We start from the raw sequence: 72,089 nt of genomic DNA on the forward strand, positions 1-72,089 counted from the left end.
CGAATTATTTAAAAGCAATCTAGCCAGAGTTCTCAGAACCTCCAATCATATTTTAGTACTTGCTGCTATGACAATCTTTGGACATATTTTTCTGCTCCTCATGGCACTTCATTGGCTTTTTTCAATTATCTCCTACATCAAATTTATGCTTTCCCACCCTAGATTTTATGGAAAACAGATCTTTCTTTCCTCTGGATTTCCTGTTCCAACCAACAGAAAGGAAGAAAGCTTTTCTTTTGCAGTTTCTTCATCCTGTTTTCAGCCATTCTCCGCCCCACCCCCACGGTTACTGAGCATCCACCGTGCACCAGGTGTTCTCCCTTCCAATCCTCAGAGCAAGTCTTCAGGATAGATGTTATTAACGTTTGGGTACCAGTGAGAAAACCAAAACAGGAAGCAGAAAAGTTATCAGTTCAAGGCCACACAACTACCAAGTCAAAGGGCTGGGATTTGAACGTAGATCTTCTACTCCATATCCCATTCCATTCCTTGCCTTGCCATTTCCACCAGATGGCTCCTTATTCTGCGAATACCCTCTATCATATATCCACAGGCTGTCTCATTTGTTTTGTCTAGACTCTCTAGACTTAACTCTTCCAGAGTCTACTCTAGCCTATCCCAACCATATTTGTGAGTGGAATAAAGAAGACTGCTTATACAGCCTCACAGAGGTAACACCAATCCCCTTCTAATGAAAATTCTGGTATATCTTGATGTGGCTACTCAGATAGTGTTTAGTAGAGAGGGGACTTAGCCCAGTCAGATCCCAAGAACTAGATGTTCTCCTTCACATCAGCACAGATTAACTTTGCACTCTCTGGAGTGCAGGAGAAAGACAAGCCTCCCTTTATCCTAGGCCAGGATCTTAGGACTTTAGCAGTAATAAAGGACACAAGTGAAGGAGGGTGGCATTTATACCACTGGGAGGTTGACAGCAATGTCATTTATTTATTTATTTATTTATTTACTTATTTATTTATGAAAGCAATGTCTTTGAATGAAGGAAATCCAGGGAGACAGAAATCTGATTTCTCGTATTCTACAAATGCCAAAGCACTCCCCTTTTAAAATTACCAAAGTTTCAGCGGGAGCTTTTCTTTGTGTGGCGTGTATGAGTATGTATGTGTGTAGGTATGTGCGTGAATGTCTGAGGGTAATACTGTCTGTGTGTGTGTCTAGAGTGGTAGCTCTCTCCCCCAGAGGGTGGAATTTGTGCAAATCCAACAAAAATTGGGAAACTCGGAGCAGACCTGCAGTGCCTATCTCTACATGCATGCTCTTCATTTTCTGTTGACCCAAAGGATTGATAGGCTTGTTTACAAGGCACCCTTCCTTCCCATGCTCTGGCTGATCTTGCCTCTGCTGGATCGACCCACCACCTTTTCTCTCTCTTACACCATCATTTTCTCTCTCCCTTGTACGTGTAATCCTTATCTTGAAACTGCCTTTATTTGTGATGCTGCCACCCTCACTTTCTCTCTTACTATATTCACAAACTTAAAAAGAAAGCTGTATACGATTTATAACACTTCTCTTCTTCCTCCCTTCAAATAAAACTGTTCTCTTAAAGACTTATAACCTTGTAGTCACCCCACTTGATGGTTTCTGCTCTTTCTTCCTGGACTCAGCTTCAGTAACTTCACAATGTTCTTGCCCTTGCTTTGAGAATCTCTTCCTCCTCACTTTCTAACACTCCCCTTCCCCACCTCACATTCATCTGCCTCCTTCTTCCATTCCCTGAGACTCTGGCTCTATGTGACTCTCTCTCCAAGAGACTGATTTCCTTCTCAAGAACTCAAATAGGATTCTTATGCAGATGGCTTTGAAATTTATATGCCTAGTTCTATCCTTCCCCTTGACTTCAGCCTTAACATGCATAACTATTAAATATTTCCACCTAGATGTCACATGATTACTCTAAAGTCAAAATGGCAGGACAAAGGTATCATTTTCTGAAGTTAGTCCATCCTGATGTCCTCATATTTAGTAATAGCATCGTAAGCTGTAAGTCACTACAGCCCAAGACCCAGTCCTCTGGGGTTTTTCCTTATTCTTCAGATGATGTAGATTTTCCTCTCTGACATCTTTTATGAATATTTTCCATTCTATTCTCACTCATGTCTCCTAGTTCTTTCTTGATGTGTCGATAATCTATTTCCCTTTTAGTGCTAAATTTTCTGTACTCTGGGTACAATTGCTGCTCACTTTCTTTGCATGTTGCTCCAAAACTAACCTTCTTGAAAGGCTTCCACTCAGCTCTTCAAAAGCCTTTTCTGGCTCTTCATTGCCAACAAGGCAGAGCCCATACTCCTTAGCCTTATATTCAGAGTGTCTCCACCAGTGTAAGGTTGCCCCACCCACCTTTCCAGCTTTGTCTTGTACTTCTTTCCCACATAAACCCTACACACCTGAAGTTTCTCTGCGCTTCATTTTCCAAAACTACCTTGTATACTCCTCATTGATCCTTCCTTCTTGGAATGCCTGCCCTTCATCCTTCTTTTCTTTAGAAGTACTGGCACCCCCTTTTATCCTACTTCCTCCAGGAATCATTCCATAATCCCCCTAACTGGAATGGCCTCAGCTCCCATGGGTATGCTAGGGAACTTGGTGACTCTTACATGTTATTACACACATGCCTTAATTTCTCCCTATGCAGTCCTGTTGATTGGTTATTTGTAGAAGTGTTTCCTTCCGTCCCAACTACATGGTAAGATCATGTTTATATTCCCCATGACACTTAAGATAGAATCTTTCATTTTTTTTATTGAGTAAGAACAGTCTTCCGTGTGTGTGTGTGTGTGTGTGTGTAAAGGTAAGGAGAGAAGTTGCAAAAGAGAATTCATTGAGATATGGGAAGAAAATACCAAAACTTTAACTTATGTTTTCCACTTTTATTTTAAATATATTTTGTGCATGTTCAATAGTGAAATATTTGAATATAATATTCATATATTCAACATTTGAATGCAATATTCATTATAAAAATATACCCGACAGTTGTCTCACATTGGAATCACTAGAAACAGATTCTGAAGTAAAGAATTACATTTATAAGGTCGACTGGGGGAGCTCTCGGAAGATACACCTTCCAGGAGTGGAGGAGGTAGGATGGGGCACAGGGAGAAAGATGACCTGCAATGTGTTTGCAGCTGAGGCCTCGGTAGATCCTACTGTGAGCTCTGGAGCTGGGAAGGCCCTTCAGAGTTTTTCTGATTTAAGGTAAGGGGGCTGGGCCTTCCTTCCCTCCTCATTGGCCAGTTATTAGCCATGGTCCATCCCCTGGGAAGAGAGTGGCTTCAGCTGAGGGTAATTCAGTGAAGGATGCCATTATGACAATCAGCAACCCATATTTCCAGCAGCAGGGGATTATATGCATGGGCTCTGAAGAGGAGATCTAAATGCAGCACCACAGTATCCACCACAATGTCTCATTCTCAGATTTCTCTCTCTCTCTCTCTCTCTCTCTCTCTCTTTAACTGATGGGAGTGCTATCAAAAATCTTTGGAGACCCTGGGATCAAAGAATGACTGAGGGAAAGCGGAGTAAGAAAACTAACATTGCTTAAGGCCTCTCTGCTTTAGGCACTTTGCCAAGTACTTAACATGCTCTTCTGCTCCATTTCAAAGCATAAAGAGAAGGGAATAATAAGTGATTAACATCCTTCATGCATGTTTCATGCTGCCAGGAAGGTGGACTAAGCATTGAATTTGGTTTTCTAAAGAAGGAGCTATATGATTCACATGGGGATGACTCAAGAATGAATAGTGTTTAAAGATGGACGGTACCCATTTCCATCAACAGCCACCTCCCAAGTTGTGTGGAGAGAATTCTACCCAATTATATTCCTTTTAACTTTCAGTAAAGGTGTCATTCAACAAAGCTTGTTATTTCCAGTCTGTGGAGGAACAGATATTGAGCTGGAAAATATCTTCCCTGAGAGTTTGTTTTGAACAATTAGGGGACCCTTTCTTACTAATGAATAACATCTCTATCTCATATCTGCAAACTCTTCTAAAACTCTCAGAGACTGAGAACATTTACCTCCTCATCCTTTTCTCTCTGATCCTTTTAATTTAGGTGACTCCTCAATTCCTTTTCCAGGCCATATTCAGAGGAGACAGCATCGCATCATGGGGGTAGTAAAGATGCCAGGGTTGGACAGATTCAGGTGTTTTTGTTCAGCTATGCATCCTGAGGCTAGGGACTGTCTTTCCTTTAGGACCAGATTACCTAATCTGTAAAAAGGAGAGAAGATTAGAACCTGTCTCACAGGTACTTTATTATTGGAGATCCACACTTATGGGGTGGTGATAAAAATTCAAGAATAAAAATTATGTAAAGCTCTTAGCCTAGTACCTGGTTTATAGAATGTGCAAATTAAATAATAGCTATTTTTAAATTTCTGGTTTTTCTTTGCTTTTCTCACATTCTTTTCTATTTTTCTCCCTATTCCCCAGGAAGCTGTGGCATTATGAAATCTCAGAGTAAAAGGGCCCTAAAGGGTTACCAAGTTGTACTGCCCAGCTACATCATTAACTGCCTTTCTTGCAGCTTTATCCTTTTCTCTCTGCTTCCCCCTCCCAACACCATTTTTCATAGTTTCCTCCTTTACATAGTAAGTCAATTTGAGCATCAGATTGCACCAGGGATCTATTTCTGTTTGTTGGTACCCAGACAAAACCCAAAGGCTGGCCCACGGTGAAGTGTCAAGCCCTGGGAATGGCCACCTGTGAGTAAAGCCCCAGCAGAGTCTGACTGCTGTGCTTAGAGCCAAGTCAGTGTTAATCCCAATGAAATAATTCTAGATCACTGTGACTATGTTTCCTAATGCAGAAAAAGCATGGGCTTGGGCCAGCGTTCTTTATCCAACGCAAAGAAAAAGGGTTAGGGGAGCAAACATGTGAGCTAAAAACTTTATGTGGCCTTGCCACACTGAAACTATTGGTATAAAATTATTCAGGCTTTTAGAAGTCCTAATTATCAACTCCTTATGTTGGTTGCTGACAACTGCTGGATTCCTTGCTCTACAAATACCCTGAGTTGCCTCCCTTCCACATTCTTTGTTCTCATTTTTTTCCATTAAACAAATAGGTCAAGTCTCCTCTCATGTTGTCCTTAGGCCAAGTTTCAAAGGAGGCCAAATTACTGCCTAAATCCCACAGCTCACATAGTACACACACATACATACACAAGGAGGGGGGGTGGCGGGGAGAGAGAAAACAACCCTAAATCATAAGGCAAAAAGCCTTTTGATCCCCAGGCCCTACCCACCTGCCTGCATCTCTTTTCCATTCCCCACTCATCTTGCTCCTCTTGCTGTTTTATATTTGGAGATCTGCTCTTAGAGCCCATTCCAGAAAGACCCAGGGTCTTCTTTCCAAGTGCAGATTCTTTCCAAGGTCTGCCAAAGCCCAGTTTCCAAGAGTCTGTGGGAGTTTCCCTTTCGAGCCTCCCCATGTGACAGCAGCCCAGTGACACGGACAAGATTTCCTGTCCTTGTGGTGTATTTATCAGAATCCCTGTCAGTTTTGTTCAGGTGCTGGGCAAGAGGTAGAAAAACTCCAGTGTGAAAAACAGCTGTAAACGGGTTCTCTCTGACCCTTTCTGGCCCCAACTCATCCCAGAACGCAGTCCGTGCAGGTGCAACGTGCAAAGCTGGTATGTGCATCTGTCATTCTCCCAGAGGAGGTTTTCAGACCCTTTGAACCAGAAAACAGTCATCTGTATCAATTTTTTCCTTACATGGTAGCTTTCTCAAACACATATTCCCATGTAGCGTGTATCCCTCCTTAATTTGTGGTCATTTTACCAGTAATCAAAACTATCATAACACACAATTTTGTAGCACCCTCCACTTGGGAATCGCATTGCACTCTATAAACAGTAGCTAATTGGAGAGGGAGTGCTGTGTATTTATTTAATAATACAGTTGTATCTTCTGTTTTAACAAAATGTTCAGTTCTTTACTGTTTATTGTCAATGTAATTTCCTTCACATAAGACAAATTAATGAGGAGAGAAAAAAGCAAGTTTGTTTTTCATTAGTTACTAATTTAAGGATTTCCAAGCTGATTAATCAGAGTTCTTCCAGCCCATCCCCCCAGCTCCCATGCACTCAACTGATCGACCATTTTTCTTCCTAAGAAAATCGTTTGTAGTTCAGTATTTGTTTTGAGTCCTTAACCTATACAATTTCCCATTTGCTTATCCATCCGCATTTTTCACGGGTGTCTTCCCCTCCCTCTCCCTCACAGCCCACGTGCACGTGACACAAGCGTGCACACAGCCTTGCTTGCTCATTTCTCTGGCAACTCTCTCTTCTTTATCATCCAGTCTCTCCAAGTTAGGCCTTTCTTTTTCCTCTTTTCCCTTCCTTTTTTTTTTTTTTTTTTTTTTACTACCTTTGAATCTAACGCTGTAGCCTCAAGGGCGATATCTTTCAATTTGGAGTTATCTCCAAATACCCACACAGACAGAGATGATAGCTTTCTGCTGCTGGGGAGATTATTAACTGCTCATACAACTTTATCACAGATTTTTTTGTGTGTCTGACAGTTGCTTATAAAATGTATGTTTTTCCTCAAGTCCTCCAACAGCGTGCCTATCATTGTCATGTGTCTTCTCCTTTATTGGGCCCACAGGCAAAACCCAATTATCAATTGTGAGATAAACGGTTCTCCAGCAGAAGGAGACACTTTCTCCTTTCTCTGGGGCTTCCCAGCAAGCTGTCTTCAAGGGCTGGTGACCTGTGGAGTTGTATAGGGTCCCACACTTAGAAGGGCCCTGTGCCTGCTTTAATACTTTGTTGTCATGAGCTTAAAGTTCTTAACATTTTCATGATGGGACCTGCATTTTCATTTTGCTCCAGGCACCACAGTTATGTAGTCAGTCCTATTTCCACAGTAGTATTTGTTTCCTCCTACTATTTACAGGTCCTGGAACCCCGATTTAAAGCCAAAGGGGTTGGACTGGTCCTTTGGTGTTTATTGTTATCAAGGAAGAGGACACAACAGGCTTCTCTCACCAGCAAGGCCTTTCCCTCCTCCATTTCACCTCCACGGAGAGAATCTCCTCTGAGTCTCCGAGATCATTTGGTGACTCTTACTCCAACACAGTCTTCTCCTCTTAGACCTCAGGTTGTTTTCCTCCTGGGATTCCTCCTCTGAACTTTTCCTCATCCTCTTTCACCCTCCATCATGAGGTGATTCATCCTAATCAGGTAACTGGGGGTGACCCAACTCAGTAATTCAATAGCAGAGGCGCTACACCTGGTATCTAAGAACCTCTGGACCTGCAGTCTGAGCTCAAATATTCAGCACAGCCTGAGAAAGGGCGTCCTGATAGTGAGTGAAATGCTGTCTAGAAAGCAACAACCACCTAGAGGTGGGCTGAGGGGAAAAGAAAGAAATAAGCACTTTCAAAGAAAGGGATTGGAGGATAAGAGAAACAATAGGAATTAAAACAAAAAAAAACTGGTCTAATGAAGAAACGTGTTCATCACTTATGAAGATATATGCAAACAAGTATGCAAAATGAAGCGAAGGGGAACAGGAAAGGTCTCTCCATGAGTATAAAACTGATTGAAATGTCAACTGTCATCCATACTTAAGGGCCCATTGTGAAGGAAAAGCTGAGACTCCGCTAGAAAACAAATCTGACAAGAACTAGATCGTGTCCTTCTCTTTTAGACACGCACACTCACATCACCACGACAGCGACAATCATGGTGATATTATTCTATTTTACCTGACTTTTTCCTTTAGACAGCCGCTCTTGAAGATCTGGGCTTTATCTTTGTTTCTTAGGCACTACTGTTTGTCATAGTATCTAGTACTTGGTGTGTGTTTTCAAAATTTGAGCTCAACCCATGACCCTTCTTTTCAGTACTTATGTGTTTTGCATTGACAATGACATTCAATGCAGATTCAGTAAGATTTGAAGAGTAACAAGCATGGAACACACTGGTTGGACTCAAATTCCCATTCGGCTGTTGCCAGCTCTGTAGCCTTGGACATAGGGCTAAACTTCTCTGTGCCTCAACTGCTTCATACATAAATAGGCTATTGAGAGGATTAGATGACTTAACATACTTAAAGCACTTAGAATGCCCGGTGGTAAGCACTCAATATAGGTGTCAGCTATTATTATTGTTCTTGACTTTCCTCTCCGTGTGAGAAAACAGAGCTGGGCTGTGCAAAGTGTGTAGTGAGGCCCTGCTTTCTGGAGCTCCAGAGCCACACGTCCTGCTCCAGGCAAGGGCTGTAATCCTCCCCAGGATCCATAGCTTTCTCACCTCTTATGGCAGGAGCAAGCCTCTATCTGAAATGTACAGCTCAGGGTCCTCTTCCCTCTCTTTGCCCAAGGCAAAGGTGATATATTCCATGTTTATTTCCTGAACAGATTTGCCAGAAAGAATGTTTCTGACCGTTCGCATCCAGAGCAGACCCCAGAAGTATAACTGTGCTGTGTGGATAATGCTATGTCCGGATACCGATAAAGCTCATGCAGTGGGGAAAGAGACAGCTCTATGAGGGTGATATATCCAATGCATAAGTAAGAACAAAACACATTATGCTGGGGGAAAACGTCTCTGGGAAATCAGTGGGACCAAGTGGTGGAAATACTAGCGTAACGGATAGGACTACAGCATGTGAAGAAAGGCAGTCGCCTTTTTCTTCACACCTCTGCAGCCCCTGCAAAGCAATATATCAAACCAATTACACAATAAAATATTTAGAACATATTATCTAGTTTAACCTGCAAATGCAGTGATAGACCTTGGCATTTTCCATTGCTTATAGTTTCTTTGTAGACAGAATTCACCCCATTAGGTGACAGATGTCCTTGATACTAAAATAACATTCAATCTTTCTTCTTTTTTTTTTTTTCAGATGCAAACCAGGGACATTTGTGATTTGCTTTCATAGTGTCTAAAGCGCTTGGGCTTTTAATTGATTATTTTTTACAACGGCCAAGCTTGCCATTGGAGAATTCTTTGAATTTTCAAACAAAGCCCAATGCCACAGAAACCCTGCAGAGTCCCTGAATAAAGCAATATTATACCCCGAAGAAAACATTTGATTTCAGGAGCAGCCGGGCTAACATTCATCAACAACATCCTTCACTGCCCCCAGTAGATGCACGTAAGTGGACTCCTGGTGGACAAGATTGTCATGTTCCACAAACTTCTAGTTCTCTCTACACGAGTATCAAGTTCTCAGACTGCACTTACTGACCAGAGTCAGAGAGTCCACAAATAAGTCAAATTATCAGAAGGCAGTAGCTCTGTACCGGAACCACAGGAGAAGATAAACAGCCTTTATGTGCCAACCTGGTTTCCTTAATACCTTCCATCTAAAGGATCTGTGTGCCAAAATTGGGGAGATTATGATGGCAGGGTGGAATCATCTAAGTCACCTTTGCCCCCGGAACACTGTGCATTGTCTACAGTTGAATTGCCAACCTTTTAATCCAAGCTTTTTGAGTGCTTTTCGTGAACAAAAATAATAATAATGATAATGCGTTAAAAGAATAGCTTCCTATCCTAACACATCTTCAGATCACCGCTGGGTGACCCTTTCATTCTTTTTGGTGCAGCAGCCCATAAACATGAAGGGACAGTAGAGATGTAACATGCTAGAAAAATGTCTTTAATCCAACATGCTGTGACACTAATGGAATACATCTCAGACATGGTAATATTAAACTATTTGCTTTAACTCTTCCTGTTGCTGGCAATCGCACTGTGACAAGTGTCATCTTCAACAAGAAGATAACCTTAAACATTCCATTTTGGCATAAATGTCTTTTACTAGCAATAAGTAATCCAAGAAAAACAAGTGCTTCTACATAGATTTCCCTTGCATACACTGACCTAAAGTAAGAAGACCACAAAGACTGACTAATTAACAAGATGTTTTGAAGCCAATACTCAGGAGTGCCTACCCTTCTGATTTCCATTTGTAAATATTTTCTTTTTTCTCTGCTTATAATGAAATTTGGAGTTAGTGAGACTTTTTTGGCTTTCGCAGGGTTTTTGGTGGCAGGGAGGCAGAATTTTCCTCAATCTAGTGTGAGGATCTGACATTTGCTCCTAATTTATTTAGAGTGTGTAATAAAATGTTTGATGTAGGACTTATGTATACATTTGCACTATCTATTCTATTGGTATTTCATTAGTATTCAAAGAGTGAAAGGGTTTGATCTCTCTTCCTGTATGGAAGATAGAAATGGGACCCTTTGAAATCCAGCTAACAGAGTGTTTCTTATTGTCACCTGAGATCTGTGACAAAAACATTCCAGAACGTGTTTCCAAAGGGATTGTAGTCAGGCCAAGGAAAACAGTTGGAGGCAACTCACTAAATTGAGACAAGTCTAAACAAACAAAAAGCTAAGACACAAAGCCAAACATTTCAGGAACCAAGAAGATTCAATGAGAGAAAAGATTTAAAGTAGAAGAAAGTGGGTGACCCAAGTGAATTCTCTTAACTGACCCTTGCTCTTGTTTTTTTTAGGATTCTGACCCTTACTCTTGCTTTTTTAGGACACCTATGGCTCTTGGGCTGGGTGTGTTTGAAGGGGCCAGTTCCGAGTGGACCATGATTGTCTTCTATATGTAGGCTTTGCTATTTTTACATGGGGACCCAAACATCTCAGAGAACACTGCATTTGGAGATAGTTTTCATCCCGTGGAGAGCCTAGAGTATAATAATTTGGATTAAAAAAGACAGATAAGGTACATAATTTTTATTACAGGCATTTAATTCTTAAGTAGATCCACAGGTCTTTAAATCATTCTCTTATGGCTTATATTTGATCTGTCTTTCTAATTTCTTCCATTTGCAGGTGGGAGAATGGTGTGTGAGCTAAAAGGATGGAGCTGAAGCAGAAAGATGTAGGGTGGTGATAAACATCTTCACTGTGATTAGGGAAGGGAGAATGAATCCTATGGACAAAAAGTGCTTCGGGTAAATTTATAAAGTTTGGGAGACATCTTAGAAGATTCCTGGTGAGAAAGAATGAGTTTAGTGTGTTTGAGAATGGTAGATATCTACCAAAATACTCAGGAGAAAGGATGTAGATGTGAGAGAGAAGAGTGGAGCAAGGTAAGATCCCAGAGAATCAACCTCAGTCCAGAGCCCACAGAAAAGCAAGTTGGTGGTCTTCCTAGGACTACCTGCCAAAAGGCCACCTTTGTCTTTACTAGGCATTGATTAAATCCTTGGACCTTACCATTAGGCTAAAACTAGAAGACCTGAGTTTTTCAAACTGGTGAGGTAACTTAATATCTATGAGCACTTAGTTTAGTCTCTTAGACTGTTTCAATCTACAGAGTTACCTAGTGTAAGAGGGCCTACAACCTTGTTCGTCTTTCTTGACAGTTTTTGGGTAGATCACATGAAAAAAGCATATGAAAAAATTTGAAAATCTTAAGGGGGATTTTCAACAACATGGAAGACTGAGAAGACAAGGATGCAAATTCAAGTGCTGGAAAAAAGATTTCTCTGCCAATTATTTAGTACATAGCTCAAAAAATGAAAAGGAAATCCAAAGTGGCAGAAGTTAAGAAAGAATCCAAAACCAGAACAGTAAGCAGAAGCTGATGCCACTTGCCCAAGGGAGTTGGGCAGATATGTACCTAGAGTCCAGAAGTTGGGTACCAGAGACATAGCTTTGGACTTGTGTCAGGTTGGAGGCTGAAAAACAACTCTGTGCACAGAGCTTAAAGTCTTAAAGAGCTGCTCTATTTGTAAAGAGATCTAGAAAAACTTTTCCTACCAGCTCAGAAAAACAGAAATAAAGCTTACTATTTATCCAAGGCCTCAGGGGAAAGGGAAAGAGTTGCTTATGAGAAATTTAAAGCCACATGTGGGTTGTGCCAAATGTAGGTTTAGTCTGAATTTATTCTACTAGGGTGGTACAGAAACTTAAACCATGAAATTAGCATTAGAAGCTGATTTTGGACTATCAAATGACTTGAAATCCCCAGTGAAAACACATCTGAAAGGACTCAAAAGTGTTTTATTTTTTTCTCCCACATTCAGAGCAATCAGGATCTCCAGGGAAAAATAGGCTCTGCAGAAGATGAGTTCACAAATTAAAAAATTACAAACCACACGAGGAAATGAATCACCATGAAGGAGAGTCAAGACATAAAAACAAATGAAAACTAGCTACCCAGGTTTTGAGCATAACACATTTGAGACGATGTAGATTTTTAAAGAATTAAATAGAACTTCTGAAAATGAATATAGAGATTAAAATTTTTTACTGTTAAAAAGGGATAAGTAAGGTATGATGAGAGGTTATGTATAAAAAATAGATGTTTTTATTTCACACATTAATGATAAATATTATGAGAATAGGGGAATTTTATGTAATGTTTATTAATGTCCATTGTAAAGATCTATATTAAGTTCTGAAGATACCAAAGCCAGTTTAGATGCAGTCTCTGACCTTGCAGAGATCACATTCTAGGGCAGACCACAACAATGCAGAAAAAGCAATAAAATGTTGTCGATGAATAGGGTACAAAGAGGGTGTAAAGGAGGCAGTGGTCAAGTCTATCTTCTGGGTCTGGGCAGTCAGGAAAAGTTTTGTAGAGCTGGAGATGCCTGAATTGAGTATCAAAAGATGAGTGGGCGTTTTCCAGACCCATAAAGAGGGAGAGGCACTAAAAGTAGAAGGTGCATGATGAAACAACATGGTATGTCTAGGCTACTGGATGTGAAGGTGAAGGAAAGGGTAGAGAGGTGAGTGGGGGCAGATCATAAATAGCTTATGGTGATATTTACAAAGAGGTATGAGGAAAGCACAGTAATAAGTAGTTAGGAACCTGGAGTCAGGCCCCCTGGTTTCAGTCTTGGGCATAGAATTTACTAGTAATGTAACCTGTCTCAAATTACTTAATATCTCTATATTTCAGTTTCTTCCATTGTAAAGTAGGGAAGAATAATATAAACTCTTCAGAAGATTGTTGTCATAATTAAGTGATATTATATATGTCAACACTTAGCACAGGTTCTAGGCTGTTTTAATGAACATTAGCCTTTGTTAGTATAACTCCCATTCTCATTAAGACAGAGAAGATTTTGAGAGAGATGGAAGCCAAAAATTAAGTAATAAATAAAATGGCATTTATTCAATTAACAAGTACTTGAGATAATGTGGAAGAAACTAAGTTTATTTATTTTTTTATAATATATGAAATTTATTGTCAAATTGGTTTCCATACAACACCCAGTGCTCATCCCAAAAGGTGCCCTCCTCAATACCCATCACCCACCCTCCCCTCCCTCCCACCCCCCATCAACCCTCAGAAACTAAGTTTATTGTAGACTGTTCTTTCCCTCAAGACACTTAAATTCTAAAAAAAAAAATTTTAATGTTTATTTTTGGGAGAGAGAGCGAGCGAGAGAGAGAGAGAGAGAGAGAGAGCATGAGTAGGCAAGGGGCAGGGAGAGAGGGAGACACAGAATCTGAAGCAGGCTCCAGGCTCTGAGCTTGAGGCACAGAGCCTGACATGAGGCTCGAACCTGCTGACCGCAAGATCATGACCTGAGCCGAAGTCGGACGCTCAACTGACGGAGCCACCCAGGCGCCCCAAGACACTTACATTCTAAATGCAAAGACAAATATTGAAAAGAGGCAGAGGAATATTAAAATATTGAAAGGAGGCTGAGAAAATGATGGTCTTACTTAGCATCACCTGGGAGCTTGTTATAATTGCCATTTTTCAGATTCTATACCATATCTACTGATTGAAAACTCTGCGTAAGTCCCAGAAATCTGTGTTCTAACAAATACTACAGCTGATTCTGATGCAAGCTAAAGTTTGAGAATCCTTGCACTTGGCTTTTATTTCAAGTCTAATGGAGGGAGCTCTTTACTGCAGTTAAAAACACCCTAACAGCACCTGGAATGGAGCCATTGAAAATTACTTGGCTCCAGGTACTCCTATTGTGCCTTCAGCTTTTCATGGGCTTTTCTGAGGACTAATTTAGATTCAAAGGACCTTGTTTTTTAAATTGAATCTTGGTAAAATCTTAAGGAAGAAATCAATAGCTAATTATAGTCTGTTTGATTTCCCCTCTTCACTACCCTCAGGGGGGTAGAACATGGGCCTGTTGCTTCCAGCAGGGGGCTCCATGATCATCCAGAGGGACAAGGAGAGGTTCCTACCCAAAGACCAGGAGTAAGGGCCAGCCGTACACACAGGCTGACTTTGCCAAGAATACATTCTGTGGATCATGCCCACCATCCGGCCACTCACCTGTTACTTAAAGTACCTAAGTGGTTGGTCATAAAATACCTTCTAAGGAAAGAAGATTGAGGTAATTGTGGGGCTTTTAATTTGTGATGGGGCATACAAATGGAAACAAGGCCAATACCGTGGCCTTCTTTTTGTCCATCCTTCTGAGTAATACTCAACTTTTATCTTATGTATATATTGAAGATATATTTAATGAAGACTTCTTAGAAGGGATGACAGATGGTTAGCCTGCCCAGGGCTACCGCAGGTCCAGGTCAGGCCAGATCAAATGGGCAATTCCGTGTCCTGAACCGCTGACAGAGAGACTGATGGTGTGTTCTTGCTCCATCCCTGGGACTGTCCACCCCAAACAAAAGTCAAACTGCTGGCTTCACTTGAAGTTTAAGCAACCGTTTCAGATCATAGCGTCTTTGAGGCTGAACCTAGTCTAGACATAGTTTTCATCCCTAAAATTGGTTTGTAAGGTATTTGTTTAGCATTTGGAGGAAGTTTTCCTAGAGATATCTTTTTATCTGTGGTCACTAGGTAACCAGGTCAGTCCATGCCGTGCCTGCAGAATAGCATTAATAGTGATGCTTTTCACTAGACATAATCACTATCTATAAAGGACAAAGAGGAATGCATGTGGATGCCAAGAATTCATCCCTCTCCCTTAATAATAGGGCCAACTGAAAACAATATTTGGTGACTTAGCATTGAGCTGGGGGAAGGGTGGAGAAGGAGAAAGGAAGATGTATTTCCTCAATAAGAGTATAGTGCTTTTCCACTCTATAGTGGAAGAAAATGCTTGATATCAAATATAAGAAGGCCTCTCTTAGTGTTCTACACTGGAGACTGCAAAGCATTTTGATGGGTGGGCGGAGGTGAGAAGTAGATTAAGCTGCAGGTCATTTTAAAACCAAGGGGTAGGGGCGCCTGGGTGGCGCAGTCGGTTGAGTGTCCGACTTTAGCCAGGTCACGATCTCGCGGTCTGTGAGTTCGAGCCCTGCGTCAGGCTCTGGGCTGATGGCTCAGAGCCTGGAGCCTGTTTCCGATTCTGTGTCTCCCTCTCTCTCTGCACCTCCCCCGTTCATGCTCTGTCTCTCTCTGTCCCAAAAATAAATAAACGTTGAAAAAAAAAATTAAAAAAAAAAAAAAAAAACACCAAGGGGTGGGGGGTGGGGCTGCTTGTTTGGCAGCATTTGAATGCAGTACTAAAGTAAATTCCCAAGTGGAGACATTGACCTTTTCTTTAGATGAAGGACAAGAAAGTGGTTGACAGATGGAATATCTTTTGTGTGGATAGCCAGAATATTGGAAACCAGTAGGAGATCCCTAATATTTTAATGTAAATTTCAGTAGCATGCTTGGAGTTTGTTTTAGAACCAATCTGTGATAAAAGTGCTCCTGATGACACTTTGCCATGAGAAGTAGAGGATTTCCTAGGTCAAAGCACCACCCCCCTTGGTATTTGACCAAGGTTAGACCATGCTAGGGGCAACAAGGATAGGGGTTGTTTGCCACAGAGCCAAGAAACACCCCATGACATAGGGACACTTGTTGAGGTAGAAGGCACCTATCTCAACAGATTTTTCGGGATGGGAAACTGGTTATTTCAGGAACAGATGTTGAGGACAATAAGGAAAGATGAGAATGATTAGTTTCCAAGCTTCAAATGGTTGACTCATTGCCCTTTATGTAGTTTCTTCTGAACACTCAAATGGTGCAAATGGGGAAAACTGGAGATGGAGAGAGGTCAAGTGACTTGCCCAAGGTCACAAAGTGGTAGAGCTGGATTGTGAACCCACACACTCAGATTCCAGAACCTCTACTGTTAATCAGCTAAACTTCTGTAAACTTAACTGCCTCAGAGTCTCTGGATTTATGGACAAGAGGACACCAGCTTTTTGCAGGCAAACCTCCCACAGGTGGAGGATCCTTTGTATTCTAAACTTTGCACTTAACCTCAGTTATTCTGCAAGTTCATATATGCATGCAGTGAGCTTGAGGGAATTTTCGAAGCATTGGTTTAATTTGGAGTAATTCCATTGGACTGTTTGTTTCCTCACTAGTCTCTGCTTACTGTCCCCACCTTACCCTCGCTACATCATTTAAAGAGGGTATTACAGTGGCTAGAACGCTTTAATTCCCAAACCTACTATGTATTTGTACATGACCTTAAAGCAAAGGAATTCTCAGGTGATTCTAGAATCTACATTTGTAAATGGCAGTATCTACATCTGCAAATGGCAGGTAATGGCTATTGCCTGATGGGCTTTTAAAAAGCAATTTGTTTGTAAGTGACTTCTGACTTCTTGGGTCAAAGAATTATAGAAATTAAAACAGAAATGAAAGATTCTGCCACACAAGGCCAGTTATTATTGGGAAATAGAAGAATGTGCCTACAATAAGAACCATGAAAATCAAAGGGCAAATGCATTCAATTGAGTGAAACTAATAAATTATTGGAAAACACTTTCCAAGTACAGGAAAATGCCATATATGTGTGCAACGTCATTATTACTAACTTTAAAAGAATATAGGACTTTTCACATTGCAGCCCATCAAAACCGTCTTTCAACCATTTTTATTCAGAAACAATGACTTACTACAATGTTTATTTAGAAATTGAAATTCTCAGTGCAGACTAAGCACTTATTCCATTGCAGGAACTCTGGAAGCCTAAAAGGCATTAGACTGAGGTGGTGCAAGCAGCCTCCTGGCTTTCTCACATACGAGATCAAGATGTTCCCAGGAGAATTACCAGAAGAGTCGATGTCTGATCTGAAGAGGAAGTTGACAATATATCAGAATGTATACAGTAGACATATATTATTTAAAGCTTAGGCTTTATATAGTGTCATAGGTTATAAGGCTCTCCCCACTAAGCACCAGAACCATATGGCTTTTAAACCTTACTAGTGACATCCTAACAATTGATAAAGAAAACCCCTCTCATTTCCTATTCAGACAGATTAAAAGAATTGAAGACTTCTTGCTACCCTTTGGTTATTCAAAGCCTTTCAACTCCCTCCAAATATTTCAAGCTCCAAAATTCCCTATCCTATATCATTACCCAATTAAATCAGCTTCCTTAAGTCAGACATTTACAGCCAATGTGCCAGAAATAGGTTACAGGTACATTGCACAGTCCTTAGGGTGGCTGGGTAGAGTTTCAGGGCAGTGGTTTCTAGCCATGAGCAGCTGCAGCAATCGACTCTCACGTAATTGATACACAAATACTTTCTATGCATGAGGTGACATTTTTTTTTTAAGTTGGGGAAGAACTGTCCTGAGTATTGCAGAAAGATGCTCTCATTATGAGGTCATCTACTACAGTACACATAGTAAGTGAAGTAAAAATGCTTATTTAAAAATACATATAATCTAAGCTATTATTTAAAACATGTATGTATACTAAGGTATGAATGACTGAGAAGTTCAATATGTCATGAGGACGTTTGCAATCTTGCAATAAAGGATCTTGTTCATCTGAACTCATTTCTAATGGAGAAACCACAGCTTCTCCTCCCCTAGCAACCGCTCATTGCCCCCATCTGTGAGGTTAACATCCTCCACCTTTCCCTGCCTTGCAAACCAGTCCCATGCAGTGTGAAATGCACAGAATCAATATTGTTTCTTAGCAGGAAGTCTTGTGTCACTTACACTTCTCTATCCCAACACCTAACAGGTGACTTCCTATCTCATGGGGCTTGGTAAAAATAGTCATTTTTGGAGGGAGAAGTGAATGTTGACAAAAATGTAATAGATATTCTAAATCGAGGAATCATAGATCCATGGCTGCAGAGGACTGCATGTGTACTATCAATTATCGCAGAACCATAGAACCTCCTAAGGGCTTTTATTTTCCTAGGATAGGGATAGATTGGCACAAGTGTTTGTTGAATGAATAACATATAAATCAACAAATAATCAAATTCTGGTTCATGACAACTATTGATAAGAAATGGAGTGAAAGAATTTGGTCTTTGCGCAGTGCTTTAGCCCAGCTAAACAGTTAAGAACAATGTAGCAAAAAGCAATTGTACCAAAGCATCATAATGTGATATCTGAGAGCTGAGAATCATGGTGCAGTTCTGTTTGGGGAAGTCAAAGGCACAAGTTTTTCAATCTATGTTTCCAAAAGTAGAAGTAAAATTGGTACTGACATAAACACTAGTATCAGTGACATGGAGAAGTTTCAAGTGTGCCGCTGAATCTCCTGAGAAGCATCTGTTTGTTTGTTTTTTATTTTAATGCCTTCAATTTTTTGCATATATATGAACGCTGGAAAAACAAAACATCTATAGCAAAGAGTTTGACTCCACCTATGAATTCTATGCACGGACTGATTGCTACTGAGTCACCCAGGAGGCTCCAGAGACAGTGAGGTGACACTGAATTTGATCACAGAAGACAGAACCATATTTTAAAAAGAATCGTCCCAGCAGGGCAGCTCTGTGGCAGAGGTTTGCCACTTTTCTCCTCAGTGTTGGCTGCACACACCACACTCCCCTTCAGGCTGTCAGCGCCCTTGGAGGTAGCTTAGGGGGGAGGTGGGACAGAACCAAAGGATCGGGCCTATCGGACGCTGGTGGAAAGACACAGCGCATCTGACATCACTGGCACTGCTCGCTCATTTTCTAAACCCTCCCCAAGAAAACCTTCCGTCAAGACCGCACTTCGCAGACTTAAGGTAGAGCTACGGCAGCGATACCACTTCATCGCAGTTTGGGCCAGGTGGCCCCCCAAGCAGCCACGAGGACTGCAGGGGCCTCCTCTTCGGGGCAGGGAAGAAGTACAGCCAAGCGCAGAGGCTGCTCTTACGTCAGGCCTCGAGCCCGGGCTTGCACCCTTTCCACCGCAGCACAGCAGCCTCGCCGAGCCCCTGTAGGTGTAAGGAGCCACTGTGGCAGGAGATGGTCAGTGGCCAGGGCCGTCCCCGATAGCCTTAGGAGAGGGTCCGGGCTACCATGCTAGGCCCAAGCGCTTAGTCCAGTGGCCAAGCGCTTAGTCCACTTGGCATCCAGTGGACATGGACAAATTTATTGCTAAATGGAAGCAAAATCCCCTCTGGCTTGCTTCCGCCTTGTTTATGGTCTTCTCCTTGTTATTTAGGAGCTAATTAGGCAGCCTGCCCAGTGTCTCTGCTCCCAGGCCTGGTGCTGCCCGCCCTCTGACCACTTGCCTGCTTGCTATTTTTGTCAGCAGACCGAGGTCAGCGAGAGAGGGCATGAGACTTTAATAGGCCTCCTCTCCCACTTGTCAGCATCAGTGGAACAATCTTTACAGAATGTTTCATATTTGGCTATCGAGGATTTGGACATCTGGGGATTATTTATGGATTTCATTACTCACTTTATTCCACTCACTATTACCGTGAAGAGCTGGGGCTCGCCTATATCCCTAACACAATGTCAAATTTGTGGCGGGGTCCTGTGCCCTGAAGAACCAAATACGTTCAGTTGTCAGTCTCTTCACAGCAAACAGTTGTGGGTTAGCGAATACAAAAGGATACAAGAAACACTTGTGTGGAATTAGAAGGTAGGATGGGCGGAGAAGTGTTAAACTGCAGGAACGTCTCACTTTGAACAATAGAGCTGTATCTGAAAAGTTCTTATAAATTGGATTTATAAACATTTAGTTGCATTTTAAATCCACCAGAGGAGTTGACAACTCAAAGCATACCCTGCTACGAGCTCTTTCGCAGGTGCAAAGTATTTTTGTGAGGAAATAATTCCCTCCCCATTTGTCTTTTTTATGAACTTGAATTTGAATATATCAAGTTGTCTTAAAACACCTGTCTAGCTAAGTCTGCCAAGATGCTTTTCATTGACTACCTGGTAGGCGAACGACTTATCCTCAAGCCCAGAAGTGCTGATTGTAAATTGGACATAGGTTTTTAATCGGCCACACCTGATTAGGTCCCTACATTTCTTGAACACTCATTCTCTGTATATAGGAGAAAAGCAAATAGACCAGTTCATACAGCCAGGTTTAGAAGCTTCTACTTTATGTAATGTTAAATCTATTGGTTATTGTGTTTTTGTATATTTGGGTGTATTTGTCTTTACTTTAAGTTTCTAGATCTAATATCTTTGCAAACACTTGAATCAGTCGCCTACAGAATTTTTGTTCAGACCCAGCCAGTTGGACTGAGCTCATTTTCATTTGCAAATTTCATACTCTTTTCTGCGGTTTATACCTCATCCCTGCTCTTCCATCCCTAGACAAAAGCTAGTGTTTCTAGTTCCCATTTTCCAGATGACTGCGCTGTCTCTTTGCTGTCATTTGTGCAGATGGCTTCAGATTTCCAGCACAAATATATAGTGCCATGACAAATAAGCCCCCAAACTTTCAAGTGTTTAGGAAAGCTGATTTTTCCTAAACTTTTAGTTTCTCTTGGCCGACTGCCTGACATCCGTTTGGTTCACTCCAAATATTCTAGCCCTGGACACAAAGGCAAAAACTTTCTTTTTAGTCTGACTGTGGTATGTACTGTCAGGGATGATAGCAATAAGAATAATGGCATTGAGCCTCACCAAGGCCCTTGGTTCATGACTGTTCCCTCACTTTGGTATTCTTATCCTTCCACCTAAGATGAGAGATAAAATCTTGGTTACCTGCCTAATGTCCTTAGAAGCAGACCTGGCTCTTCATCGTTAAGAAGGATAGCTGTATGCCTCTTAGAAGAGGAGAGCCGTAGAAGCTGATTCCATGGGTGGGCACCGCATTTTAACCACGGCATTATTTGTTTCTAGATTCAAACTACCAGGGGCAGTCTGTTAACATGCTCACCAAGCCTCAAGAATTTTCTGTTCTACTGCAAGCATCTCCTGAGGCCACCTTGTTAAAGAATTTAATTTCATAATCAGTTTCTCAGAATCAATATTTCTTTTCCTATTTCCCTTTGCTTGGACATAATGTGATTAGAACAAAGAGCTCTCATGCTTTGGGACTTATCAGAATTGTTGCTAAAGAAAACACTGTCCAACAGTCCTCCTCCCACGTGTGAATTCTGCTCTTCCTCTTCCACTTGGGCATTGCAATGTCTGTGAGAGCCAGGGACCTCAACCAAGCAGGCTTGTGACTGGGGCTCTCGGGAAGCAAATGTGCCCCCATCTTCTTGAGGTGCCACTGGAAGGGGCAACTTGTACCAAGATCTATGTTAATCCATATCTGCTGTCACAGCCACGTTATCTTGTTGTCTGTCTAGCTCCTCTCTTCCTGGGTCATTCAAAGAGATATTTGGATTGATCTCATTTCAGTGAATAATGCTAAAATTCATAGGGGTTTTCCTTCTGTTAGGAAACTAAGGGCATTCTGTAAGGCTTTTCTCTAATTCCTCAATCAATAGGAAGAGATACTTGAAAATACTTACATTGGATGACTGAGTAAGACAATTTGCTCATAGTCACCCAGGTTAGAAAGATTGAGATTTAACAAGACAAGCAATCAGAGGCTGAACTGAATGGCTAAATGGCCTCCATTCCTATCTAAACTAATCAGAAATCTGAATGAGGCACAAACCAGAAAAATTGTTGTTAGGTTTGTAAATGCAAGTAATAAAATCTATCAAAAGAAAGAAAGAAAGAAAGAAAGAAAGAAAGAAGAAAAGGAAGGAAGAAAAAAGGAAAGGAGAAAGTATGGCAACCCCCAACACCACCCCCTTCAAATACACAAATTTTCTTTGTGTAGACTTTGTGAATATATGTATAGTAAAATCTTTACAAAAACTGTGAAATAGGCAATTAAATTGGGAAAGGATTCATGACAGAATATTTTAAAGCTTTACTCCCCTCTCCATAGCGTAACTTAAAAAATGTTTTTAGCTGTTTCCTTCCCTTAATAACCTCAAATTCTTAATTGAAGAGTAGTCTGTGTTATTCAGTATGAATGAAATAATTACACTTGGGTCAGGTGTAGGGTTGGCTTGCTTTGGAAGGTTTTAAAAGATTCTCCCTCTTAGTCCTTATCTATTTGTCCCCTGAAGGATTTCTGTATCTCTTTGGGCAAACCAGGCAGAAGCAGCAGCAATAATCTTATTTACAAAGGGGGCAGGAGGGCAGAGGGTTGGAGGCCTCAAGGGCTGGTGTTCAATACCATCCCTGTCATCCTGAGATCAGAGGGTTTGCCCCCGCCCAGGTGAATAATGACCAGGAACACTTTGTGACTGATGACTGCTCTGTTTCAGGAGCTAATTGATGTCCCTCAGTTCCTAGTGAATAATGCTCTTTCTAGCAGTGACAGTAATGTCATCAGGAAGGAAAATATGTGGCCAGCTAATAGGGAAACAGGATATGGAACCCCCACCCCCACCTCTTGGCACTCTACTGAGCCAAGTGGGAAGAGATACTCTTACATATGTATACAATGCTTTGTAAAAATCTCTTTGAATTAGCAGAACTGGAGAAAAGGCTCCCTAAACTTTGACCTTTTTTGCCTAATATTATAAATCTGCTCAGGCCTCTATAAATCACAGTGGAGTGCATCAAGAAAAATAAATCTCTTTAGTATCTATGGCCCTTGGTGATCTAGCCCCTGGCCCTCGTCCTCATTACTCTCCTATGGGTACCATGCCCCAGCCACATGAGACTATGTTTAATTCTCTGGACATATCATGCTCTGTTCAGTCTCTCACCTGCCTCCCCTCCCCACCATAATTTCTCTCCCTATAATATTCTTTATCTCCATCTCCTCTATAACATTCTTTATCTTCCCTTTCTTCTTTTCCTGAATAAGCTCCTACTTGGTCTTCAATATTCAGCTTTAATAATCAATATTCCTTATTCAGTTACTTGTGCCCTTTCTGGTTTCCGATAACTTCCTCTATTTTAGACAGATTGCATTGCACTGAGATTACCTGTTTAAGTGTTCACCTTCTTTCATTAGATGTTAATTCGATGACTTACTATGGTAGATATTCAATAAATGTTGCTTGAATCGAACAGAATAAATGTACAGCACAGTTTGCTAAATGGTAATGGCTTGTGGCTATCAACTCAGTAATGCAGTAGCTAAGAGCAAATTCAAACTCTACCACTTACTACTTGTGTGACCTTGTGCAGGTTACGATCTGTCAAATGGGAATGATAATACTTCACAGCCTGAAGTTGAGAGGTTTAAATAAGATGATGCATCTCATAATAAATGAGATAAATGCTGACCATTATTGTTAGTGCCAAGTACAAGGTAGGTTCTCAGTAAATACTTATTAAATTGTATTTTACAATTTTAACACGTCACATTTCATTGACCGCTAGAGAATTATTTCCTAGCTGCCTTATACTATGTACAAGTTAAAAATAAAGCAAGTTTTTTTTTTTTTTTAATTAAAGGAACTAAAGTGAAAACTTTGGTCTAGGAAGTGGCCAAAGAGCTGGAAAAAAATTGCTATTGTAGGTGGGATCATGATTATATTTGTAGCACCCAGCTCTGAGGATAAAATAGCAAACTTCTCCTCAGCCTCCCTTTCAGCTACCCAAAGTGAGGGATGAATTTTCCTAGGCAAGTAATAAAGAATACAAATTTATTTTAACATCCAGAATAGATTTGATCAAGTTCTCTAATTCCTACCATCTGGAGAAGGAAGGAAGGAAAATGCAAGTCCTGGTTAGAGCCACATACCTCCTCACATCCCATGCTCCCTTGCAAAGTGATGAGACAGAAAGACCCAGAGTTTAGAACTAAAGGACCCAGGATTGAGCTCCAGAGATTCAATTTACTACAAACTACTGATATGAACTTGGCAAGATACTTGACTTCCTGGTGCTACATGTGTGAAAATGTACTGCAAAACAATAGAACTTTGGGCGTTATTTTTACTAGGCATCCTGGTAACCAATGGTGATGTTTTTAAAGTTTTCATTTCCTAGAGCATGGCAAGTTTGCAATAAATACTTGTGGACTGAACGGTTTTAAATGAATAATAAATGGATGACTGGAGTCACTGTGATTTAATAAAAAATACTATGGGATTTGGAACTAAGAAGGCCTGCGTTCTGGGGCACCTAGGTGGCTCAGTTGGTTAGGTGTCTGACTCTTGTTTTCGGCTCAGGTCATGATCTCAGAGTTCATGGGATGGAGCCCTACGCTGATAGCACGGATCCTGCTTGAGATTCTCTCCTCCTCTCTCTCTGCCTCTGCACCCCCCTCAAAATAAATAAATATTTTTTTTTAAAAAAAGAAGGCGTGGATTCTAAACTTAACTATGTGGTGTTTCCCTCATTCAGCTTTTATCTGACCTACAATATAAAGGCTAAGAATATATACCTCATAGAGTTGCTTCAGGATTAAATAAAATATATATAAAGTGCCAATGTAAAGTGCTGGCACAGTGTAGCTTCTTTATTCCTGATTATTAGTTAAAGGATGGGTGTAGACATTAACTGAATAACTAAGACAAAATGAATTATATGAACATGGACTAATTCGAGTACTTTACATCAGTATAGCCCTCCACAGTTCTCAAGTCTCTTCAGAACATCCGATATCATCTGACACGACTGATATGTTCAGAGCTGGCCACTGATGAGAAAACCAAATCAGATGTGGTAGCTTGTCCGAGGCCAAACATCTAGACAGTGACTGATCCAGAGCTACACTCTGGGTCTAATAATTTCTTCTCGTCTGTCAGTCAAAGCTGGGTGTCTTAGAGATTTGCCATGATTCTGATATTGGTCAAAAAAGATTGCATACTGATAAGGAACATTTGAACATTTTTGAAAGGATCAGGCTTACCTAAAGATGTTAGGAATTCTCACATTATTATTATTAAAATAAACTTAAGCGCTGCATTAGCCATCTGTTTCTTAGCACTAAGAAAAAAGTTACTCATTTGCTCTACAAATATTTGAGCACCCATGTTCAAAGCAATGAACAAGCTACTGCAGTTAATACTGGGGAGTCCCAGGGGCACCTGGGTGGCTCAGTCTATTAAGCATCTGACTTCTGCTCAGGTCATGATTTCACGGTTCATGGGTTCAAGCCCCACATTGGACTCTGTGCTGACAGCTCAGAGCCTGGAGCCTGCTTCTGATTCTGTGTCTCCATCTCTCTCTCTGTTCCTCCCCTGCTTGCTCTCTCTTTCTCTCTCTCTCTGTCTCTCTCAAACATAAGTAAACATTTTTTAAAATTTTTCTATTAACCCAAGACTACATTTGTATTATTTTAATTAATTCCTCACCCCATTCCATTCCTTCCTATCATTTTTTTTTTTCCTTAGGATATGTTACAGGGAACTATGTATCCTATAATCCTATATAGTCGCTCCTTAATATTACCAGAAACTTCTGAAGAACTTAAGACAGTAGCCCAATGACCTGTACTTCTAAATGTTCAGAGACTTGCCCATTCTTCACATTTCATCACCTCCTAAACTAATCAGATATGTACACTCCAAATTTCCCTCACCAGCAGTCAGGGACAGGGAGCTGAAGAACAATGATAATGTGTATTGTTCACTCTCTATGTTCCAGTATGGAACCCAAAACTTCACCTGTATCACCTTCAATCCAAAAGAAACTCTTCTAGAATATTTTAGAGGTAAGGGTGGAATTTTTCTTAAGAGAACCATCTCTGGGGGACACGGTGGAGCTTCTTACATACCTCAATCGGTTTCCTGTTTCTATATCGTTCTAAATGTATATTTCACTATAGATAGTAACACTAATGATGGGGGATCAGTGTTTAATTTTGCTACATGAAGACACTGAAATAAGTATCTTGTTCCCCTCAAGTACCAATGTAAAATTTAAGAACACAGAACACATGTCATTTGCTTTCTGTTAGAAGCATTCAGTTTATGCAGTTTACAGTGTTTACTAAAATAGGCAGAATAATAAATTTTTATTTTGTCATCAAAATATAATCTATTTTTAAATATTTGCCAGTTTATCATTTGAATAATACTTTCTTTCAAAATCCAATGGAAACATACTTTTGGATAATAATAATGTAAAAACTTCATTATAATGCTTTTTTTACTTCATCATAAAATTTTCAAACTAGTTTTTCTTATTGTACAAATAAAATTATGTTTTTATAAGTTATGTTAAAAAGTAATTATCTCTTACACATGGTTCAGACTATGTGTTTATAAATTCTTCAGATTTATATAATTTGCTAAATCTGCTAAGTTCCAATTTCATTTACATATTATGAACAGTACATTTATTTTAATTTACTGCAAAATCACTAAACCCTTTAATGAAATAATGCTTTTAAAAGGTATGGCAGGCTTTTGCTCTTTATTATGTAAATGATGGTTTTATGCATGTTTTTCCTATGTTAAAAATGACTACATGAATCCAATCTGTCCTCATTTCTCAGATAAAGTCATGAGTGCTTTTTGGGAACAAATCAGTTGTTCAGCAATCTTTTAGAACTTAAGTCCTGAGTGTTTTAATGCTAGACTGTGAAATAAGGCAGAATTCAAAGGCGTTTATGTTCTTCATGATAATCTAGAATTTTTATTTGATTCCAAGTAACTTTGGACAACAGACATGATGGGATGTTTTCTCTTCGAATAAATAACAATTTAATTATATCACTGAAATAAAATATAGTGTGGGCTTAATACACTGTAAATATTACGAAAGTACTACTTTGCTATAATAATTTAATGACTGAAGCTACATTGAATAACAATCTTACTAGTACTTGTGTACAAAGTATTATACAGATTACTAACGAAGATATTGCCGCAGTTGCAAGGGTGTTACCAGCTCAACAAACATCTAACGATACGATATTCTTCTAAGAGGAAAAGTAATAATGTTAGATTTACAGACAATAAAGAGTTATGTTTCCCAGTTGAAACATTGGAAATAAGAATCCAGATAGCCTGGTATCTTGGTTCATACTATCACAAGAAAAAGTTTCCTTTCTTGGGGACTCTGATCCCCAGCAAGCTAGTACACTAAGTTTACGTGAAGATAGGTTTTAGGATGCCACAGCAATGTAAAGAAACTCTTCTATCTGAAAATTACTGATTTGTAGGCCACTGCTTAAACATCTGACTTTTTTTAAAACCTATTTACATACATTCAGCCCAAATCAGTAGATAAAATGTTTTGTCTATATTACAATAGGCATTGTTAACATTTCGTCAGAAGGCCAATGCAAGACAATTGTTAATAGCCATTGCCCAGCATTTAGGAGATTTTAAAATATCATACAAATATACAGTTAGATTGTGAGAAATCTAATTCTGTGCATGATATTGGTGGTCTCTTTTACAGATGTGGAATGGCAAAAATGAATCAACAGGACAGTAATTAGAGTGCTACTCATCCAGGGCCTAATTCTCATCTGCTGGTTGGACCTATTCCCTGCAGTGGGGGTTCAGGCAGCCCAAATTCCTTGACACTTAATGCCAGTTAGACCTGACTCAACATGACGGGAAGGTGTGGGAATCATCTCAAGCGTAGGCATATGTCTGCAGCTTCTCCCAGATCCACGTTTCTTTTATATAAATTTCATAGGTAATGGAAAATTAGACGTTCTTGGAAACAGCCCTCCTTATCTAAATGAAACTATTGGTCTAGGGCTGAAAGATCCATCATTACTCTGAAGAAATTGAACAGGTTGGGAATTTGGCCCTTTTTAAGACATATGTGACCGTGAAATGCATGGTCAGGACAAGTATGTTATCCTCAGAGGAATGTAGGTAAGTCTGAGGTTGGACCTTATAAAACTTATTGAAATTTAAATTATATTTAAGTTAATGGGCCTAATTAAGGGATACTAATGAATGGTAATTGTAATGAGTATATTCATTAGGGAGGACATTGGAGTCTCTTGGGTTAGGAAATGATATTAAAAGTGTCAAAGTGACTCAAAGTAACTGAAATGTTTTAAAATGAAGGTATTGTAACACGTATGTGATGATATTTCACAGATATTTCTTAGAATATCAATAAGCACCAAGTTTAGTGCCGTCAGCCCCATTGTCCCTTAATTTATTATATATGATTTATATCTTGAAAGCACAGCACACTATAAAATCTACATCGCGTATACACAAATACAGTTTCGAAAATGAATCCTGGAATTTTTCACAAGTAACAAGAATTTCATCTTCACCAGGTCTTTGTAGCTGTGAGAGGAAAGTTGGTCCTGCCTGGTGAGCTCTGAGACACATGGATTAGTATTAAGGATAATGCGGACAAACGAGTAGCGATTCTTCAGTGGAACCAGACCCTGGTGAGTGTTTGTAAATAATCTTTTCTCTTTCTTCTAAAGAGACCTTATTCATCCTCCAGCACCCTGAGCCCTCCTCCGCATATCACAGAGAGGTAAAGTGAAGCAACCAACAGGCACATTTGAGCCGTACAGACAGATGGTTAATGCATCCCAGCTTGGCCCACAGCCCACATTCAGCTGTAGGCCATACGCTGCACAAAAGATTGCCCCAGTAGGCTGCTCATCTATCTAGAGAGCTAGAAATCACCCGATGAATGCTACCTCTCCACTTCAATCCATGCTACCCAGGCCTCTGGGTCCTGCAAGGAGCCACGCTTTATCTGTTTAAGGAGGAGACTGCTTATAAGTAATTTGTCAGGGTCAAGTGGCCTCTGAAGCAATATTAATGCTAACTGGGGAAGGGCCTAATTCTGAGCACCCATGGCACCATGAAAGAATAAAAAGATAGCAAGCCATGCTCATCTTTATACTCCAGCAGATCTTGCTAACGAGGAGCAGGGGAGAGGTCTATTCCTTAGCCCAAACCTACCCAGTCAAAGCTGGGTCCGGGGTTGTCACCAAGGGCATCTGGATGAAGCATAGAAAGAGTCACATGTCATCCAAGCCTCAGTCACAAGCGTGTCGGCTCCTCACTGTCTTTCTCTGTCTTGCCCACTGTCTGACTGGTCTCCTTCGCCACATGGACCAGACCTGGTGTCCTACTTCAGCAAGAGGGGTACAGTGCTAGTTAAACAGGGTCATATCACTACACACTCAACGGAAAAATGTTACCACGGGGGCTTTATTTAGAACCACTTCCCTTCTGATGATCCGTGGACTTGGTCGACATTAGGTGCTCAGAAACCAAGATACTCATTTCCCAACACTGACATGGTAAATACAGACCTTCACTTGCATCTGTCATTGATGATTCCTTGCCAGACACTGGTCTTTTGAAATATCTAAAGGTCAATTTAGTAGCACTTGACCCAATCTCTCAAGGTGGGGGGAAGGGAGGAGAATTTCCTGAACGTTTATGGTGAGTATTTTTATCAACAAGGTTTCTGGAAGAACTCAATTTTAGAAACTGACTTCATGTGCAAGAATGCAGCGAGTGATACGGTTTACACTTGGTCACAGTTTTCTCACTTTACGACATTACTGTAACAGTTACGGGATAGATACACACACACACACACATTTATATTCACACTCACACACGGTATAATTTTGCTGATCCAGACAATACTTCTTTTCAATTAAGAAAAAATGAAGACTCATTTGGCCACCCAGGCATGAAATCTACTTAAACCTGGAATATAAGAATGCAGTACCCTTCAAGTAAACAGCAATTGCACAGTGATAACAATATACATTAAGATTGACACATGCTGTCTTAAGAGGTCTAGTAATAGCTAAAGACTAAAGAAAGTCAGAGATGTCAGCCAGAAAAGTCAATATGCCTTCTCTCTTCCATTCTGATTGTAATCCATCACCCAACAGAACAGCTATAGTCCAGAAGATAATAAATGTCCACGTATGAAAATGCAGGGCTAACAAATTTTTAAGTGTCAATGAATTCTGCTCAATATTCTGGATAGTCTTCAAATTCTTCCCGTTGCATTAACAAAAAATAAACCTTTATGGTTATTTCAATGTCAAATTTGAATAGATTGGAAAAAAATGTTAAGGTTTCTAAAAGTCACGGGCAATAATTTTTTAAAAAGTGATCTCACTGGCACGTATCTGCTGCTTGTGTTCCACTGTTCTCATGAAAGTCTACCTTTCAGTTTTGCTGAACTAGACAAATATAAATAACACACAGTAAACACGGATACACATCTCACATGACACAACACATTTTTACAAAATAGCTCTACTTTAGTACTCTGTAACTTGTAAAAATGGACATCTCTGATACTTATGGACAAATACATTTCACATTATAATGAAAGTTGTGGTTACAAAGGCATTACTCATTTGATGGTGTTTCCCTGTGGTTACTTAGACTTCAAACTGTGTAGCCACAGGTTTCTCTCCCGTTTCACTGAGACTCTGAAGAAGCTTCAGTCACATAAGCAGCAGGCTTTCTTCACTGTAAACTCCTGAAGAACTGAGTTTCAGTACCTATGCTATTGAAATGCTAGAGAAGTGATAACTGATCCTGGTGACAATCACCTTTCACTGAGCATGGTAAACTTAAAAAAATATAACCGATGAGACGACAGACTTTTCTAGATTTTAAGCTTTAAAAAAAAAATGAACTTCTTTTCCTGGGCTGCCAGGAAGGCGTCAGGCTCACAGAGCCTCGGCAGACGTGTCTGTGGACACAGACATGGTCACCTTGGCAATCTTGACCGTGCTCTTGATGCAGCTCTCCGCGGCCCTGTGAACACTGGCTGTGTTGTTGGCGTGCTTGTGCAGGCAGTCCGAGTCCCCCATGCTGTTATCAAGAGGCTGTGCGGTGCCTTCACACGAGGGGAACATACTCCGGAAAGCATGTCTCAGGTCCTTGCTCCTCAGAGCGTAGATGATGGGGTTCACGGTGGAATTCAACAGGCACAGCATACTGCAGAAGGCAAACACCGTCTTAATGAGCTTGTTCATCTTCCCAAAGACATCATACACCATAATCGCAAGCAGAGGGCCCCAGCAGATGATTAAAACCACAAGGATCAGAACCAGGGTCTTGGCCAGCCTGATGTCCATGCGGGCTTGGTCGGGCCGTGTCACCTGCACCTTGCCGTCCTCTGACGTGTGGATGATGATGCTCTTCTGGGTGCCACGCTGAATCATGCGGACCGCGTGGCTGTGAGCCTTCCAGAGAATATACATGTATGCGTACACGATAAACAGCAGCAGCACACTGGTGACCCCGATCCAGAACATCAGGTAGGTTTCATCAATGAGCGGGAAAATGTCTGAGCAAACAGACTGCAGCTTCTTGCAGTTCCAGCCCAGGAGAGGCAGCACAGCAATCACAATTGCTATGGTCCACATCAGGCAAAATGCCACCACGGCCTTGGGCCTGGTGACAATCCTCTTATAAGCCAGGGGCCTGTGAATAGATATGTACCTGTCAATGGCCGTGAGGAACAGGCTGCCTACTGAGGCCGTGAAGGAGGCGGTGACCCCACCGAGTTTGAAAAGAAACACATTGGGGCTATCTTTGCGGTGGAACACGTGGAAGTCAACAAAGCTGTAGACAAAAATGACACTGCCCAGGAGGTCGGCCACTGCCAGGCTGCCGATGAAGTGGTAAGAGGGCCGGCAGCGAAGGCTGCGGGAGTGAAGGATGACACACAGCACCAGCAGGTTCTCCAGAACCGTAAAGGTGCCCAGTGTGAGGGACAAGACGGCGATGGCCAGCTGCTGGCTGGGGTTCAGAATCATGAAGCACTCCATGTCCATGAAGTTCTCCCCACACTGGATGTTCTCCTCGTTCTCCTTGTAGGATGAAAGGGACTTGTTGTAAAATTCGGTGATGTTCACCTGGTCTGCCGGGACTAACTGGGAGTTGTCTCCTGCAGTCATCTTTTCTTGGAAGGGACTTCCCCTAAAGGAAGTTAAAGGAAATTTCTGTGGGAAGTACCCTAATTTGGATGCCATGTCACCTTTGATATCTTCGTACTGAATGTCATTGGAGCCCACGTAGAGGAGGTCTGTTGTGATGGTGCGGAAGGTGGTATCGGCAAGGCCATCTAGGATAGACTTCATAACCTCCGTCTTGGATTAGGCCAAACTCAAAATGACTGAGGAGGAGACCCGCAGCAGGGAATCCTAACAGGAGGGAAAACAAATAAGCTGAATGGTGAGAAGACTGGGAGAATAACAATAATTTTTTTAAAACCTACTGTAAATATCCCAAATGTGTACCATCACATTATTTCATTCCTGTCTCTGAGCCTAAATGAAATTCTTGTCAGATTTAATCAACAAAATGAGTCAGTCAGTCAGAGAAAAGCCACCCGAAGTTGGTGATGTTGGTGGCACCCACCAAAAAATATCTCTTTCATTATTTAAGCTGCCTGGATTTAAGTCACTGTGTGATCCTGTACACACTTCCTGATAGTCAAGCTAAAGGAAATGTGCCTTGGGCATGGCATGCACCTCATGGTCGCATTAGGAAGTGTTTACCATCGGGCTTCTACTGTCACATACACACAGTGTCCTAATGCCGGTGGGGATGGGGGAGAGCGACGTGTCACACAACGTCTGCTCTTGAAGACTCTACCATCTTGTCGTACAGGTAAGACCGAACATACAGCACAACCCCAAAGCAAGATGGTGTGGAATCAGGAACTGTGTTGTACGGCCTGTGTGCTGAGTGCGAAGGAGGAGGAAGAGAGGCTTAGAACCAAAGGATCCTTCCGTGGGAAAAGATCTGGACTCTGGCCTGTCTCCGTTAGGCAAGTTTCCTCTCCCAGAGGAGACATTTGGACCAAGCTATGGCTGCGGTGAATTTCAAAAATGTCCACACCAACCGAGACAAATGTCATGAAGGGCAAACTTGCACTGAGGCTCATGGGAAGACCAAGATCTTTAACCCTGGAAAGCAGTGATGATGGGAGAGTGCTTCCTGACAGTGTCCCCCATGAGTGGTGCAGTGACACAAGCATGCTGGGAGACAGGAAACAGGCCTTTATGGAGTCCCAGTCTTTCCAGGTAGATGGCACCAGAAATGAGGACGACTGAGAAAAGGAGGCCAGATTTTAAGGGTTCTTCAATTGTAAGCTAAGCAATTTGGTTTTGTTTCAAAATAAACATCCAGAGAATTGATTTCACTATTTATAAATGTTTATTTAAAACGTGGCTATTAGGCTCTTTTGCTTATAAAGATATCAGAAGGGCTGAGTGATACCTATAATAATTTTAAAGTAATCATAAAAACCAGCATTTTACTTCCTAATTGTATTTTTCTTTTTTAAAAACATATCACACTGTATTGGAGAGGGAGATAGTTACTACCTTGGAACAAATTTAAATGATCTGAGTCCTCCCGCTAAAACACAGAGATCCTACCTATCTGAATTAATGATTCATTTATTCACCCCTTTGACAAATTATGGAGCACCCACTATGTGCCAGGCACTGTGGTAGGTAGGCATAGGGGCTAAGAGTATCGAGAAAGAGTCCCTGTCACATGAAGTATACCGTGTGGCAGAGGACAGACAGCTGACCCCGTAATTATGATGAAGTGTGGTGGCAGCTGTGACTGGTGATATGCAAGATGCTGTGGGAGCAGCCAGTCTAGGGAGTTGAAGGAGGCTTCCCCAAGGAAAGGATGCTTATGCCAAGAGTATGTAGGATTAGTGTGAGTGGAAACAGAATATGGAGGCAAAGAAAATAAAATTTAAATGAATACCTCCAGTATCACGATGTAGGGGGGGGGGGTTTGTTCCGTTTATACAGTAATTTGAACCAGGGACAGTGGCTAAATGTGGCCCACCTCCCCACATTCTGCCACACCTGAGTCCAGGCTGTCTCCTGAATCAACTCTGCTCTTTGCAAACCTCCCTTTGCTAAACAACTCCATTTACAAATGAAAATTTTCACCCGCAATCTGAGGGATTCAGAAAATGGCCATGATTTGTGAGAGAGCTGTGAATGGTCCTGGCATATCCTCAAATCTGACTTTTGCCTCTCAACTCCCACCCGTACTAAAACACAGCGCTTTCTGGCCCTGGAAGGCATGCTGCTCTTTGGATCACACCTGCACACCTTCCTTCTTTCCTCTTAGCCTCCCTCTGTCCGAAATACCCATTTCCAAGCTCTCCGTTACATTAAGTTACCTCCATTTCTGACATCTCTTTGGCTAGCCCTCCCCACCAGGCAGAACTAGTTCCCCCAGGCTTTCCCTCTATTACAGGCCCCGCCATATCACTTCATCATGAGCTTACATATTTATTTCCATAACTAGAAAATGGCTTCCAAGCACAGGAGTGGTGTCTTTTTTTCTTATGTGTTTCACCAGCCTGATGCACAATAGCAGATGAGAAAGAGAGGGCCGGTCTCCCTTAGAAATGTTCACGTGAACCTAACAGTGGCAGTTGAATTTTATTAACGGGTGCATTAAAGCAGTGATTTAATACTACTTCTTTGTCTTTTCTTAAAATTAGAGGAGAGAAAGGTAATGAATTCAATGGATATTTGGCCTGAAAATCAAAACTTGAGCCCAACATCTCCTCCTGGGAGCCAGTCCAGGAACTCCAACCCCTAAGTCCTCCTATGTCAAGTAACTACTCGTCCTTCACGCTGCCCAATTAAAAACTAATTTATTTGAAATTTTGACCATTTATATGTATATATTACATTCATACGATTCCAAATTCAAAAGGCACAGAAGGATATACAGCAAAGCCAGGCTCTCTCGTCCCCATGTCCCAGCCACCCAGTTTTCCTCCTCAGTGGCAAGAAGGTCTTTGTTACTCTTTCCAAAGATACTGTGCATGCATATTCAAGCAGATATATAAATTCATTTCCTCTTTGCTTTATTTTTAACAGATACTAAGATGCTATACATACTGTTCTGCTGCTTGCTTTTCCATTTACAAGTATACGTGAAGACAGTTGCACATTGGTCCACGAACCCTCCCTCCATTTAGCAGGTGCCTCACGTATCCACTAAATGAACATGACCAGCCTCCTTCTGATGAAGGTTTAGGTTATCACTTCTTGTTGTTACAGATACTGCTGCAGCAAATGGCCTCCAGTCATGTCTCTTTTCACATTTCTTATGGAATTATGAATAACTGTATTAAGTTGTCCAAGCTCATACCTTGAACTTACCGCGGACTCCTCTTCTTTCTTGGCCTTTATAATAAGAAGACTACTAAATCTTGCTGATTTTCCCTTTTTAAGCACTTCTGGAGAGCTTATGGGTAGGTGGCATCCTGACCTTCTTATGTGTATCAACTTGCTTATCGTGATCAGGATATCTCCCCTGCCAGGTAAGTATTCAAACTGGTTACCATTCACAATGACCCTATGAGGTGGGTGCCGTTATTATCCCCATTTCACAGATGAAAGGCACAGAGAGGGTAAGTAACTTGCCATTCACACAGCCAGTAGGTGGTAGAGCCAGAATGAACCCAGATGTTCTGGTTCTAGAACAGTGCTGTCTAATAAACATGCAATGTGAGCCACATATACAATATCAAAGTTTCCACTATCTAGGTAAAAAAGGAAATGGTAAAAGGTGAAATTAATTTTAATATCTTATTTAACCCAGTGTATCCAAAATATTATCACTTCAACATGTGGTACCAGCCATGTTTGAAGTTCTTAATAGCCACATGTGGCTAGTGGTTACCATATTAGACAGTATGTCTAGAGCTGCTTTTAGCCTTGATGAACCATCAACCCTTTAACCGAAGCCAGGGTTACTACTATCTCCCTTCTTTTCCCCACTAATTCCAACCAGTCAAAACACTAGTAATGAAGAAAACATTGAATTAGGAGTTAGAAGACCAAGATTACTGTGAGACTTGTACTTGGGCAAGTAGTTAATCTCTCTAAGCCTCAGCATTTCATCTGCAAAATGGGGATGAGCTTGATGATGATATTGCCTAAATCACAGAATTGTCCTAGAAATTAAATTTTATTTTGTTTTATTTTTAATTTTTTTTAACGTTTATTTATTTTTGAGACAGAGCATGAATGGGGGAGGGGCAGAGAGAGAGGGAGACACAGAATTGGAAGCAGGCTCCAGGCTCCGGGCCATCAGCCAAAAGCCCGACGCAGGGCTCGAACTCACAGACCGCGAGATCGTGACCTGAGCTGAAGTCGGACGCTTAACCGACTGAGCCACCCAGGCGCCCCATAGAAATTAAATTTTAAAAAGGCAGGTAAAGCACTTAACATAGTGCCTGGCACAAAACGTAAATCTTCAATAAATATTAATTATTATCATTACTTAGTACTATGACTCTTACCATAAATTATTATCTCAAGATAACACATTGCTTTGTTAGATCACAGGCTGCTTACTCAGTTTTCATTTTTGTCTCAGCACTTAAAGCATGAAGGAAATAGCAGATGCACACAGGGGTGAGGGAGGAGGAAACTTTATTTGGAACTCTATTATACCCCAGGTATTCCAGAGACTTTATGCATATTCTACCATTAAATTGTCATGACAAGTCTATCAGGTGCTTATTTATAGTCACCATTTCACATAAAGGAATGGAAATCATTAGTTGTTAATGTTAAGCAAATTGTCCGGAAGACGAAGAGTTTGTAGTGGAACCCGTGTCTCTCAGACCCCAGAATTTTTGCTTTTGGACTTTATGCACTGTTTTAAGCACTAACAGTAACCAGAATAAAGCCATTTTGCTTTCTGTATTATATTCAAGCTTCTTACAAACTCAAATTAAGGCATTTTGTCAATAGTAATTAAGACTACCTCCTACTAAATCATTATTTCCTATGCCAGCCCATCTAGGTAAATCTGCCTACTGGCATGACCTCAAGGATTAAAATTTTAGTATCTGGAAGAGCTATAAACCTTCTTCAGTGATGACAAAAGATCACAGATCTTTCTTCAGCAATGCAGAACATGTGTGCCTGTGACTTACTCTGTATTAAGATCACCACATATGTGCTCACATTTTCCACGTTAATGCAACCAAGGACTTTCATTAAAACAAACTAACTTGTTACATTTGAGCCAGAGCATGGCATGGTTATGAAATATAGAGTAATTTCTGTCCAGTATCAGGCAACCTTAATTAAGGAATACAGTTCTACAGTATACATGGATTTTCTGCAGTTCAAGGATCTTAGTAATGTCAAAGTACCACTGTGCACAGGCTATTTTAACAGTTAATGGGATCATGATGGGAAAGTGGTCCTCTGCATTTCAGTAATTCTTCCCTTTATTTCTACATTTGGATTATTACAGTAATTTTCACCTGATTATCTTTCGCATTGAGAATTTTCTTTGAGAGTTCACTAGTAATATAGTTTAGGCTTTGGGGGATGCAGCTGCCATTAATTGTGTTTTTGTGTGCGACTGGGAAAATCATAATTGGAAATTTCTAGCAAGGTGCGTAGATGCACCTATTAAAGAAGCAGTTGGTTTTTATTACTGTTATAGTAAAACAATGATTGAATGACATTTAAGGGGATTTTCCTAGGATTCTGTTTTTAAAAATATAATCAACTTGTTCTAGTAATTTAAGCTATAAATTATGCCTTTATAAAAATGAAAAATATTTCCCTGTGTTGAATCTATTATTTAAAAAAAGAAACAATTCAAGTTTTTAGAATGACATCACCTGTTGTGTTTGTCCATCTCACTACACGCACACTTGTTTCCCATCTACCACCCCCAAACTTCTGCATTAATTGGCAGGCTGTGGTATCATCAAAGAAATTTTCTGGGTACACCGGCAGCATAAAGTTTTCTAAAGTCTACCTAGAGTCACATCTTTGTTTCTATAACCCTTAAGGGTATAAAATATCCGTGTCCTCATTAAGGTGAGCACTGAATAACAAAACAAGACTTCAAATAGAGTCTTTTCTATATCAATATAATTAATAGCAGGCTATTTTAGTCTTCATTGCCCTGCTGAAGACTTTCTTTATTTTAAAGAGACATTTTAATAATTTAGATATTTATTGCTGTTCTATCTGGAGTCCAAATCTTTGCAGTTCTGGCCTATGCGGCATCTCTGAGGAAACAGGCAGGAGGCAACATTTGCTCCCTGCAGGATGTCACGTCTAGTTGGGCAGAAAACCCTCCAGACACATCAGAAGGACCAGTGCTCCTGATATAGACTGTATCAGCAACCCTTCCCACCCCCCCCCCAGGCTCCTTCTCTAATATCCTACGTTTATAAATGCTTTAAGGAGACAATGCCAATCTCATAGTTTCTAGGCTGCTAAGAGTCCAAAATGTCAAATGCATGAGTCCCAGGCCCTTGCTTAACCCTATCGTTCTCCCTGATTTCTTTGTTGGCTTTGTGTTCTGCTCAGCTAGCCCTGTAAAAGAGCCTTGTGAAGGTTCAAGAGAATGAAGGTGCCAGTGGATGTATTTATTATTCTCCATTCATTTCTAGGAACAAGTCTGGTTTCTACTAATTTGATTAAGAAAAAATTACTTGATAATATATTTCTCTAAAGTTGGTAGGAAAATTTTAGTTGACCCTTATAATTGCATTATGTCTAAGACATGTCCTCAATATACATGGCAAATCTCATGGGCCAACGTTGTCACTCTATGAATGATGCTTCTGCTATGGTTGAATGGGCAACTGAGTCTTTTCTAACTCTTACATAACCACCAGAGTTTGGGAATTATTCAAGTAGTTTGGTCACTTTTTGCATTATCTTCTAGCAAAGAGAAATAAAGGATTGACTTAATTATCCTGATAATTCAGGCAAAAATACATAATCCTTCTTCTTTGTATTAATGTCAGCTCCTTTTCGCATATATAAAAGAAAATTCCATTATGTAGGTAATGCTTGGTTGGTTCTCAAAGCTTTAGCTTTTCATATATTTTCTAATGTGGAATAGAAGTTATTAAATGCACCATTTTCTCTGGTCTTTGTTAGTAAAAAAATATATTTCATAAAAATACATCAATTAATATGAACTAAATAGACATTAAGGCATTTATAAGGCTATAAATTATTTAACATTTAAAGGTTTATTATTTAACATTTAAGGTTTATTAAAATTTAAATAATTTTAGGGCTTAAGAATTAATACCTTTAAAACTACATCAGATTAAACATTCACTATGAGGTGATGATTCCATAAGAAAAGCCTATCACAAAAGCAAATTAATGATATAAATGAAATGATTTGTTGGCTTTACAGCCAATTCTATTTATCCATTTGCCATTTAATTTTGTTCTACTATTTTTAAAGTTAGTTTATTTATCTATTTTAGTTTATTTATTTTGAGACAGAGAGAGAGAGAGAGAGAGAGAGAGCGAGTATGAGTGGGGGAGGGGCAGAGAGAGAGAGGGAGAAGGAGAATCCCAAGTAGGCTTCCTGCTATCAGCACAGAGCCAAACATGGGTTCTTGATCGCAAGAGCCATGAGATGATGACCTGAGCCAAAATCAAGAGTTGGTTGCTTAACCAACTGAGCCACCCAGGCACCCCTGTTCTGCTGTTTTGATGTTTCCTCTAAGTGCCTATATCTTTTTTTAGAGAGAGCTACTTTTTCTACATATCTGTAAAGGAAGTGATCAAGCATAATTGATGCAGCTTTCCCTTAAAAGAGAACATGCAAAATTTTCAATTCAATTGAAGCCATGGTCCATATACAAATACTCCTTAAGACTGTCTTTATCTTGCATGTGAAGTTTGGCCATTAAAAGTCAAAAGTGATGTATTATTCCAGCCCATAAAATATGTAGAACCCAGCAGATAGATTATCTGACAGTTCATTACCAAAGACAGAAGTAGTTTAAAGCATGCTACTTTTTGTCCAATGGTGCAGCATACCTTTCAGCTTCTTCCCTCATCTTTCAACAAAAGAATACATTCTCTTTGAATCCATGAGCATACAAATTAAGTCCAATGAAAAATCAAGTCCTGTTTCTCCAGGTTCAGATCTCAGAGTGATTGGGTGATCTGGGTGATTAAATGCACAATAGAGAAAATTCCAATTCCCAAATGTTTTAGTAAGAAAAATTAGAATATTTGTGTGCTATATATATATATATATATATATATATATATATTTACATGAATTAGGTGCTATTATAATCCCCATTCTACATATGAAAAACCTGAGGCTTAGAGTGGTAAAATGCTTTGCCCAAGGTCTCTACCTAGAGGGCAGAGCTAAACTCAACCCAAGTCTGTGTAACTTCAAGTCCCTGCGCTTAACTTTGAAGTCCAGGGACCATTTAATAAGACACTTTTCTTTGTTTCTATGGAAGGGGGAAGAATTGATTTTGGGAAAAGGAGGTACTAGACAGTATGTGATCACTTTACACAATAAACAACTAAAATCTCAAGGAAGATCTGTTGACAACAAAAGATTGCCCACAGCACTTGCAAATCATTCTTGCCCTGTGGTCTCCAGGGACAAGTATGATAATTAACTATAAGCAATAAATCCTAACCCTGGATTAGCACCTTATTTTCAGTGACTGTTGGCAAATAATAAATAAAATGTAACTTGTCTTTTCACTATTTTTAAAAAATTAGACAGATTTTTTTCCCCTTCAATTAATTGTAAGGAATGTGGACAATAATGACAGTTTCCACAATACCAGCGAGGAAGAGAGAGGACAATTTCTCTAGGTCTGACATGATGGTTGTTAGTGCACAAAAGTTTGAAATATTCATTCCCATATGGAGAAATTCAAACTCCCTGAAATCACTCAACTTCCCACCATGAGCAGAATAGTTTTGGTCGGCTCAGACAGGTGACTCTCTGTGGCCTGTTCCTAGGATGGTGGCTGGAATCAAGGAAAAAGAAATTTTGTAAACCTTAGGCTCCAACAAGGGAGTGCTTGTGACAGATCTCTGGTGCCCAAAGATCATAAAGCGGTGTTACTACAGCAATGTGGCTGATGGATACAAAGTTACAGGCCCTCGCATGCTTCACGTAACACATTTTTATTGGGCACATACTCTGTGCCTAGCAATGTAGACATTAAATACATATCCATGAATTACACCCGTGTAATAGATACGGGTCAAGGAAGCAAGAGGAATGATTTTCCACCCCACTCCACTCCATCACATAAAAGCCACCCATCTGTCCTTCTCCTCCCACAGAGGACAGAATACAGTAGGATATGAAAACATGTAATAGGCATATGATATTTCATCATCAAACGATATTGGGTTGTGCATCTCAATAATTGGGTTGTGTAATCCCCTTCCTATATTTGCTTTGAGGTTTTCTCCCAGGAGAGAGGCTGGGCACTGCTGAACCCTTCAAATCATGAACACCTTGAGAATAGGGACCTGTCTTATATGCCTCGCATGCCCTCTGCCTGGCACAGGGCAGGTACTCAATACCCAAATGCTTACTGGTGCTCATCAGCAGCATGGCAGATCTATCTTAGCAGAATGGTGTTTAACTGTGGATAGTTTTCCTTGGCATAAAGTCAGCTGGTTATGTTAGGGAATTAAAACTGAGTTTTGGTCTAATACACGAAAGAGTTACCTGGAAAAAAAAAAACAACTCCCCAAATGTAAAGGTTATATAAAAGGCATCAACAATTATTTACCCCAGGATCTTTTATCCCACTATTAAACAGAAGTTATGTTGATGGCAAGTGGAAGCTAGAGGCAAAAGAACAGGTATCTACCTTTTATTCTTATCCTTGGTTACCCCGGTGTGTGTCATGAACCTCAATGTTGAGGCACACAGCCATGATATACAGAGAGATTTCTGTGATGTGCACAACCTTGAATGAATCCTACTTACATGCTGTTGATAGACCTTTAAAGACAATGTATGAAATGATGATGATAATGAACTTTTTCCCTATCTCAAATACATGTTATTATGCATTAATCTTTCCCAAATAGGTTTCCCCATGTGCAAGTATGTTTTGAAAACAACTTGTCAAGAGAAGTTTATGTGAAAATTCAACCACTAGATGGAGTGGCTTTTATAAACCCTCAGGAATCAATTTGTTATTCTATTCAGTGGACATAGTTCTTGCTTTGGTTGAGCAACTTCTCTTCCTGCTACAACATTTCATGTATCTTACAACTGAATTAATTAAAACATAAATAAGAAAATATGTTATGGAGGATTAAAATGGGTTATTACTACTCCATATAAAAACTAAATTTTTAATTGCTTTTCTGGGGCAAAAGGGCATTGAGAAAATTTAATATATTGATAAAAATTAATTGTGAATATTTGGAATTCTGCCTCAAGAAAGTAATTAAAGATGAGAAAAGGAAAGTAGTTCTACTAAAAACAAATGATATGTTTATGCCAACAGATGCTAAATGTAAGATGGGGATATCTCAGGAGCCCAAAATCAATTCTAATAACAAACCCAACTCATTTCTATTTTACAAAACATTTGGCTCTCCAATTTGCATATACAAAATCACCAACACAGGCCATAATTATGTGATGAAAAAGAACAGAAAATTATTTATCATTACAGGGGCTAAAATGGAATATTTCACAAGGTAAGTGAATATTTGTTCAAGTACTCATACAAATCAAGATATGGTAGCTTTCTAAATAGTTCAGTTTCCTTCCTATCATTTTTTCACTGGAATAATTTTAAATAAGTTCTTATTGTATAAAGCCAGGGTTCCCTTCAACCATGATTTTATAAACTAGGTACTTATGTGCCAGTTTCTTTAGCTGAAATGTTAAAAAAAATTAAATGTGTACTAACATGCAAGATACAAACATAAAAATATGTTTTCAAGATGCAAATAATTATAGGGGTGCCTGGGTGGCTCAGTAAGCTAAGCGCCCGACTCTGGTCACAATCTCACAGTTTGTCAGTTCGAGCCCTACATTAGGTTCTGTGCTGACAGCAGGGAGCCTGCTTGGGATTCTCTCTCTCTCTCTCTCTCTCTCTGCCCCTTCTCTGCGTGCTTTCTCTCTGTCTCTCAAGAAAAAGATACAATAAAAGATGCAAATAATTGTATGCAAACAGAACTGAACTAGGTTTCAGTAAAGATGGAGAATATGCTTTGAAAATGTAGTTCTGATTAAGAAGTAAGTGTGCAAATTGGATGCAAGTATAGGATTTTGATGTCACTGAAACCATAAGGTAATTTTATTGTACTCATTCAAGGTCAAACTCTTCCTGAGATCTGTGTGATGCAATTTTGCGATTATGCACAGAGCTGAGGAACTGCAGGTATTCAGAAAAAGTGACGTGAAGGTAAAGAATTAGGAAGTAAGATAGGTAAGAATGGGCTGGACATCTAGGACACATCTCAAAGAACAGTGTGAGAAGTCACACAGTGGTCTGTGAGTGCACACAGTTCTTTTACAGGTCGGAGGTTCGTAAGGGGTAGTCTCCCCACCAGCCGTACTTACAAAAACTGCAAATTCTCAGGTTCACTTGAGACCTACCGTGTCAGAAACCTTAGGATTTGGGGCACAAGGCCTCTGGGAGATTCTAACACACTCTAAAGCTTAAAAGCTACTGTTAAAGATTACGGAGGCCCATGAGAAACACTAAATGAGGGGGAGAAATAAAAATTAACCTTTAAGAAGAATTGAGGTTAGACAGGAACAAGGAATATTGTAGGAGTACAGGCTTTTAGATCATTGAAATGGATTGCTAAGGGAGCCCACTCATGACAAAGTAGTCTCTAAAAGACGTTTAAAACCAAGATATTTCTATGTGACTGAAATAGAATAATGTGGTCTCGCCTGAAAATAAACATAATGAGTGGGGAACCTCTCAAGGTTTTTCAGTCTACAATTCTGGGCTTCTCTGCATTTCTTCAGCAAACTTATTGTTATATTTTTGTCCAACAAAGCAATGTGGCTTCAAGATATAATATGTACTTACCCAGCACTGAGGCATAAATTAAGAACTCCACACAATTTTCTCCTAATTCTATTTACAAAGTCTATGTGTGCAAAGTTCTCTAGAACTGGTAGCCATTCCTTTCGACACCCCTGGGAAGGATGGCTGAGAATAAAAGAAGGGAAACCAGTAAAAGTAGGTAACATTTCAGCTTATTTTTTTTTAAGCTGGAAATGTTTGTTTCTGTTCTTCTCTTCCCCAAACTGTAAAATAATGTATCGCAGGAGATGAACCCAGAAAACAACAAACTAAAATTGAAATCTTGCAGGAGGTCTAAGTAATGCAGACCGGCTGCAAATTAACTTACAGAATTAGATTATGCAATTCATACTGCTTATAGCTGGCATATATCTTGCAAAAATACCTAAAAGCTATAAATACATGGAAATGTATCCCAAAGTACTTAAAATCTGACTTTGGGCAGACTGTTTCCTCTTTAATTATTTCATCAATAAAAATGGATCATAGATTACTCATCCTTCATTTCCTTAGCTGAGGACTAAAATCATTCAAAGGTTTTCCCTTTTCTGGCTGTTGTTTGTAAGAAGTTTGATATAATTTCCAAAAGTAGTTGTCTATCTTCTGAAGTCAAATCTCCATGTATGCAAAGACACAGGACTCTTGGGACAATCTTTTGCTTACTTTGGTTCTGTATTAAATTCTTCAGCTTTCCTTCTCCACATGCATATCACTTGCTCACCACAACTTGTACAAATGCTAGAGAAAACATTTACAAATTCTGGTAGCAGTGCATCGAAATGAGTTGAAAATCTGGTCCACGGAACAAGCCACACTGGAATAAACCAACATACACAGATCATAGTGGCATTAAATTAAGTCTCTTTTCTAAAGGATAAATCAAGTTGATGATTTTTAAATATAGCTGAGTTAAAAGGAAATGAGTGACAAAGGCACACTACACATGATATCAGTTTACTTGCTATATTACAAACATCTTGTTTAGCCTCTTGACCAACAGAAGTCAGTGCTCTAAAATTTCCTATAGTATGAATGTCCATATGTGCAAGGAGAAATTTGTTTTTTAAAAAGCACACTGGAATTTATCACCAATTTAAATGTAAAGCTCCTTGTAACTTAACTCAATTTATAGAACTCATATTCCAACATTCTTCTCTGAATATATGGTCTAAAAGAACAGATGAAGAAATAATGAGGGAAGAAGGGAACCCTCCCATTTAAACATAAACTTTGAAAAACATTATTTCCTAATTATATTTTATTTTAATTATATTTAAATATACTACTGACATACACAGTTTGTGAAAGCATTTGCCAGTATATTCAACTACCACAACAGATTGCCTGGCACATCTTTGAAAAATGCCTCTGCCTTTCCTTAAAAAGCAATAGCATGGAATTTGCTAGTAGGAATAAAAAAATAGATATTACATTGTCAGATTTAGGAAACTATACCGCACTTTATCTCCTGAAGTCAAAAACAAATTTTAAATGCTTTTCAGAGTTGATAATGATGGTAAAGAATCAAGCCAAAGATATCAAATTTCTACTCAATGAATCCAAACTCTACGCAATTAAGAATCCAAACTCCAGTGGAAGGATAAGAGTCAGATAATAAAATATTGTGCTTGTAGGGAAAAAGTATTTGCCATCTAGGTTAGGAGAAATGGGAACTTAAATCCCTTGTTGCATTAAAAAAATGCAAAATCTACCTTAATGAGCTTATTCAAAAATACAAGATATAATGCAACAGCACCATAGGTTAAAAAAAGAGTTGGCTAGGAGACACTGATTCCCACTAACCAGTCTCAACTCATATATTCAAAAACAAAAGAAAAGAAGACAAACAAACAAAGAAAAACTTTGAAAGCTTTCCTCAAGTGCAGGTGTGAAAATTTCTCCAGCGGGGGCTAAAACAGAATTTGTAGTATTCCAGAACGACTGCTATGACTCCGCCAGGCCCATTTGCTCAGGTCTGGCTAGTAAACAATTCTTCCTTCGAAAACCCATCCAAACACAACTATGAACCTCATGCTCACTAAATTATGACATTAACCTGGCCAAATGAAACTTTAAATTAAAGGATATGCTGAAGTGATTCGTCAGTATGCCATATGGAAAAATGCCTCAAATATATGGAAAATATCAATGAAAACTAGCTCAAGAATGTATTTGCAATGGCAAGTGTACTAGAAAAACTATTACAATGAAATGTGCTTTATTTTCCACGAGGCACCCTGTTCAGTGAAGATATATGACCCAGGAAACCTTTTACTCAATATTTTCTGTTAAGAACTAGAGGTAATCGCACTGATTACTTTATGTAATGGCTGTGATCTATTATCACTGATGGGTCATAAACATACCTATTATCCATTCAGGCCTGTTTAAGATAGAAGTTCTTCTAACATCAAACTCTTTGAGTAGGACCAAGAGAGGCCCTGGAAAACCACAAAAAACAACCTTCCCTTCCCCGCCCCCTCTAATATTTCCTATAGTTTTAACGTTTTTGTGATAGCACGACAATGTGCTGTATGTTACAAATATAACGATATTGATGTGCATTTCGTGACCGAGTAATAACCTTGTACTTTTTCTCCCAACTTCATTTTCTAAAAATAATAAACAACTAGCAAGACTGGTGAAAACTGTATTAAACACATCAGTCAGTGTTGATGAGACAACCATAATCAAAGGTAGTTATGCCCATCCTGGCATTTTTACAAGATTCTTAGATCACGTGAGATTGGAGCAGATTTCCACTATCCTGGAAAATCAGAACAGCCTTCCTTGTTTGGATTCAAGGTGGATACGCCTTTTGCCTGAGTCTTCTGTGTCCATCTGCACAGCTGCCTTAATTTTGGACATTTCACCCAAATTGGTGGTATTTATTTAAAATCTGAATTATATATTCAAATATATAAAGGCAATGGGTCTAAACTTTTGTGTTGGTCATGATACACATCTATGAAAAAGTTTGTTCACATATATGTATACAAGTTAATTATACATCCCAATCATATAAAATTATGCAGTACAGGGGTGCCTGGGTGGCTCAGTCAGTTAAGCATCTGATTTCAGCTCAGGTCATGATCTCCCGGGTGCATGAGTTCCAGCCCTGCGTCAGGCTCTGTGCTGACAGCTCGGAGCCTGGAGCCTGCATCAGATTGTGTCTCCCTCTCTCTCTCTGCCCCTCCCCCACTCAAACTTTGTCTCTCTCTCTCTCTCAAAAATAAATAAACATTAAAAAAAATTTTTAATTATGTAGTATATAATTTCATGTTATATATATTCTGGATGACATTTGTTGCTTCTCGTAGTCCAGAAAATATCTGGAAGAAATTGGAGTTGATCTATGTTCTACAGTTAACCCAATGTAATCTAAGAAGATACAGATTAGTGAATTAAATGATTATCAGAACACTAGACAACAATTCAGTGGCAAAGTGTCCTATCCCCCAACCCCTCAGAAACAGCATTTATGCAGATGTAACAGAAAGTTAACATTGTTATGAGGACAGGATTGAGAAAGAGCCAAAGCTGGGGGAGGGGGATGAAGTTAAAATTTTGCCAATATGAAGTACATCAATTGGTTTTGATTTCCTCTTATTCTTTAACTTCTCTATCACTCTTCGGTCAAGAAAAGAAAAACGAGCAGACCTTGCAGTCCCTCAAAATAAAGACGTGCAATATATAAACTCAGCCCCAGCAGTTTTTCAAACAATGTTGGGGCCAGGTCTTTTCAGAGGCAAAAGCAGAATTATAAATAATTTAAACCCAAAGGCTGGATTCCCTCTAACTAATTTGTCAGTTCAATTAGAAAATGATGAATACAAAAACAGAAGAGACAGATCACACTGGTGAAGACACGGCATCCTTTTCTTTCTTTTTCTTTCTCTTTCTTTCTTTCTTTCTTTTTTTCTTTCTTTCTTTCTTTGCAGGAAAGAAAGCTCTACTCTGTGTCCTTTAGGCAACTGAGCTAACGTAATTACCCCAAGAAGAACAGGCAGCTACCTCAAGGACAGGCTCCATCTTCCTAACCAAATTCAAGATGCTCTAACCAAATCTCATTTTACTCATCATGTGTTGTTAGGTATCTCCAAATTCAATGTATTACTCTCTCTCTCTTTTTTTTTTTTTTTTTTTTTTTGCAGCATTCCTGGAGAGCTAATTATGGGAAATAATCCCTTTTCTTATTAGGCCAACTGTTTTCTGGGAAGAAACATTTGGTAAGCGTGGTGAACTATAAACTGCTATTATAAGTTCCATTTCATAATAGTTTTAGTCTTAAACAGCCAAGTATTCCAATTCTAATTCCAAACACTAATATGCAAGGCAACCCAGGAGCCTGTCTAAATTTCCTGGTGGTTCATGTTAATTCTCAGTCAAAGCAAAGAAGAATGTCACAAGAATGTTTTGAAAGAGTTTTTCAGGCTTTGCCTTAGTAATTAATAAGCTGACACTGCATACTAAACACTTATCAACACAATCAATGGGGCTGCTTCTTTCTTGAAAAAATAGGTAAACCGATGCGAGGAGTTTTCTTTTGGAATAGACTATAATATGCCACAGATAGAGTGGTTCTCCCAGAGAATTTCATTCCCAGCAGTTTCATCTTGGTAACATTTAACAATTTCACTATTTTAACATTTTGAAATGCCAAAAAGAACACACTGATCCTGCAGCTAGGCTTATTAGAGAAGAACGATCTCACAGGCGACAGGGAGGCACACAGTCCACTGGGAAAAGGGTAACAGAAAAAGACAGAAAACAGTGGATAACAAACAAAGCCCAGCACTACTCCAACGTAAAATCGGATTTTCACCAAAATGTAAAACTTTACACACCAAATTAAATAATATCACCTATGGTTTATTGAAGGGACTAGCCACAACATTCTTTTTGTATGCATATATGTGGAGGCTACCTATTAAATTGGGGGGGGGGGGGCGTGAATATCTAATCTGCCTTCCTGACAAGGAGTATGCAAGCATAGTAATTTTATTTTAGAAAGGTCAGTGCTGAGCATTTCCGCCCTGTGGTATCACTTTACCCCCACAGAGACTTAGGAACACAATGAGACCTCTCCCCATCAGACACTTGATACTTACCTCAGCCAGGATTGCTCCTTGCCTGGAGTGGGAGACATCTTTGGAACAAAAAGAGTCTGTTTACAGTAAGTTCTCTTGATAACCTCATATGGATTAGTTTTTTGAAAACCATGTCCATCCTCTTGCATCTTGCCCAACTACAGCCACTGCTATTGTGCCCATAAGTAACCGCTTGCAGCAGGCAACATTTAAAATTCTGGAGGTGCGTGGATTCTGTTCATGTATGGATATAATCAGAAAATTATTGGTCTCACTTAAGAAACTACGCATGGCCTTTTATTTTGATAAAATTGCTTGTAACTGGGTTAGAGATGGGGGAAGCTAGAAGGACTACCAAGGGGAAAAAAAGGGACAGAGAAAAATCAATCAGTGTATCTTCCCTTGCAAACTGTCAGTAGGGTGGGATTAGAAAAGCAACACTTTAAATCAGATAAAGTCCTATGGGAACCTTAAAGGTTAGTTGCTCTGAGCTTCTCAATATTCTGCAAAATAGATTGATGGCAGTGGTCACCCCACTGATACTCAATGTCCACTGAGTTTCTGCTAAGAAATTGCATTTCCCCCTTTGTTGAAAAGATATTAACTTGGTAATAAAAAATGAGGAGAAGTTATGGGACCCATAGAGATCTTTCAACACCTTTAAAAACAGTAAATCTGTTCTAATCTCTTATTAAATGTCCAAGGATGCTTAATATATCATGAAAGCAACAACAAAGACAAGAATCACATTTAATTTAAAGGGAAATAAAAAAGATGGGAGGCAAAATGATTAATAGATTACTAATTTTTTTCTCATTTGTTTAATTTAAAACTAAAATTAGAAACATGCATGTTGCTTTCAAACTTTCTAATGACCAAATGACGGCTTCTGGTGTTTATCACTGCAAACGTTTGCATTGGAGAGGTGAGCCGTTTATGACTGTGAGCCTTACCAAGAAATGTCTTCAAAAAACACAGCAACTTTTTTCATCTAATGGCTAGTTTGGAGTCAAATGGTTCCATCAACATTCAAATCTAGATATCAAATGTACATTTAGTTTTCCTCAAAGCAGAGTGGCTCCTGCAGCTATATTTTCCATACCAAAAGTTTATTATTTGACATACATTTCTTCATATGGCATTTAATATTTTAGACAGTTTCTAGGTTTGGTGCAGAGACCGATGGATTTCTCTGGGAGGACTTAGTTGCTGGTATGGTTTACAGACATTCAGCACCAACTCAAGCGCCTATTTCTCAAACATGCACAATTACACGTTTTCTACAAACACGTTAGTGCACACACATTCAATAACTAGTAAATGGAAGAAACCTCCAGAAGTAACACAGACCACAGTTTGCAAGCTGGGGCTACACAGCTAAGTAAACATCGACGCACGATTCGCTCACACGGAATGAGAACTCCACGAAGGACACTTGGGAACCACACCGGTCAGTACCCGAAGGGGCGGGAGGCGGAAAAAAGTATTTCCAAACGCAACCCTGCCAGGTCTTACCCTTCGCATCCCCCGGTCCTCGGGGAGAAGCTCCCTCGGCACCTCTCGCCCAGCGCTGGGGCTGCTTCTCTGCTAGAACGGAACGTTCCGCCCGACTCCACGGAGCTCTGCCGGGAGCCGAGGCGCCCCGCCCGGGCCAGGGGAAGGCACTGGCGCCGCGGGAGCCAAGAAGAGGCGGAGGCGGAAAAGAAGTGCAGAAGGAAGGGGTGGCCGAGGGAGGCGGCGCCGGCGCGGGGATGCGGGCGAGGCTGGGTGGGGTGGGGTGGAGCGGGGTGTGCCTCCGTCAGTCGGTCAGTAAGTCAGTCGGTCCACACTGCCCGCGCGCCGGCGTCCCCTGCTTCCAGCGCCCGCCCGCGACAACGACCGGGACTGGCGACCCCTCCGCTCCCGCCGCCCGCTAGCCTCGCCCCTTCCTCGGCCTCTTCAATGGGTCCTCCCGCTCGCCCCGCCTGGCTCGGCGTGGGGCCGCAGGTCTCCGCCAGCCCGGGCGCCCGTCGCCTCGCCACACTCGTGCGGTCCCTGCCTCTGCCTCCGCTGGCGCTCTGGCTCTGGCTCCCTCTCGCTCCAGTCCCATTTATGAAGCGCGGTCCCATCACGTGTTAATGAGCCTTTGTCCTGCCCTGGCAGCGGCGGCGGCACAGACCCCACCGAGGGAACTGCGCGGGGAGGGACCCGCGCGCCGCGCAGCGCGGCGCCCGTGGCTCCAAACTTTCCTGGCGCGGGGGACCTGCGGTGGCGCCGGCCCCGGGGCCAGAGGGGACAAGCCTCTCCAGCCCGCGTCACCTACTTCTCCTCCTCCTCCTTCTCCTGCGCCGCCGCCGCCGCCGCGGTCCCGGGGGCTCCCACGGCCAGGACCTGGCTCTCCTCCCAGATACCCTCACACTCCGGCCGAGCCAAGAAGGGGCTCGTGCCTGCGCCGCCCCCGACCTCGGGGCCATTAATCACGCGCGCCCCGATTGCGCGCAGCGCCAACACCTTGCTCGGGGGTCACGTCTGGGGCAGCGGGCCGAGCCAGAAGGGAGAGGGGGGCAGGAGGGGAGAAGCCGAGGCGCGCCCGGCCGGGGGTGCGGCCACCCGCCCGTTCCGCCTTCCCCAGGTCGCCCCCGCGGCGGGCAACTGAGAGCCAGGCCCGGGGGCGAACGAAGCCTTGGGACCGCGCCGCGCAGCCCCGGAGCAGTTTGCTACCTGGCGGCGGCTGCGCGGCCACCTGTCCTCCGCCCTCGGGGCACCGGCTGGCTTCGCGCTAGTCGCCTTGTCCAGCCCCCGCCGCCCCCGCCCCGCGAGGACCACTCCGGCGCGCCCCACCCGCACGCCCCGGCTACAAACAGTTGGGCTCCGTAGGCGGCTGGCTCTCCGCATCCCCACCCGGCGCGCCCCCTCCCCAGCCCCCTGGGGACCCCGCTCCTCGCACCTTCCCGCACGAGGAGGACGCCCCCCTCCAGGGCCGGGCGGGGGGCGCGCGGGTTTCGGGGGCAGCCGCCGCAGGCGCCTGGGGATCCGCGGTGCGCCCGGTGGCCGCGACAGGAATTAGGGTACATGCTCGTTAATTGGTTCCACTATCAGCCGCCGTCTGCCTCCCGTGTGCACGGATCAAACCTTAATTGGTCTTTACATTTATCATGGTGAATTGCGAACCTACAAACAAGCCCTAGTCGCTGCTTCAGCAGAAAAGGCGCTCCTCCTCCCTCCGGGGCCCAGGCAGAGTTGTGGCGGCGGCGCTGGTGGTTATTTAGACATCTTTATCTCTCGTGAGTTGGGTCGAGGGAGAACTGCACGGTTTCCACCTGATGGAGGGAGCCACGTCACTCTGCTTCCCAAGAGCCCCACCGAAGGCACTTGGTTCGATTCCCAGCCCTTCTCTCGGTGGCTGCCTCAGCGTTCATTTTGTGACACTCGCCAGAGATCCAGCAAATTCTGCCCCAGTCCTCATCCCGCAAGCCCTCTGGTGGCAACTTCCACTTTCCTCTAGCCCCAGGCCAGAGCCCAATAGCAGTCGTAACATCTGGGCCCCATAATTGGACTATGTGGCAAGGAAGAAGGGAAATTGGTGGGGAGGAAGCCCAAGGTTGGTGGCTCAGAACCCTGGAGGCAAGTAAGTGCCTTTTGGAGACATCAGGCCAATCTTAGGTTTCCTGCAGAGTGCTAGTTCAGTCTTTGAAAATTCCCCCAGATTGCTTTAGGTTAGAAAGTATGTCCCATTTCTCCATCAGGGAAATGGCCATTTAAAAGTCCACAGCTGAAACTATCGATTTCTACTAGGTAGGTAGATGGAATAGGTTATCAACAACGATCAACAGATGTAGGAATAACTGATATGTGGGTAGATGTGAGATGATCTGTGGGCATCAACCTTGATGCCTGGTGAGGCCTTACCCACAGCAGAGGAAATGTCTTCAGCCTACCTCCACTGGGGAGACAGCTGTAAGAGGCAAGGAAGGAGGCTTCAGCATCTGTTGCTTTTTCTTTTTCTTTTAGGGGTCACGGTTGTTTTTTATATTCACCTACACCCTTGGCAGGAGGAAATATTCACAGTTTTCCCCATTTTGTGACTCCCAGCCTCTAATTTCCCGAGTTGGTGACTTGACTCCAGCTTCGAAGTGTTGCCACTTCCAGGCAGCCCGCGTTCAAATGATTGCCAGCCCTTAAAAGAAAGGATCTAGGTATATCTTCTTGCTGTGATGAGCACATCTTTCAGGCTACAGGAGAACTGGAGAACTCATGGAAGGCTTGCACAGGGTGCTGCCACTCTGCCCTGCAGACTGGTGACCTGTGCTCTTGGGGCAGCCCAGATTTTACCATCCCTCACACACACAATTCCGACACATCCCCGGGAGTACCTCTTATGGGATATTCTCCTGCTCATCAACCTACCCCTTGGCGTTCAACATCACATCTGCAGGTGGAAACCATTTACAACCTATGAAAGGTACTCCCTGGAAATGTCTCAATTCATTCACACAGAATTTTGCTTTTTCATAAAGAGGAATAATCTAATTACCTTAAGGGTCTCTGAGTCATCCTGAATCTCTTTTGGTTGAGGGTGGATTTTTTTTTTCACTGAATTCTATGAAATTCCAAGCAGAATCCTGGGATCCAAATAGCTTGAAGTCTATTTGTTGAGTGGCTGGCTGAAGTGACCTGTGGACAGAGCCAGTCATTAAGAATCTAATCAAGTAGTGATTCCAACAGCTATGACTATTTTGCCTGTTATTCTGTTGTTGTTCAGGGTGAAGGGGAAGGCTGGAGCCTGACAGCTGGTGAATTGTACTGACTTTCCGTTTAGAGCTCAAGAATAATGCTCAGTAATGGAGTCAAAATTTGACTTGTGACCTGGCATTTTATCACTACAACTGAATGCTTTGTGGAAACTGAGAGTTATTTTGTTGCTTGAAAAATGCAGTGTTTGTGGGCATGCCTGTATGCCTTTCAAATTTACAATCTGTCCTGGGCCCATCAGGATGTTAGACACCCTCCCCACCCCCACACCCCCGCCAGTCAAAGAGCAGCTATCTTTTTTCCTCAGAGCTAGAAGAGGAGCAGACAGGAAACAACGTGAAAGGAAGATGGTTTTTCATGCCTCAAAGTTCACCTTTTGCAAGGATCACCTTTAAATGGGAGGAAATGACTCAGTTTCCACATGTGGTTGGCCAGCCTCTATACTCCTGAGAAAGTCAGTAAGAGTGGCAAAGGCAAACTGTCAGCACCCCTATTAGGAATATTATGTTGCGGACACGCATACATTCAACGCAAGACATTGAATGCTTCTGGTCACCACAAACCCAGGTTGAATTTGAACCCATGACCTCCTGGGGAAAGACTCTGGCAGCCCTTTAACAGAGTTCACCGGTCCCTGCACTGCTACATGTGAGCCTGTCTCATTTTTTTAGTTCTTTATCCTTTTAAAATTAGAACAGGGCTATGATGAGCCAATTTACTGCCGTTCTGTGTAATTTAGGTTATTCACTCAGTGAAATGTAGAGGATGAGAACACAGTTAAGACTGCATATTTCAACTTCAAAGAAAGCTCTCAATTTATTTCTGCCAAAATGTTAATAGTTTCACTGGACGTAGAACATTAGAGAAGCATGTCCTGCCTCCCTGAGATAGCTGTTGATCCTAAAGAAGTCATACTTTGAGGTTTCTTTTTTTAACTTCCGGTTGGTCGTGCCTCTCTCCCACTCCCCACAGAGTGGTCTGTTGGGACTGATGAGTAATGATTTCCTGGTTTGGGAACTGGCAAAGCAAAAACATCACTCTCTCTTAGAGTTTTGAGAGTTCTGTCCAAGTTTGACCCTCATGTTTTCTTTGGTATTTTCAGTGTGACGCTCACACCACAGGGCTGGAACACTCACTGATTAAAGACATTTTTGGAATGATATTATGACTGCACGATTTCATTCTAATTCAGAGCATTGCTTTAGAGTTTCGACAGCTATTATTGGCTGTCCTTTGAAGCATTAAAGCATTTTGTTTTTCTGTGGCTCCGCATTGCTAGATGGGAACTTAGCTTCCCCCTGCCCGCTCTAAAGGGTAAGTGTCAGCAAGTCCGCAGACCGGGCTGGGGCTCTGTCATCCCACGCTTGAGATCTGAAGTGCTTGCTCACGAGATGCTCTAGCAGTGATGCAAGGAGCCTAAAGAACCTCCTGCACCACTTGTGCATGTTTCTCAAGAGCTACAAGCTGGAGAAGAAAAATAACGTTCTTTTTTACTCTACCATCAAAAATGAAATCTGGTCTAGGTGGAGAAGCTGGTTGCCAGGGTAGGGAATGAATGGATGGGGAAGGAGGGATGATGGGCTTCCTTGACCTTGGGGGCCACTGCCTTATGTCGGGCACAAAGAAAATCACTGCCGCTTCTCAGTGATCTTCCCATGTAACTAAACACATGCTCATTAGGGCGTTTTTTTTCACCTTCTCACCTTCTTTCATTAAACCCCACTCTTTAACATCCCAGCTGAGCAGCAGCCAAGGAGGCTGAGAAATGACAGGAAGGCGTTTTTCCTTTGTTCATATGTTTTGTTTTGTTTTTCATCACCAAGCAGAGGATCAGTAATGAGGAGATGGATCATCCTTTCATTTCCAACCATGTGAGGAGTATATCCTAACAGACAATAAACAAGCACGTAGTGCAAATAAGGGGAGTGAGGAAACAGGTTAATTCAGCTTTTGTCCCCCTTGATTTAACTCTTGCAAAATAGTCATCAAAACTCTGTAATTAAAAAGGCTACCAACATTCTATGTCTAAATGTTTCATTTAAAAAAAAAATAGGGCAAGCAGCAGTGTTATAATATCAAAATATGGCAAATAATGAAAAAAATGTTGCTAAAAAGAGAGGTACTTCTTAAATGGTCACTGGGCCTGCCTTCTGAGCAAACTCTCTTCCTGGTGTTCTTCATGGTTTTTGCAAATTCGAGCAGGAACTTAACAAGGGAAATGTCTACCTGTCTTGGGTTATAAAGATTAAGTGAAATAATAAACACAAAACTCCCAGCCTGGTGCCTGGAATTTAGGCTTTCAATAATTGAGAGTTGTTTTTATTTCTCCTACTGCTACACTGTAGCTACATCTGTATCAAATATCTAGACAGGACCACAGTATGGCTACAGGATCTTTCAGTCTTAAACCAGTGGGTGGGCCGCTGATTTGTAAACAGAGCGCTCACATTCTGAGGGTTTCTTGGGGCTCAGCTGTGACTTCTTTGCTGTGGCTCCCATTCTAAACAGATGCTGCCGATTATCTGCTTTACACGGTGGCCTGGATGTACTGATACCTTGAGACAGCCCCATTATCTACTCCCTGCAGTTCACTAGCTTTCCCTTGAAATGCAGCTGCCAGTAAAAATGAGAATTGGCAAAAGCCAATGGGGTATATGATTAGTCTGTGGCTTCCTTGCCTTGTCTGCTGTGTCCAAAACATGTTAGGGAAACAGGTAGAGCTCAGACTTTATGGTTCCAACAGCACTGAAGAGTTGAAAGTATCATATTGTTTTCGAATTCCTGTTTAAAGAACTATCGATTTACACAGAATATAGGTGAGACTTGGGAGCAGAACATCTGGGGATATCGATTGTAACTGCAACTCTGGCACTGATGACCCAGGACGTAACTTACCATTTCTAGACCTTACTTTTCTGTTTTGTGATATGGGAAAAACACCAATTTGTCTAACGTTTTTTGTTGCTGTGTTGTCGTTGTTGTCAATGTTTATTTGTTTTTGAGAAAAAGAGAGAGTAGGAGCGGGGCAGGGGCAGAGAGAGACAGAGACACAGAATCGGAAGCAGGCTCCAGGCTCCAAGGTGTCAGCACAGAACTCGTGGGGTGGGGGGGGGGGGGGGGGGCGGGGAAGGCAAACTCACAAACTGTGAGATCATGACCTGAGCCTGAAGTTGGATGCTTTACCGACTGAGCCACCCAGGCGCCCCTAACTGTTTTTTATACAGTCTTTGAGAATGTCTAATAAGATAGTAAAAGTAGAAACACATTGGAAAAAACTTTAAGAAAAATTCGATGAAGGATTTTATTACCATTAATAATTTTTCCAATGTAATGGTCCACTGATTTCTCAGTTGTATCAAATTACATAGAATATTTTAATTATTCTGCTCATTTCAAGAGAGAAAATAAAATAAAAAATAAAAAATAAAATAAATTATGAATCTTCGAGCTTCGAAAGCGTTGACTTTGTATCCAAGGCCCAGGAAAGAGCATGTAGTATGCTAATCACCAAGCTGAAGGCTCCTAAGCAAGAATCCTGGATGTATGTAATAGATGACTATGTAGATAAAGGAATTTCAGTCTGTGACCTGATGGTATGTCTCCCTGAGATGGTAACTTGGCTGATCCACCTGTGGTTCTTGCTACTGCATGCTACAGATTCTTGCCCACTGGGGGTTACTTTTGCAACTCAAGAAGACCGTTTCCCTATACATAAAAATCTGGAAAACGTGCTATTTATTTTTTCTTTAAAAATATCATTTGTCTCGGGGCACCTGGGTGGCTCCGTCGGTTGAGCGTCCGACTTTGGCTCAGGTCATGATCTCACGGCTAAGAAGTTTGAGCCCCGCGTCGGGCTCTGTGCTGACAGCTCAGAGCCTGGACCCTGCTTGGGGTTCTGTGTCTCCCTCTCCCTCTGCCTCTTCTCCACTCACACTCTGTCTCTCAAAAATAAATAAATGCTAAAAAAAAAACAAAAAAAAAACAAAAAAACCACTAAACCCGTGTCGGTGGCTATGTTGGTTAAGCATCTGACGTCGGCTCAGGTCACGATCTCGTAGTTCATGGGTTCAAGCCCCGTGTCAGGCTCTGTGCTGACAGCTCGGAGCCTGGAGCCTGCTTTGGATTCTGTGTCTCCCTCTCTCTCTGCCCCTCCCCCACTTGCACTCTGTCTCTCTCTCTCTCTCTGTCTCTCATAAATAAACATTAAAAAAAATTTTTTTAACTAAAAAAATATATCATTTCCCTCAAAATGTTGCTGAGTGTTAAGACTGAACAACTCCTATTTTCCGTACAGTAGGTATTACATAAAATAAGGGGGACTTCATCTCTGTGTCGTGTATGGTTCTCAAGTGTCAGAGGAACAACGGTAAGGGTAGAAATATCATTCTAGAAGCTCATTGAGGAGCTGTTATTTGTCACATGTGATCTCGTGTGTCAACTCAGCACAATAGTCTAGAAAAAGAAATCATGTGACAATTTTGCAGTGTCAAAATTATTAAAGAATATATAGGGAAGAAATGAATCGTCAGTAAATGTCATTTTAAAACAACTTCAGTTCTGGGGCACCTGAATGGTTCAGTCAGTTGAGCATCCGACTCTTGATTTTGGCTCAGGTCATGATCCCAGGGTTGTGGGATTGACCCCCATGTCAGGCTCTGAGTTGAGCATGGAGCCTGCTTGGGATTCTCTCTCTCTCTCTCTCTCTCTCTCTCTCTCTCTCTTCCCCCCCCCCCACCCCCCGCACAGCCCCTCTCCCCCACTCACTCACACACTCTCTTTCTAAAATAAAAAAAAAAATGTTTAATAACTTCAGTTCTCAAATTTTCTGTCATAATCTGTTACGAGGAGAATCCTAATGTCAAGACCATGCCTCCAGTGGTCTGAAATATTCTCTCCTGTCACCTTTTTGAGGAAGGCTTTCTTTTTCCTTTCTGTAGTTCATTCTCCATTTAACAGATGTTTTTGTTAATAAGGAACCCATTGGATGGGTGGGATAGGAGATATGGAAAAGGAAAAAGAAGCAGAAGGAAAAAAGAAACAGGAGGAAAGTAGAAAATAAGAAAGATTTCTCCAGAATATCTGTACCTTTTAGAGTCCTTTAAATACTAAACATGAGAAGCTGGAAATGATATGTGACATTTGTGATCTGACACTTTGCCTAACATACAAAGCTCAGCTTTCAGAGGCAGCCCCTGGGGTCTGACTTTGGAGAATTGTTGGCATATTCAGAGAGGGTAGCTCCCTACTAATTCATTTCTCCTCTAAAAAACCTCACAGAAATGAACTGGTCTAAGAATTACCCTGAAAGAGCACCTTGAGACACAGTGCGGATATTTAATTTTATTTAAAAATGATTCAAAGATAATATAATGTCAAGATGACAATTTTTAGTGACATCACAATAATACATTGGGGCTAATGTGCTCAATTGATTGAGTCACTGAAGCAAACCATGAGTTCAACACTCAAGTTGATCATTTTATTTTCAGGCTTTATTATTTTTGAGTAAAAAAAAAGCACTTAAAAACTACTGTTTTAATAAAACTAACACATGCCCATCATAATGAAAAACTGTGTGGTTGAAAAAAAAGTAAAAAGTCAAAGGCTCCTCCTCTTACCCCCATCTTTCAACCCTTTTCCCAGAGGGATTTGCTGTTAAGTGTGATGTATACTTTTGTATACATTGTTGGTGTATATAATTGGTTGAAAGAATTAAAGGACAAAGTCCCAGAAATGGAATTTTGGACTGTAAGTTTTGTGTGTTTCAAACATTGACAACAAATGCCAGGTGCATCTTGAGCCCTTTAAATGGACATGATCAATCTATATAAACACACGGCTAGAGTGAAGTGAAAACACAGTCTGGTCCCATCTCTAAGACGGCACTGGGCTAGTTCAAAGATGGTACACCAGTACTGCCCTCCCAGGGGCTTTGGAAAGTCATAGGAGAAGGGGTACTCTGTTGTCACCATGGTTGGGAGGATGGAATAAGGGACTGGGAGGCTAGACATGCTGCATTTCATAGGGCAGTCTCACACAATTAAAAATTGTCCCGAGTCTTCTACAATTTACAAATGTTTAGTGGGCGTTCGTGTTAGGGAAGAATCTTTATTATTCTGGGCCCAGAGCCTAACTACGTTTTATGTGTAAATCCACCCAAAGTTCTTTGTTATATTTTCATTGTCATGTTTTTAATACACATTGAATTTTCCAGGAATACAACCACCATGTGAAAGGAGAGTTAAACATTTTGAAAAATTGTATCACTGTGGCATTTAAGTCCTAGATCAACATATCTTTATTGCTCTCTATGTATAACGAGTGCATTCACGGTGATTCTGTGTATAATCTGACTATGCCACCACTATGCCCAAGCTTAGACAGAATGATAAGTATGTATATTACATAAATTGCTTTCCTTTTGGTTTCTTTTGTATTTTATTTAGGGTGTGATGTTAGGTTTTTTTTTTCAAAAAGCATGTGTGTAGAAAATTACATTATTTATGAATTTTATTTCACTTTAGTGAAGGTTATAGTACAAAACATTTGTTCTTTTAAAAAGGCATTTGTGTTTGATAAGAGTGAAGCCCACTCTTCTAGGGAACGTTCATATTCCCTGATTGAAACGGGTCATGCTGGTTTTTGTGGCTTCCAGTTCTCAGACTTCTCTCGGGTTGCTCAGGCTCTGGGATCCTTTCTTCACCCCCCAGGTCCCAGAACCTACAGATAGAGTGTTACTCCAATCTTACACGGCAGTTCCAGAGAACCAGTCCTGTCAGGGCAATTTTGTCCTGTGTTCACCAAAGGGACAGACAATTTGTGGATGAAAGTGCTTCTTTCTATTCCAAGGAGAAAACAGATTGGTTAACCTAGTGACTGAAGCACACTGATGAAAAATAAAAACTTGAAGAGGTGCCTGGGTGCCTCAGTGGGTAAGCATCGGACTCTTGACTTCAGCTCAGGTCATGATCTCATGGTTAGTGAGAGGGAATCCTGTGTCAGGCTCCCCACGGACAGTACAGAGCCTGCTTGGGATTCTCTCTCTTCCTCTCTGTCTCTGCTCCTCCCCTGCACATGCTCTCTCTCTCTCTCAAAATAAATAAGATTTAAAAAAAAAGAATGAAAGGAAAACACGAAGATACTCACTTCCCTGAGGCCTGCCAAGTATCTAGAAAATGTGTATCACTGGTCACCCAGGGGACAAGAAGCTACATGGTTTGGTAAAAATTCTCCCCACTACTATAAGTAGGTCGGGGGTAAGATCTTCACATATAAGCAGAGAACATTGTTGCTACAGTTACTATTTTCAATTGGAAATACTACCATAGATTTTTTCTTATTATAAAAGTAACAAATGCCTATTGTAAAAATTTAGAATGTAGAGAAGAATGAATAATAAAATGAAAAGTACTTATAATCATGTTACCCAGAAAAGAGTATTAATATTCTGTGTGTATTTGTCTAAACTGATTACTCTACCCATATACATAATTATGCATGTATATTTTACAATTATGCATATATGTGTGTGTGTATATATATAGATATATATCTATATCTATATATATATCTATATATCTATATATCTATGTATATATATATAGATATATAGATATATAGATATATATACAATGTGATTTCACTTTAAAGGGAATGCATCACCTAAAAGTACATCCTGGATATTTATGTTATTATATGTGTCAGTGCTACTAGTCAACTATGCTACTGTTAGTTTTTTCCTTTATAATTGCTTAAAGTCCAGCTCATGCTCATCATAATTCTAAAAACATTTAACCATAATTTTCTTCTAATTTCTCTAATAGCACATTTGTAGTGCAGAAAAAAACTCTTTTTTATTTGTTATACTCCACTAGAACATAAGCTTTCATTTGATGGTAGGAATCCTGTAACCTCAGAGTCTAGAATAGAGCTTGCTAGATAGATGCTCAATAAAAGTAAATGGATTAAAATATGTATTCATCTATACTTCCAAATATAAGGTATTACATGGATTATATAGGAACACAAAGAAATATTTTTTTCTTTTATATCAAACAAGAAACAAGCTTTTTTGGGGGGGTGGGACTGAGAAAATTCACATTGTATGGCACTGTCAGGATTCCATCAGAGAAAGATTTAAAAAAAAAAAACAACAACATGATGTGGAAGGAGACTGGATATTCAGGGTAGCAGCACCTTGATGGAGCTCTCATGGGCTATAATCTGACCCTTAGCTCTGCATGAAAGGAAACACCATCTTGTCAATGGGTCTTTAATTGATCTAGATCTTCTAAGAGATGCTGTCTTTTAATAACCAAACTCACAAGAGACTGATGTACATAAGCTGAAAGGCTGATGAAGGGTAAGTGCTGATTCTTCTCATCAGCACAATCTCCCTCAGTGGTTAGGAAGTTAAATTACTATAAAAGGTAGTTGGTAGGCATGAGAATGAGAAGGAAGGCTAATGACCCTGCCAGTAGCTGTCATGAAGCTAAGGGAGACTAACACACCCATCTCCAGTACAAGAACCTACTGATGGGGTGGAACAGTGCTGTCAGCTGCTCAAAGGCACCTCTCTCCTGAACCACAGTGACAGAATCAGTTCTTGTTCAGGCTTCATGCAGTCACCCCACTTCCTGGTAACAGAAAAAGAATATATATGAGTAAATTAAGAAACATTAATAAAATAAATACTCATGAACATAATTACCTAACTTAAGAGTCAGTAAATTTTCAGTACTTTGAAAAATGTATATTCATACTGTTCTCTTGTCCCATACACCATCTCTCCCATTAGAGTAACTGACCTCCTGAGACTTGTATTATCGTGCTTTGCTTGTTTATTTTTAAATAAATGTTATCAAATATTTATCACCAAAGGATTGTTTCCAGTTTTTATAAAAATGATATCATACTGTAGATTGCTTATTTCACTTAGCATTTTGTAGACAAGATTCATTCAGGATTTTTTTTATTAGCTGTATTTATTTTTATTTCTAAATGGTCTTTGTGTGAATATATGCAGGATGCTTGTTGCAATAAACATTCTTGTGCATGTCTCTAGATAGGAGATACGAGTTTCTCATGGGTAAATATTTCTAAGAACAGAAATGCTAGGCCATAATGTACAGGCACGTTTGACTCAGGTTGCCGTTACTTCCAAAAACGCCTCTACACTTTACTCTCCTATCTTCAGTGTTGCATACTTCTGCTTGCTTCACATTGCCATCAAACCTCGGTGCTGTTTACCAATTTGACAATAAATTTCACATTAAAAAAAAAAAGAATCTGAAACAAAAAGAAAACTTTGGTGCTGTCAGACTATTTTTTTCTAACTTACTAGGTACAAAGTTGTACCTCATTTTGAGGCCAAACTGTCTGGGCTTGGTGTTTCCTAGGGAGGAAGATTTTAAACTACTGATTTGATTTCTTTAATGGTTACAGACATTTCTGGCTTTGTATTCCATCTCCATTTGGGCTGGCTAAGTTGTATTCTTGTAAGAATTGTCACTATCAAACAGATTACCAAATATATTGGCATAAGCTTTCCGTATACTTTTTATCTTTTAAATTTCTACTGCATTTGTAAAGTCTGCCTGCTATCTTCTAACATTATTTACATGTGCCCTATCTCTTTTTTCCTTGATCATTCCTGCAAGAGGTTCATTTGAGAGATTGTCAGAGGTCAGAAATTTTTAGAAATTCCACAGAGCATCAATGTGCTGAATCATTGACATTTGCTTTGGTGCAGTTATTTTTATCCAAGAATTTTCAACTGGTCAACCAAATTATTATTATGCAATATGCTTATGCTATGAACACAAAATCTGTTGTATTTTTGTTTGCTCTTTCTCTTATTTTTCTTTCTTCTTTCTCTTCGTTTTTCTTGTTCACTTTTTGATGTAAAAGGAATCTTTATTATTGAGTAAAATCATTTTTGCATTTTTTTAATTGTGAAGGAAATATTGAACATAGAAAAAATTCTGGAGTATAAAGTGAAAAATTAAAATCTTCCTCCTTGTCCCATACTCACTGTATCTAGAAACAATCATCATTTGTTGTCTCTTTTATTTTTAAAGACATACATAGATTTATAATCTTACTCCTTACACAATCTTGATCAAATTATTAATGTGATTCTTCACCATGTTTTTTATTTAATAACAGATCGTAAATATTTTTCCTTATCAGCAATTTTAACTCCATTTTTATGTCTATCTGAGTAATTTCATTAATGTCTGCTCTTATCTGTATTATCTCTTCCTATCTATTTGACTTTGTTTCTCACCTTCTTTAAAGTGAATGCTTAACTTCTTAATTTTCAGTCTTTTATTTTTAAAATGAACCTTTATTTTATTATTATTTTTTGTTTCTAATATAAGATTTTAAAGCTATACACGTCTTTTGAAATACATGTTCAGTAGTCCCATAGGTATGGATATATTGTGTTTTCATTTTTTATTGTTTCCATGTGCTTTAAAATAAATTTACATTTTTATTTTCTTTTTGTACTGCGAGGTTTTAGAACATTGTTTCCTTACCAAATATATGTATGAAGACTTTTTAAAGTTGATCTTTCTGTTATAGATGTCTAACTTAATTGTGTTGTGGTCAGAGAATGTGATTATGTGATGCAAACTCTTTGAAATTTACTAAAACTTGTCCTGTGGCTGAGAACATACTCAACATTTGTAAATGTAGTAAATGATGGACGCATTGTATTACATAACTCCAAGAGACCAAGCTTGTTAAATTGGTTGTCCAAATTTTCCATAGCTTTACTAATTTTTTGTCAGCTTGCCTTGTTAATAATTGAGGGGGATGTATTGAAATTTTCACCACGACGGACGATAGATTTATCAATTTTTCCTCCAAGCTGTCTCACTTTCAAAAAAATTTTATTTTATTGTGTTCAGAACACTTAATATTACATCTAGCCTCCTAATAGATTTTTCAGTGCACAATACAGTATTAATTGTTAACTACAGGCACGGTGTTAACACAGCAGATCTCTAGAACTTATTTATCTTACATAACTGAAAGCTTATTCCTTTTGGTTAGCAACTTCCTATTTCTTTTTCCTCCCAGGCTCCTGGCAACCATCTTTCCACTCTCTGCTTTTATTAGTTTGACTATTTAAGATACCTCATATAAGTGGAATCATGAAGTATTTGTCCTTCTGTGACTAGCTTTTTTCACTCATGTAGTTTTCTCCCTGTTCATTCATGTTGTCACATATGGCAGGATTTCCTTCCTTTTTAAGGGTGACTAATATTAATACTGTATATACAACATACTATATATATTATATATTATATATTATATATATTGCTTCAGTGATGCTACAATGAACATCAGAGTCCTACTAACTCTTTGAGATCCTAATTTCAATTATTTTGGATAAATATCCAGAAGTGGGTTGCTGGATCATATGACAGTTCTATTTTTAATTTTTTGAGGACCTCTCTCATACAATTTTCCATGTAGCTACACCATTTTTCATTTCCACCAACAGTGTATAAGGATTCCAATTTTTCACACTCTTGCCAACACTTGCTGTCTTTTTTTTTTCTTTAATGATAGCTACCAACAGGTGTGAAGCAATATCTCATTGTGGTTTCAGCTTGCATTTCCCTAATGATTAGTGACATGGAGTGTCTTTTCATATAACTGATGGCCATTTGTATGTCTTCTTTTAAGAAATGTCTATTCCGGTCCTTAGCTCTTTTTAAAATGCTTTTCTTGTCACTGTTGAATTGTAGGAGTTCCTTACATATTTTGCAATTTAACCCGTTATTAGATATATGGCTTGCAAATATTTTCTCCCATTCTATAAGTTGCCTTTTTACTCTGTTAAAGCTGAAAAGCTTTGCTGTGCAGAAGCTTTTCAATTTGGTGTGGTCTCACTTGTCTAGTTTTGCTTTTGTTGCATGTGTTTTCACTGTCATATCCATGAAACCATTGCCAAGCCCAATGTCATGAAGCTTTTCCCTACATTTTCTTAGGAGTTTTACAGTTTCAGGTCTTACATTTAAGCTTATAATCCATTTTGAGTTGACTTTTGTGTATAGTGTAGGGTAAGGGTCCAATTTCATTCTTTTGCATTTGGATATCCAGTTCCAATACCATTTGTTGAAGAGATGTCATTTCTCCATTGTGTATTCTTCACATTATTGTTGAAATTAGTTGACTGTATATGTGTGGATTTATTTCTGGGCTCTCCATTCTGTTCCCATTAGTCTTTATGTCTGTCTTTATGCCAATACATACTATTTTAATTAACTGTAGCTTTGTGATCAGGAAGTGTGTTGCCTTCAGCTTTGTTCATTTTATAATTGTTTTGGTTATTTGGGGTTCTTTGTGGTTCCATGTGAGTTTTAGAATTGGAATACCATTGGAATTTTGATAGGGATTACACTGAATCTATAGATCATTTGGGGTAGTATGGACATCTTAACAATACTGTCTTCCAATCAGTGTACATGAGACGTCTTTCCATTTGTGTCTTCTTTAATTCCTTTTATCATGTTTTGTAGTTTTCACTGAAGTTTAGTTAAATAAAAAATAAACTTGGTTTATTTAGCTAGTTAAAGTTTATTCTTAAGTTATTAAGAACAACATAGTTATTAAATTATTCTTAGTTAAGTTTATTCCGAAGTATTTTATTCTTTTCGATGCTATTGTAAATGAGATTGTTTCCCTAATTTCCTTTTTCAGATCATTTGTTATTAGTATATAGAAATGCACCTGACTTTTTGTGTGTTGATTTTGAATCCTGCAATTTTACTGAATTCATTTATTACTTCCAACAGTTTTTGTGTGTGTGCATGGAGTCTTTAGTGTACTTATATATAAAACCATGTCATCTCCAAACAGGGGCAATTTTACTTCTTTCTTTCTAATTTAGATGCATTTTTTTTCTGCCTAATTGCCATGGGTAGGACTTCCAGTACTATGTTGAACAGAAGTGATGAGACTGGGAAACCTTGCCTTGTTCCTGATAGTAGAGGAAAAGTTTTCAGTTTTTCACCATTTAGTATGATGTTAGCTGTGGGCTTTCATATATGGACTCTACTATGTTGAGACAATTTCCTTTTATCCCTAGTTTTTTGAAAATTTGTATCATGAATAAACAGTGTTGAATTTTATTAAACACTTTTTCTGAGATGATTATGTGATTTTTTCCCCCCTTCATCTCTTAGTGTGGTTTATCACATTAATTGTTTTTTGTATGATGAAACAGGCTTGTGTTCCAGGGATAAATCCTGCTTGGTCATGGTGAGTTATCCTTTCACTGTGTTGTTGAATTTAGTTTGCTAATATTTATTCATCAGGGACATTGGCCTATAGTTTTATTTTCCTGTAGTATTTTTATTTGGCTTTGGTATCAGAGTAATTCTGGTCTTATAAAATAATTTTCGAAGTATTCCTTCCTCTTCAATTTTTGGAAGAGTTTGAAAAGGATAGGTGTTAATTCTTCTTTAAGTGTTTGGTAGAATTCACCAGTAAGGCATCTAGTTTGAGGCTTGTGTTTGTTAGGAGATTTGTGTTTACTTATTCAATTTCCTTGTTATTGGTCTGTTCTGGCTTCTGGATTCTTCATTCAGCTTTGGCAGTCTATATGTTTTTAGAAATTCATCCATTTCTTCTATGTTATTCAGTTAGCATATAATTGTTTATTGTAGTTTCTTATGATCCTTTTGGTTTCTGTGGCATCTGTTGTAATGTCTCCTTTTTCATTTCTGATTATATCTGTTTGAGTCTTATTTTTTCTTAGTCTAAAGGTTTATTGATTTTATCTTTTCAAAACAACAACTCCTAGTTTTGTTGATTTAAACAAATATATTTTGTTCTCTATTTCTGCTCTAATCTTCATTATTTCCTTCCTTCCTTCTGCTCACTTTAGGCTTATTCTTTTTTATCTAGTTCCTTGAGGTGTAAAGTTTCATTATTTATTTTAGATTTTTCTTTTTTTTAATGTAGGAATTTATTGCTATAAACTTCCTTTATGACTGTTTATGGTGCATCTCAACAGTTTTTAAATGTTGTGTTTTTATTTTTATTTGTCTCAAGATATTTTCTCATTTCTCTTCTGATTTCTTCTTTGACCATTGGCTGTTCAAAAGTGTATTGTTTAATTTCCACACGTGTCACATTTGTCACTTTCCAGCTTTCTTTCTACTATGGATTTCTAGTTTCATTTCATTATGGTTAGAAAAGATACTTTGTATGATTTCAGTCTTCTTAAATTTGTTAATACTTGTTTTGTGACCTAACATGTATCTAACCTGGAGAATGTTCCATATGCACCTGGAAAGAATGTATATTCTGCTACTATTGGGTAGAATATTCTGCATTTGTCTGCTAGGTCCATTTGGGATATATTGTTGATCAAATTCACTGTTTATTTGTTAGTTTTCTGTCTGGTTGTTTTCCCCATTATCAAAAGTGAGGTATTGAAGTCTCCTACTTCATTATTATATTGCTGTCTATTTATCCCTTCAGAGCTGTCAATGTTTGCTTTATATGCTAAGTGTTTGATGTTTGGTACAAATATATTCATAATTGTTATATTCTCCTGGTGAATTGACCCTTTAATCATTATATTATGCCCTTCTTTATCTCTTGTGACAATTTTTGACATAAAGTTTATTTTGTCTGATATAAGTATAGCCACCCTGGCTCTCTTTTGGCTACCATTTACATAGAATATTTTTTCCATCTCTCCACTTGCAGCCTATTTGTGTCCTTGTTTCTAAAGTGAGTCTCTTTTAAATAGCATATAGTTGGATCTTGTTTTTCTAAATCCACTCAGCCATTATACGTCTTTAGTCATAAGCAGCAGCTTTTTTCAGAAATCACGCAAACCACTCTAACATCTATTCTTAAATTAACATTAACAAAGTCTAAAGTTAATTCATTTCTTACTATCATCTTGACAAATACGTAGATGTTAGAACAATTTATACTTAGACTTAGAGCATAGACTTAGAACACTACTCCCTTTGAATTTATATGCAGTTTTTATCAATTTTATGTGATTTTTAACTCTACTGATTAAAGAGCATAATTATTAGTATTGTCATTTTATACAGAAAGCATTAATTTATACATACCAATATATTTATGGATTTCTTTGTCCATTACTTATTCTTGAATCTCAGACCTTTCTGGCAATATTTTCTTTTGTCCTGAAATGCACGTTCATTTAGACTTTTACTTAGACTGAGTTCAAACCCTGGAGTTGTTATTTACTAGCTCTGTGACCTTGGACCTTAATCTTTATGTAAAATGTGGATAATGTAGTGCCTACCACATAGGATTATTTTGAGGATCAATTAGCTAATAAGTATAAGGAACCTGACATATAGTGAATGCTATTTAAGTGTTAAGCATATTTTTGAAGTTTAAAAGTTCCCTTCCGAAAGTCTGCTAGTTTTTTTTTGTCTGGAAATATATTTTTTGCCCATTCATTTTTGAAAGACAGTTTTCTTGAGAGATATTTTAGTTGAGTACACACTTTGCCTTAAAGGTAAATTACACTATCACTGGCTTCCATTATTACTGTTAAGAAAAGTGCTATGTCTCATTACCGTTTTCTTTTAAATGGTTTTTCTTATTTATCTCCTCTGAGGTTACTTTTAAGACTATTTTTCTTTGATATTTGTGTTAGAGTTTTCCAGAGAATGCAGAACCATATAGATACAAAATAGGAATTGGCTCACATGATTATGGAGGCTGAGAAGTCCCACAGTCTGCCATCTGCAAGCTGGAGAACCAGGAAATCTAGTGGTGTAATTCAGTCTGAGTCCAAAAGCCTGAGAACCAGGAGGTGGAGAGTGGTGATGGTGTAAGTCCTGGTCCAAATTTGAAGGCTTAACAACCAGCAGCACAAATGTCTGAGGACAGAAGAAAATAGATGTCCCAGTTCAAATAGAGAGAGTGATTAGCCCTTCCTCCACCTTTTTGATATATTCACGTCTTCAATGGATTGGATGATGTCCAACCACGCTGAGGAGGGCCATCTGCTTTACGCAGTTCATGAATTCAAATGGTAATTTCTTCGGGAAACATCCTCACAGATATACTCAAAAATAATGTTTTTCCAGTTATCTGGACATACTTTAACCCAGTTACGTTGACACATAAAATTAATCATCACAATATGCTATACTTTTATTACAGTGCTTCTAGGTATAGATTTACTTATCAATCAATCCATCCATCATGCCTTCTCTTTTTGTGGATTCGTGTCTTTCATCAAATCTGGAAGTTTCTCCAACATTGCCACTTCAAATATTGCCTGTCTTCTATGAACTCTGTTCTCTCTCTGTGTGTGAGAGTCTACATAAAAGCAGGGTAGGTATTCCTATTCTATCCTCCAAATCTCCCTACTTCCCTTCTGTGTTTTCCAGCTCCTTGCTTCTCTGTACTGCATTCTGGGTCATCTCCACAGATCTATACTGTGTCCACTCGTGGTCTCTTTGGCTGTGTTTAATTGAATGTTTTGCTCATTCAAATTTGTTTTTTTAATTATAATTTCCATTTCTTTTTTTTTTTTGACATTTATTTATTTTTGAGAGACAGAAAGAGACAGAGTGTGAGCAGGAGAGAGGTGGAGAGAGAGAGGGAGACACAGAATCTGAAGCAGGCTCTAGGCTCCAAATTGTCAGCACAGAGCCCAATGCTGGGCTCGCACCCACAAACCGCAAAACCATGACCTGAGCCGAAGTCGCACTTAACTGACTGAGCTACCCAGGTGCCCCTGTAATTTTCATTTCTACACGTTGTATTTAGTTCTTTAAGTGTACCTGGATTTTGGGACAGTCTCTTGATCTTTGCTCATTTTTTATTCCATTTCCATTACTTAAGCAAATTAATTGTAATTATTTTACATCTGTTACCTAATAATTCTAATATATTAGTTTTTGATGGTTGATCATCTTTTGTGTATTGTTTTTGCTCACTTTTACTCATTGTACTTTGTTTCTTATGGTTTGGTGATTTTTAATGAGGAACTTATATTTGGTAGAACTTAATCTGAGGAAATCCTCAGAACGTAAATTAAAGGTGGTTTCTTTCAGAGAGGATTTGCTTTTGCTGGAAACCAGGGAAGCTACTGATCTATATCTACTTAATCCTCTTCTAAGGTCCTTGCTTCATGTGAAAATCTTGGGTACTGCCTTCTCACCTAACAGGATGTCTCAGGCTCAGTCTTCAGATATAAATGTATAATCTCAGGTATGTGTATGTCATATATGTGTGTATGTGTACGTGTGTGTGTTTTCTTTCAACCTATGCTATGTAACTGGTGCTTTTTGTAGTTTTAGGTATGGATGGAGAGTGCAAGTGCAAGGTATAACTGAGCTACACAATGTGCTAACCATACCTCAGACTTGCATAATTTCAGAATAAATTTGACTCTTGTGTTAAATTACATAATGAAAATTTTCTTCAGTTGCACTCTATTTTTTTAACTTTATTTATTTAGTTTGAGAGAGAGAGAGAGAGAGAGAACATAAGCAGTGTGGCATAGACAGAGAGGGAGAGAGAGAGAGAGAGAGAGAGAATCTCAAGCAGGCTCTGCACTGCCAGAGCAGAGCCCCAAGCAGGGCTCAATCTCATGAACCATGTAATCATGATCTGAGCTGAAATCAAGAATTGGATGTTTAACTGACAGAGCCACCCATGTGCCCCTCAGTTACTTAAATAGTTTTCAGTCTTTTATTGTCTAAAATGATTTATTACTGTTTACTGACTTTCATTTTGCACAATGTCAGAATCCTTTCTCCAAAATATTGACAATCTATAGTATTTCCAGAAGACTTTGAAATTTAAAAAAAGAATTAAGAAATCTGCCATCATCACTAAAATGTCAGCTCCATCCACCATAAATTCAAGTTCTATGAGTGCAGGGTTCTATACATCTTGTTCATTTTTTAGATCCTAGCACCTAGAATAATACCTAATAAATTCTCAACAGCACTTATTGAATTAATGAGTTAATACTTTCTATAAAGAGTTAATTCCTTATTTTGAGATTATAGAGAGATATGACAGATGTTACTTTTATTTTACCATACAACTACACAGAAGTTTCAAAGGTCAGAAACATTTTTGTACAACTCTTCTTGTTTAACCCTAATCTACTAATCTACTCTACTGGTCATGAAGAATAGTATTCTGCTGGATCACTATTACATAAGAATATTTCAGAGTTATTCATGTTTTTCTAAATGGGTATAATCTAGGAATCATGAAATCCCTTTTACAACATTTCATTCTTGATACTGAGTTTTATCTATCTATCTCTTTGTTTTTCATCTTTATGTTGCACATCACATCTGTTGCTCTT

At 39.9% G+C, this 72,089-nt stretch overlaps 1 protein-coding gene across 2 annotated transcripts; it reads right to left on the minus strand.

The window, feature by feature from the left end:
• Positions 1-26,695: 26,695 nt before the first annotated feature.
• CNR1 (cannabinoid receptor 1) lies at positions 26,696-51,950 on the minus strand. Of its 2 annotated transcripts, none has more exons than XM_045499001.1 (2): positions 51,930-51,950; positions 26,696-32,214 (listed from the first exon to the last, which is right to left on the minus strand). In XM_045499001.1, the coding sequence occupies exon 2, from the start codon at positions 32,149-32,151 to the stop codon at positions 30,733-30,735; it is 1,419 nt and encodes a 472-aa protein (XP_045354957.1). In that variant the 5' UTR covers positions 32,152-32,214; positions 51,930-51,950; the 3' UTR covers positions 26,696-30,732. The 2 variants fall into 2 exon arrangements, with proteins under 2 accessions (XP_045354957.1, XP_045354956.1); XM_045499000.1 differs by lacking the exon at positions 51,930-51,950 and adding an exon at positions 50,519-50,631.
• Between the last annotated feature and the right edge of the window lie 20,139 nt (positions 51,951-72,089).

The sequence above is a fragment of the Leopardus geoffroyi genome, chromosome B2 (assembly GCF_018350155.1).
Source record: "Leopardus geoffroyi isolate Oge1 chromosome B2, O.geoffroyi_Oge1_pat1.0, whole genome shotgun sequence".
Classification (NCBI taxonomy): domain Eukaryota; kingdom Metazoa; phylum Chordata; class Mammalia; order Carnivora; family Felidae; genus Leopardus; species Leopardus geoffroyi.

Excerpts from the sequence above, each read along its gene's own strand:
- CNR1 (XM_045499001.1), bottom strand. The coding sequence starts at position 32,151 with ATGAAGTCTATCCTAGATGGCCTTGCCGATACCACCTTCCGCACCATC.